Here is a 72,089-nt window from a genome sequence, read left to right as displayed (position 1 = left end):
CACAAGTTTATTGATGTTTCGAAAATTGAGATGAGAAAGTCTTCGATGCCATAACCAACTTAAGTCTGCTGTTGCTTTCGAAAGAAGACATATAGCAGGTTTCCCTACTATCGGATTGATATCCAAAGTGAACATGTCACCTTTCCTTTTGGATTTCAGTAAAACTTCTTTTGTGTTGAAATTCGAAATAACACTCCCTTCTTCGTTAAAAAGAACTTGATTGCCAGTGCCCACAACAAGTTGAGAAACATTTATCAAGTTATGTTGAAGACCTTCAACATATGCAACACGATTCACTGTGAATTGTCCATTCGTGATCTTCCCATATCCTTTGACTTGGAATTTTTTATTGTTCCCAAACTTCACTACTCCAGCATTTTTGAGACTTCGAAAATCTCGTAAATTCTCCTTCTTCCCAGTCATGTGACGAGAGCAACCACTATCGATGTACCATTTGTTATCATATTGCTCATCACGAAGTACCTACATTCAATTGAAAATTTTAGGTACCCAAGGCTTTTTGGGTCCTTGGAAATTAGATTTCAATTTCGAATGCAATGAAGAACTTTTAACCCAATCACAAACTTTGGGTTTGAGACTATCAATTAAGTTTACTTCTTCATTAAAAGGAACCGAAACATAAGGTTTTGATGATTTCGAATGTTCACTGACATTACCCTCCGAATTCTGAGTTTGTGAATGAACATTCTTTGCTTTTATTATTGGTTTCCAAGCTTTGACTGAAATGTTCGAATCCTTAGAAGATGAACTGCCATTTGATGAAGTATTCACCTATTTTTCATATGCATCGTGAATTTGCTCCTTTGAATATTTATTTGACTGATACATCTTTCCTTTGCCTTCAAGCCAATGATCAATGTTTTTCCTTGAAGTCATTCCTTTTTCCCGTGAAGTTTTCATTGTTTCTTTTTTCGTATGATTAGGAAAATTTGGCTTTTGAGGAACAAAATCAACTTTTGGATTTGATAAAAGTAATTGAGCGTATGATGAATCAACAGTTGATTTAAAATGTTGACGTTGAAAGAATTGTTGATTTGATTTAGATTTATTTGAAAATGCTCTTGATTTATTAGTTGTTGTAACTTTCGAAAACCTTGTGTGTTTATTCACTTCAGAGCTTGAATGATTTGTATGAGATGATTGTTGAGGTTTTGTTGAAAAAGAGGAATTTTTAGCTTTGAAAACACTTTTGGTTGATTGTGATTCAGACATCCTTTGAGACTCAACATTTTGCCAAAATATTTTATTTCTTGCTTGTCTTTTTGAAATGTTGTGTTCCTTCGAAAATTTTTCAATTTGATCTTTAAATTCCTTAGAATTGAGTTTGACAACCTTTTCATTTTCCTTTTCAACTTGATTTGAAAACACTTTTTCTATTTTTGATTTTTCAACCCATTGTCTTTTTGGTTTTTGACGTTGGAATTCATACGAATTCTTAGTTAAGTTGTTTTAAACTGTGCTTTGATTTGAGAAAAAACCTTCTTCAGTTGTTTTTGAATTATCCTCCTCAACTAACTTCTTTAATTCTGGTTTTATATTCTCAACATTTCCTGTAGTTACGAAAACTTGATTTGGAAAAATGACATCATCTGTACATTTGAAATTTGGATAAACCACTGTATTCGTTTCAAGATAGTGTTCTCCTTTTTCATTGATAAATTTTTCGAACTTTTGTGTATCACCATACACTTGATCAACCACCATTCGAGGAGTTTCTTCTTCTTTTGTAAATTTCTTTTCCTTCGAAATTTTCTCTTCATCGTCATCATCACTATCATCAGTTTGGCTGTCTTTGAGATCCACGAAGTTCATATCACAAACTTTTGAAGTTGAGGGTATATCAGTTTCATTATCAACCATCAAATCCTTAACTTTTTCTTTCCCTTTAGATGTTAAAGCAACATTAACAACATACAACTGAGAACAATCAACATCTTCTAGTTCACTAATTTCACTAATATTGTCAGAATTATCTTCAATATCAGCAAAATTAGATTGAGAATCAGATGTTGAATTCTCAGTCTTTTTCAAAATTTGAATTTGTTCAGATTTAGTCAAAGTATCATTCACTATGTTAACTAATTCTTTCGTATCAAGACATTCATCAATTTTGACAATTCCATATTTATATCTATCATCAGGAACTTTGTCAAAATCAGCTATTATCTGCTCACAATCATACGAAATATTATCTACCTTAGCTCTTTCAAATGCTAGAAAAGGTAGTAATTTTCTATGTTGCTATTTACTTATGTCACTTGAATGATGTAAATCAGTTAATTTGCCATATAGTCTTTTCGCAGAATTACAGTAAATGTTTCTTTGTGCTAGTAAAAGTTTAACTTCACTCGTTAAAGAATCTCTATCACACATAATGTTTGTTATTTGTAATTCCATACATTCAATTTTGCTTATTTTCGAGTCTAATCTCTTTTTGGTCTCTAACAACTCCATGGACAATTTGTTGGCCTCATTACTAGCAGACACAACAATTGAATCAAAATAAGTAACCGTCTCATCAAAAGATATTAGTTCAGAATCATAAGCATGAGTAGGAATATTAAAAGATTCGAGAATTTTACGTACCTTTGTAGTCATTGGAGATTTGTCAGCAGCTTTGGATATGAAGCATCGTCCCCTCACTTCGAATTCCTCATCCTCTGAGTTTTCCTCCATTTTCGCATACAATGCTCCATGTGTCGGATTTCGCATTTCTTCATCATCTGATCCAGATGACCAGATTTGATATGTTCCTTCTTCATCCTCATGCTCACCCTTTGCAACCAATGATAAATTCTTGGCTTTAGCACGAACCACCTCAAGCTTCTCTGCATAGTATGCCTCATCCTTGACTTTATTCTTCCTCTCATCCTTCTTTCGAAGCATACAGTCATTTGCAAGATGATTCGCACCGTTGCAATAATGACAATCTATTCCTGCATCACCTTTCAACTTCTTCTCACCCTTTCCTTCAGCTATCTTCGAATCTTGCTTCTCAACTTTCTTTTTCTCCTCAACAACATTTTTACTCACATAATTTCCTTTCACCTCAGCAAGCTTAGTCTTCGAATTGAACGGCTTTTTGAAAAATTTCTTGACACGATTATTCGAGTAAAATGCTATTGCTTCATCATCCGAATTCATTATGAATCCTTCTTCTTCCTCAGAATCACAATTCTCAGCTTCTTTTTCCGAAATCTTTGACACAAGAGCTAATGGACCTCCCAAATTCAACTTCGATTCCTCAGCAATTTCATTTACTTCAACTTCGTGTGTTTTCAACTGATTGTACAAATCATTGAGAGTTGATGTATCAAAACTTTGCTGATTCATCACCATCATACTGACACTTCTCCATTCTTTTCGAAGCCCCATTACAAAGATGAGATTGAATTCCATTGAAGTCCTGGTAATTCCATAGCGATTGCATCGATAGATTAGCTCATTCAGACGATCATAGTAAACTTCAATTGTTTCTCCTTCTTTTTGTTTGAAGTCTTTCAGCTCAACCAAACATTGTTTAACTGAATTGATTTTTGTCTTCTCACTTCCTTGAAATTTATCTTTCAGATTGTTCCAGATTTCCTTTGCAGTTGTACAACTCCTAATGTAATTGTACACAACTGGAGGTAAAGCACCTCGTAATTCCCTCATACACCTTTTCTCTAATTTCTTCTGACGATCACCTTGATTATCAACACCAGAATTTGTGGAAGAAGATCCGATTGGTTGAACATTCACTGGAACATTGATACTTCCAGTCATACATGTCCATAATTCTTCATCAAGACCATTCAGATAATCCTGCATCTGATCAGCCCACTGATCATAGTATTCAGGGATTAGCATTGGAATTTTGGTTGATGAACCTAGCAGATGAGAAAACGAGGTCATCGAATTGAGATTGAAACTCGCCATTGTTGTACGGAAGAAGATTTTAAGAAGTTTGAAAATATTTGAGAATTTGAAAACAAACTAGATGAATCAAATCAAATTGATGAGAATAACACTCGATTCAACAATTCAAATGCAGAATCGAATCACAGACTAAGATCTTGACAATTTTTCACTTTCAAAAAAGTGCGGAAACTTTTGAATCAAAGAGTTGATTCAAAAACTTTTTGAACAACGTGAAAATCATATCAGAGATATGATTCCTACTCTGATACCAATTGATGAATCAAAGAATCGAGTAATGAATTAATCAGAGTATGAATTCAAGTAAGAGTGCGAGATTTGAACACGGAATGTAAATATGATCTGTTATGCTCTATTACGCTTTCGAATTCTTTACAGAGTACAAGAGACAAGTCTGTTAAAAAGTTCTTTTCTAACTCTAGTAAATAACCCTATTTATAGGGAACTAAAAGCGTACAAAAAATATACTAAGGCATAGACACTAAAGCTTCGAATAAAAGTGCCCTAGTAAAATACATTACAAAATATTCGAAGTGTACAAAACATACTTCGACTAATTACAACAATTCGGCCCTTACAAAGTCTAAAACTTACCAAACACTACTCATATAGAAGAACTTTAAAACAAAACACAGTTTTAAAATACTATAGGCGTATTTTGTAAAACTACATCATTTCTATGCATCTCATCTTTAAATTCCTCGTATAGACCGTATGGCAGGATATCCTCTGCCTGGGGATCCCTACTTCCCTAACCAAGGGAATCATGGTTGGATAGAAGATGATCCTGAAGAGGATCCTGAGGAAGATAGTGAAGAAGAAAATTCAGATGGCACAGACTCGGAACCTGAGGTACTAAATCCACCAGAAGGAGTACAACGTCCAGTAGCCAGACAACATTATCATGGTCCAACCCCAACATGGGGTGAAGAACTACACAGATGGAGCCACCAACAAGGGAAACGCTCTCCATTTGGTATGAACCGAGATTTCTATGACACCAGTAATGGAGGATCGGTTGACAGGGCTCTCCCTGTTATAGTGCGATGTATTTATCGACAGGTTGATCAATCCCGTATATCGATCAACAGGATTCTAGAAGTCACAGCTATCTCCCAACAAAACACCGCAAATATTCAACGTCTAGATGGAGATCACGACGAAACTAGACACAACACAGACATGCTCCATGTAGAAATGATTGCGGCTCAAATTGAAATGAGAGCACTCCAAGAGCGTCAGACTATACTGGAGAGGCGTTTAAGGGAATCTGAACCCCAAGTGGCAGAGCCCAGTACTAGGAGCCGTACTCGTCGCAAGTAGTGTTTACACTACTTTTACTTTAACAATGTTAAATTACTTTTTACTATATGTAAACCCTACAATTAAGTGGATACACTACTCGTAGGTAGTAATACTGTTTAAATTCCCTTTTTCTTGATGTAACATAGACTTATGTCTAGGTCAAAATTTTCCCAACTTCATGTATAATACAATATATCAATATAAATGATAAGCATTTTACTTCATTAAGAGTTATTTCAATTTTCATAAACATCTTACTACATAAATTTTGGTTAACAAACTCATTATGTTCAACTATACAAATTCATTACAAGTGTTGCTATAAACAAAAATTTGGCAAATGTTTACTTATATTAGTAGACTTTTTCGTTAACCACCACCTTGTATTAGTAAACATCTTACTACATAAATTTTGGTTAACATCTTACTACAAAAATTTTGGTTAACCACCACCTTGTACCAAGCTTCTCTTCCTTCAATGGGCTTCAAACACACCAAAACACACCCACAATGAGATCACAACACTTAAGAAGGCTCTAGGGTTTCGATATTAGGGTTAGGGGCTATGGAGGCTAGAAATGAGGCCAAAACCTGGGACTTAAGGTGTTTAAATAGGGTGCAAAACCCTAAAATTAGGGTTTCCTTCCTAGCTTCCAACTCGCTGAGTTGAGGCTCCTCTGTTGAATCAAGAAAAGTGACCCTCTTAAACTTCAGCTACCGCAGCCTACAAGCACCCGCAGTCAAGCTTCCTCATCAACAACCGCGTCCGGAGTCATCTTCTTCAACCACAGTCCTTGCATGGCTACTCTTAGAGAGGTAATCTAGTGTACTTCCTAAGACTCTATAAATAGAGCTCATTCGTTCTTATTAAAAAACAACTCTGAAGATATCTTTTCTATCTCTCTATCTAATTATGCACCTCTTCTTACTCTCAAATCTTACTAGAATATTACTGTTTATAATCTCTCTTCGGAGCAAGTCTCTTGAGACTTAATCACTAAGTTTGATCTTCCTTATTAACTTGGTTTGAATGCATTCCTTGTTATGAATCAACTTATGTGTATACTTGATATAACAATTGTTGTCATTTCTATTTCTTTACCTTTCCGCAACTAACTCTCTAACTATCTAACCCTAACTTATTAATATTATTGTTGAGCTTTTAGATCCTTCGAGATTAACTATTCCGCAATATACTTGTTCTAACGTTTGTTCAAGTGTGTCTTAAAGTTTTTCTCTCAACAATTGGTATCAGAGCCATAGTGGTTGCTTTTTGAAAAACGGAACTCTGATTTTCAAAGGGCCTTCTATACCACTAAAGCTCATTTCTTAAAAAAAAACTTCAAAATATGGCACAATCATTATCTCTGAATGTTTCCAACAGTGTTGGTGGTTCAAACCGAGCCCCAATACTGGTAGCAAATGAATATCATCACTGGTCACAAAGAATGGAAAGATACTTAAGAAGACTTGGTAGAGATGTATGGCGCTCCGTAGAAGAAGGACCACATGTCCCAATTCTTACACCAGTCCAAACTGACGGCGCTACTGCCAGACTAGGAGGAGGTCAACCAGTCATGAGCAGTCCCACCAAGGATGATCTCGATAAAATGGAAAATGATGCTGTTGCGTTTTATGAAATTTCTTGTGGAGTTGCTCCTGACAACTTCGATATTATCATAAATTGCAAATCATGAAAAGAGATCTGGGAAGTTCTCAAGAATTTATACGAAGGCTCAGAACAAGCACAAGACAAGAAGCTTACAACCGCACTCAATGAGTTCAACAACTTCAAAGCTCATACCGGCGAAAGTTTGGAAGACTCCTTCAAAAGGTTCAACCTGATAGTCACCAAGTTATCCAATGCGGGTACCATCCGAAGTAACCATGAAACAAATCTTCAGTTTCTCAATGGATTGGGAAGACATTGGACTACGGCTAAGATGATAGTCCAAGGCGATAGAAAGATTCACTCTTTGTCTCTCTACAAGCTCTATGGAGAATTGCAAGCATAAGAATCCACCGTACTAAAAGACTGTGCTGACTTCGGAGGACCACTTGCTCTCATAGCATAAGCTCCACATAATCAATCTTACTCTCCCTCGTATGACACTCCACCGCAGTCATATGAAGCTGATTCAGAGTATGATGATGAAGAAGATTTTCAGAAGGCTATTGCTCTAGTTAGCCAACAGTTCAATCGACTACCACCTACTTCCTTTCGCAAAAATCAACAGTTCAACAAACCTCCATTCAACCGTAACTTCAACCCACAGAATAATCATCCTCATTATCCCAAAAGTTCTCATCCACCACCGCAATCTCAAAATATTCAACCAAAGGAGGCACCGCAGTCTACTCAAACCACTGACTCCAGTACTCCTTCAGAAGACAAAACTGATGTTGTGATTTGTCACAAATGCAACAAAGAGAATCATTTTGCAAGATATTGTAAGGCCAATGTAGTGAAAGACAGAGCATTCTATCTTAGAATGGCTCAAGAGTTGGAAGAAAAGGAAAAGGCAAGGGAATACGTAGCCCATGTCAAAAGAGACCATCAAGTTTGGTCATCCGGAGATGAAGATGATGCCATCAGCAGTGTCAAAGGAAAAGAGAAAATCTGCATGCTGACAACTGTGGATGATGATGAGTCTACAAAGCTGGGAAAGAACTACTGCTACATGGCAAAGGATGGAACTCTAAGCATCGTCGAACAGGTAAAACTCATGATCCAAACTCTAAATTATAGTATGCATGATTGTCAACCTTTCATAGATAATCTTAATGACACATGTGCTGCCGTCCTTACAGACTATAACAAAGCCTTAGATGAGAAGAACATTGTGTCCCAAGAAATGTTCCATGTGAGGGGACGACTGGATAACAAGAGACTCAAAATGGCTATGTTAGAAAAGGACTTAGAGTTAGAAAAAGATGCAAGAATGTTGAGTGAAACACAATTAGAAATAGCTTTGAACTAGAGAGATTTAGCTCAGAGTGAAATTATACGCTTAAATCTTTTAATCGAAAAATTGTTCAATGAAAGTGAAGCTATTGAAAATTTGGTAAATAATGGAACCGTGGACAACACATACAATTGGGGTTGGTCAAATGGATATCCTACCGCAATGGATTCCTCACCCCGGTTCAACAAAGATAGACTGTATGTCCCTCCAGACCGAGAATTTCATTTCCCAGTCAATGACAAGACTTTTCCCGAAGACATCAGAACACACTTCGGTAGACTCCATAATCTAAGCAATAATTGTGTCATTGAGGAAATCGTGCCTGAGGTTTCGGGTCACACAAGTGATCAAACTCCTATCTGTGGTACCATATACCCAAATTCTCAAACTTCATCCGAAGTTGATGAAGAAATTGTTGTTGAGGGTCCGGAAGTCTCGCAAGACTTTCCATCTCTACCCTCAGACCACAGTATCTCTCACTGTAGTCATGAGTCACAGAAGTCCCACAAAAGCCCCACAGCAGCCCCAACTAAGACTTACTCTGCGGTAGTCAAATCATCCCTGCCGCAGTCCTCGAACAAAAGTTCTGCAACTCTTCAACCGATTCATCACGAATTACCCATAGAAAACTTTGAAGTGGGTCAATGTTCTCAAATCCCTGAATCTTCAAGTTCTGATGATTCAAGCCCTCGTTTTCATAAACTTTCAAAGGATTCCAGGAAACCGCAATTGAACAACAAAGACTGCGACTCACCAAAATCCTTAGCTAAAAAAGCTTTCAAAGAGGAAATTAGATCCCGAGGCACAAATAGACAAACTTTTTCGAAAAACAAGAAGCATGTCAGATTTCCAAAGTCCAAGAGTCCAGAAAAATTTGTTTTCTCACACTATTTTTTGAAAAACTATCCCATCAAGAAAACACACAAAAAGGAATGTACAGTTTCTACAGTCATTCCTAGCTCATCTGACACAACTCAAAAGAGTGTAAAGTCTTTTCGAAACAATGGTTTTCAAGTCTATTCCTCAGATGATCCGAAATGGAAAGGTATCTTACCCACTCCAACACTTTTAAAAACACGTCAAAATTTTAACAAGTGGAAGGGTATTGTACCAAATCCACCAAAAAGGACTCAAAGATCTACACGTGCTAAACCTCGCTCAAAACAAACTTTTTTAAAATCCAACAACACTCATGTCAGATATCACCAACCTCGGACCGGTCACAAGAAGAAGAATGGTTAATCGACAGTGCCTAACCGTGTAATTCTCAGGCTTTGTGCAAGGAGGAACAATAAGATGAATGGTTAATCGACAGTGTCTGCTCCTTGCACATGACCGGAAGGTTAGAATACCTTCGGGATTTCAGGCTAATTTGCAATGGTGGAAATGTCACATTCGACAACAATGCGAATGGGGTCATCCGAGGTTACGGTGTTCTCACTACGGGGAACTTTTCTATTCAGAAGGTTACTTATGTGGAAAGCCTCAAACACAATCTCATCAGTGTTGGCCAACTCTGTAAGGCAGGCCATCGAGTTGAATTTGATGATCAATTTTGCTATGTAATGACAAGTGATAGGAACACGTGTCTGATCAAATCCCGATCCGAAGGTACCACGTATCCTTTGGATGTCTCTCTGATCATAGGCATACCGCAGTTGTGTTTCTTATCCAAAGCCGTATCAGAAGTCAGCTGGCTATGGCACCGCAAGCTAGCTCATCTCAACTTCAGGTGCATCAACAATTTGGTCACCGGAGAACTAGTCAGAGGACTCCCTATTCTCAAATTCAGCAATGATACTCTCTGTCCGGCATGTGAATGTGGAAAGCAATCCAAAGCAAGTCACCCTATGGTGATTGACTCTTCAATTTCTGAACCTCTGGAGCTTTTGCACATTGATTTCTGCGGTCCATCCACCGTAGCCAGTCTCCATCACAAGAAATACATACTGGTTATTGTAGATGACTTTACACGCTTCACATGGGTCTTCTTCCTTAGACTCAAGTCAGAAACACCGCAGACTCTTATCAATTTCATCAGGGAGATAGAACTACAGATCAAGCTACCAGTGCGACGTATCCGCAGTGATAATGGAACCGAGTTTACTAATCATCTTCTCAACAGTTTCTTGGTTTCAAAGGGCATCACTCACAATTTCTCAGCTCCTTATACACCGCAACAAAATGGAGTAGTAGAGAGAAGGAATCGCACTCTAGTAGAAGCAGCAAGATCCATGCTCAACTTGGCACACCTTCCTCTCTACTTATGGGCTGAAGCAGTAGCCACCACATGCTTTGTTCAAAACTGAAGCATTGTGTGCAAACGTCTCAACAAAACACCATATGAGGGCCTTAACAACCGAAAGCCAAATGTCCGCTTCTTTCATATCTTTGGGTGTAGATGTTTTGTGATCAATAACCGAGATCATCTTAACAAGTTTGCACCGAAGTCTGATGAAGGCATCTTCCTTGGCTATTCCACTAACAAAGTTGCTTACAGGGTTCTCATCAGACGTACAAGGCTAATCATTGAAAGCTTCGATGTAAAATTTGATGATTCTCACATCCGCAACTCCCCTCCATCCACTGAAACCACAGCAATCCTGGAAAGTGATATTTCTGCCTCTTCAGGTCCTTTAAATCTAGTTGAAGTCAATTATGACGATCTTTTCGACCCTGTTGAAACGGCAAAATTATCCGAAGTTCTTGTGTCTCCAGAAGCTCAACAGCAGCACGCTGATGTATCTGGTCCATCACTATCTGAAGTAGCATCTCTCAATACTTCCACCTCTCCGGTTGAGGGGGAAAGCTCTACTCCGGATCAAGCAATAACCGTCGAGGTTCCAATACTTGATGTTGCTCAAGTTCCCATCCGCAGAGAATCATTACCATCAAACGTATCCTCGGATTCGGATGATGAACACATAGAGAACATCGACACAAGAACCGACTCAAGGATTATCACTCTCCAATCCGCAGTCCAGGGGGAACTTTCTCAGGTTCCAGAGGAACTCCCATCAGCAATCCAGGGGGAACCTCTTCCAACTGCTCAAGAAAATTCCATTCTCGCTCCAACAATCCAAGATGATTCCGCAGGATGTTCTCAAATCCAGGGGGAACTTCCATCTCCAACTGCAGAGTCTTCTGATATCGAAGACATTCCTTCTACCGCAGCTGCTGATCATCTGCAACCTCGTCTACACATATGGACGAAGGACCACCCACAAGGTCAAATCATTGGCAACCCATCCGCAGGTATCCAGACTCGATCTTCCAAGGACTTATCTGATCACTGCCACTACGCAGCATTTATGTCCTCGGTTGAGCCCCGAACGATCAAAGAAGCATTACTTGAACCTGACTGCATATCCGCAATGCAAGAAGAGCTAGAAGAATTCCAAAGAAACAAAGTATGGCAGCTCGTTCCGAAGCCACGTGGTCACACCATTGTTGGCACTAGATGGGTATTCAAAAATAAGCTGGATGAATCTGGTGCGGTAGTCAGAAACAAGGCAAGGTTAGTTGCAAAGGGATATAGTCAACTTGAAGGCATTGACTATGATGAAACGTATGCTCCGGTAGCACGCATGGAAGCTATCCGGATCTTCCTAGCATACACAGCCCACAAGAATATCAAAGTTCATCAAATGGATGTAAAAAGTGCATTTCTCAATGGGGAACTAAAAGAGGAGGTTTATCTTCAGCAACCTCCGGGCTTTGAAAGTGTTGAATTTCCAGACCACTGCTACAAGCTTGAAAAAGCAGTCTACGGTCTGAAGCAAGCCCCAAGAGCATGGTATGAGACTCTTTCTGAATTTCTTGTCTCATCCGGGTACAAGAGAGGAGTGATTGACCCCACTTTATTTAGAAAAGCAAATGGTAATCACCTTATGCTCGTACAAATATATGTGGACGACATCATCTTCGGATCAACTGATCAAGGAATAGTGAATGAATTTGCTAAGCTCGTGACCAACAAGTTCCAAATAAGCATGACTAGAGAGATTAATTTCTTTCTAGGACTACAAGTGAAACAAATTCCTCAAGGAATATTCATTCATCAGGAAAAATACACCACATAACTGCTAAAGAAATATTCTATAGACAACTGTTCTTCGGCTAAGGTCCCCATGGCCTTTGGATATAAGATCTTTGCTGATCCCTCAGGCGAATCTGTGGATCACAAGACTTATAGAGGTATCATAGGCTCTCTAATGTACCTCACCGCAAGCCGACCAGACATCGTCTTTGCAACTGGTGTATGTGCAAGGTATCAGGCTGACCCAAAAGTGTCTCACATGACCGCAGCCAAACAAATACTACGGTACCTTAAAGGAAGCAAGTCTCTTGGATTATGGTACCCCGCAGGCAATGACTTCAGCCTTCAAGCATTCACAGATGCGGATCACACCGGATGCAGATTAGATCGCAAAAGTACCTCAGGAGGATGTCAATTTCTTGGAGGAAGACTCGTCAGCTGGTCATCAAGGAAACAAAGTTGCGTTTCTCTGTCTACCGCAGAAGTCGAGTATGTGGCCGCAGCCAGCTGTTGTTCTCAAGTCCTTTGGATGAAAACACAACTTATGGACTACAGATATAGAATGCTGCCGATACCGATCTATTGTGACTCTGAAAGTGCTATAGCTATCTCTCACAATCCAATTCAGCACTCCAAGACTAAGCATATTGAGTTACGGTATCACTTCATCAAAGAACACATCTTGAAAGGTAACATTGAACTCATCTTTTTCCATACTCATGAAGAGATTGCTGATGTATTCACAAAAGCACTTGACTCTACAAAACTTAACACCTTCCTGCAAATGTTAGTAATGATGAATCCGGACCCGCAATTCTTTTTGAATTGACAGGTACCGTAGACCATCCTTGGTCTCCGTTGCGGTCCTAACTGAAAGTTACTTATGATAGATGGTTTTGGTATATCCTGTGTACCGCAGTCTATGTACCGCAACCATATATCATACTTATCCTTCATGGGCCCTTATTGTCTGTTATTACTAACTTCTTATACAAGTGTTCTCCTCAGTTCCTCTACTGCAGATATTCATCTGGTCATCCGCAATGACATCTGGTCATCCGCAATAACAAAGAGTCATTCACAATGAAATCTCCATCCGCAACCACCTTGATAGTTTCTCAACTGTTTCATTAATCTTTGATTCCTGGTGGGCTATTTAATGATCCTTCATTAAATAAGAAAACATTAAATAAAAAAAACATTCCTTGAGAAACTGTCCCCTTTTTTTTGAATAAACCTTGTGTCAGACCTATTTTAGGTATGATGACAAAAAGAACGTTTTTCCATAAACAAATCCTTAATCTGTCTTTTCCTCTTACCCAGCACGTCCAATCCGTTACAACTTCTCTTTGCACAGCGGATTAAATCAACCCCATCCACACGATCAACTGACGTGATGTTGTATGTCTGACAGTTCATTAAATGGAAACCCCTTTTGGTAAATCTCAAAAACATTTTTAAACCGTTTCATATTATGTGGATGAGATTTAATCTCCAAATCAAAAGAACCCTCCCAAACGACCTTTTTACCTTATCCTTTTTACCTAGGGTAAAATCAGTCACTGTTCAAATTCATCCCTATAAAAACCTTTCTTCTTCCCCAAACACACTTTACGCTCTCTGAACTTTGAACCTTTTCTCCATTTCCGCACTCTGTTTCCACACTCTCTCTTTCAAACTCCTACAATGGTGAAATCCGGTGTATCCAAGAAACAATCCAAAGCATCTGGATCAGTGAACCCCACTAGTTCAAACTCTGCTTCAAGACATCCCACACCTTCGATTGCATCAAGCAATTTCATAGCCGTGTTTGAAGATCATTCATCCTACAATGCTCCGATCAAGCTAATGATCATGTTTCTGAAAAATCACCCCCTATTTGGCCCCTTCGATTCGTTCATAGACGTTGTCCCGCTTTCAACCCTATTTAAATGTGCCTTTTCAGCCTATCGACCACTCGAGAACCCACAAGAAGTGCATCTAAACCTGATTAACGATTCTTTGGTCATTCTGTCTAAAGAAAAGTTTCTTTCTGCCATTAACCTTCTTGTTCATCCCTCCATCAAGATTTTTACCCCATCCATGGCGGACATCACTTCTGCACTGTACCAGATGGGATATCAGAAGAAAATTAAAGGGATTGGGGAATTCAAGAAAAACCAACTGCCTGAGGTCTGGCAATTCGTTTGCCATTTTGTCATCCGCAGTCTATCCGGCAGAACCGGAGGCACGGATAACATGGGACTCAAACTCCTAGAGTTAGTATGGAGTATCTTCACTGGCCATGACGTGAACTACGGTCAGATTCTATGGGATGATTTTCTGCAATACATTCCCAAGGAGAGCCCAAGGGAGAACCCAAATGAACTTACATTTGCAAGGTTTTGGTCCCTCTGCATTTCAGACCTCCATGCGGATGCAGGAATCAACATGGGGAATGACATCAACTTCTTTGTCACCAAGGATCTTAAAAGGTACAATCCCTCATCTGATCAAACTGTTTTTGGACCAATTCGAAGACTTCCCACCCACATTCTCTCCACTCTTGGTCTTGAGATTGCTGATGTCTCAGATCACATTGAGGCTACGGAAGGTATTGCCCCATACCTTCCTACCCCGCCTCTTCAAAACCCATCCGCAATCATTAACCCTGGAAGTACAGCAGTCCCATCTTCCACTACTCTCTCAAATCTTTCTCAAAAAAGAAAGAAATTAGTCTCAATCCATCAAGGCCCCCGCAACGTTTCCAAGAAACAAAGAACCCCAAAGAAAGATGCGCCCAAACCAACCGTACCCACAAAGAAACGTAAAATCATCCCAACCGCACCCACTAATGACAGTGACTCTGATGAGGATGAGCAACCAATTGCCATCCTTAAGAAAAGAAAAACCAATCCCACTGGCCATATGCGTGACCGGACAAATACCGAAGCCTCTCAAAAGGGTCCGGTAGTCCTTGGGGTGGCCGCACACCCATTCAACACCACTATCCTCTTCCAATAAGACTCAGAAAGTGAGTCTGATTCATCACATCGTGGAGACACCCCCCCCCCCCCCAGTTCACTCCCCAGAGGATGACACTGGTTCACGCCCTAAGGTCTCCAGGGCTTCCCGACTGCATTTCTTTTCTCCCGAGGAGTTGAACTCCATCCTCTTGAACATCAACCAAACACTTCAAACACCTTCCTAACCGCAGGGCAATTCTTCCGCCCTTGCCGGAACGGAGCCGAGGCCAAACTTGACTACGGGTCAAGGAGACCGAGGAAGCTCAGGAAATCCTACTCCACTTACATCAGTAACAGGTGGTTTAGGCACGGTGAGCACAAATGTGCAAGGATCCGTGGACCCGAAGGACACTTCGGTGCGATACCAAGGATTTGACGGTGAAGAATCAAACGACTCATGGTTACACTACACTCCTGTGTCTGAGGACGACATCAAGAAATATGTCGCTTTCCGTAGGGCATTCTAAGCACGAAAAGAACAGCAAATCAAGCAACAGCAACAGAAGGAACAAGAAATCCAATCAGTGGCTAAGTATTGGGCAAACGCAATTAACAATGCCAATACCGTAGCCACCATACTGAAGGTTCAAGACTGGATGACTGCAATGGCTGAGACGATCCTAAACACTCAATCCACTGGTGAAGGTGCAGGCCCCTCCAAAGTCACTCCAACTCCAACTCCAACTCCAAATCCAATTCCAACTCCAACTGTTCATGAATCACAAGACGAAGGAACCGCAATAGAAGTCAGTTCTGCTCCCACCTTCGGTTTTGATGATGATGAACTTCAGGAGGTAAATAAGCCTAGTCCTTCTGATTATGATCTTATGATGTTTGATTAAGAAGAAGAATCCAGTGGCTCTCATCATTCAACTTCTAAGCCCAAAGAGAAGAAGAAAAAGAAGAAGAATGCGGTATCAAGGAAAGAATTTTTGAGTCTGCAAGCAAAGGTAGATCAAATTCTCGTTGCGGTCAAGCCAACTCAACCGCAACCAGAAGACATGCCCGGACCGCAGTCCTTGATCGAAAGGATTGAACGCTTGGAAGCTCGTGAGAGATTGGCTGCAGAGAGAATTTCTCTCAAGGTAGAAATGGGAATTCGGTCCCTGGATAACAATCGTCAAGCAGATCACAAGGCATTCATGGCTACTGCGGAACGGATCATTTCTGAGGTGACCGCAATCAAGAAAGATCTACAAGCACCAATTGCGGATCAAGCCACCTAATCTCAGAAACTGATAGCTGAGACTCACACTGCGTATGAGTCCACTATCTCAGTTCTTCAAGACACAATCAATCGACTGCAACGATCCTTGTCAACCAACTTCCACGGTCCTGAAATCCTTCAACTCACTAAGGATATTCACAAACTGCTCTTCAACTCCACCATTCCCAACAATCAACAACTGGCAGATGCCCTTAAAGCCCAATTTCAAGAAGTGTATGCCAAAGTTGATGGCCTACGACAATGGCTTGAGGAAGCACCTCAGTTGCATTCCTCAAGAGGGGGAAGTGAAGACGAAGTCCATCACTCCAATCACTCCATCTCACAACATCAAAGTCCCCCCATCATTACAGAAAGAATTCCTACACCGCAACCTTCACCGCCACCATCTCATCAGACTCCACCACAAAAGAGAACACTCTTGAGAAACCAGAGACTCCCCCTCACTTCAAAAATCTGGTGGATCACATGTCCTCTCCAAGCTCAAATGAATCTCCTGCCACCACCCAAAGGAAAAAAGACTGGAAAGCAGCTAAACTTGCTGAGCTCATATGGAGAGAATGCAGTTTTGACACTATCATGGATGAATCCTTGATAAACTCTTAGATCAATCCCCACCGCAGACTGCTGGATGACGACTACAAACCATACCTCACATATGCTGAACCCCCTTCGGATGGCTACTGGGATGTTCCAATCTCCCCAAACGCTAAATACTTCACAGTGTTTGAGCAGTTCGACCGCAGCCTTCCAGACCACAAAAGACTGCCAATGGAATTTGAGAGACTTGCCCGATTTTATGCAAAGCATGCCTCTCCCATTGAGAATATATGGTCTAACGATAGACCATCCGCAGTCAAAAACTTCAAGCCTCGAAAGTTCATGAAGGCGGACTTCATCCAATACACTCTCACGAGAAGGGAACACGACTATGTCCGCACCCAAGCTGACTTCCCCTGCATGAATCCGGAAGAAGTCTTTCTCATAGAAAAGGTGTTCCAGAACAAGTCGGAGAAACACCCAAAAATGAAGATAGCGCTTGACAAGGCTAGTACGTTTTTGAAGGAAACGGTCTGTGACTTTGCTAAAATCGACGCAGACATCTACCCCACAATTGCCAAGAATTTTGATCTGCCACCACTCCATCCTACACCTATGCCTACCGAAGGTTATGAAGAAAGATCCTTAGGTGCAACCAACTTCCCTAAACTCGGAATCATTTTCAAAAGGAAGGTCGATAAAGTCAAATACTTCATTCCTATGACCGCCATGCATCGCCTCACCAAGAAGCAACTTGAAATTTGTCGAACCGCAGTTGAAAGATCAAAGCACACAACTGCTGAAGTCAAGTTCGAGATTTTAAGGAGGATTATTTGGCTTGAAAATGTCAGGAAGTTTTGGTGGATCCTGATCAAGTTTCTTAAACTTGATAGCTGAGCGAAAGTTAAAGAGGTCACTTAGGGGGAAATTGTTGAATCAAGAAAAGTGATCCTCTTAAACTTCAGCTACCGCAGCCTACAAGCACCCGCAGTCAAGCTTCCTCATCAGCAACCGCATCCGGAGTCATCTTCTTCAACCGCAGTCTATTTTACTAGATTACTTTACTTGTCTATTTTATGTAATACTCTTTATTGTCCAGTATGCCTTGCATGGCTACTCTTAGAGAGGTAATCTAGTGTACTTCCTGAGACTCTATAAATAGAGCTCATTCGTTCTTATTAAAAAACAACTCTGAAGATATCTTTCCTATCTCTCTATCTAATTACGCATCTCTTCTTACTCTCAAATATTACTAGAATATTACTGACTATAATCTCTCTTCGGAGCAAGTCTCTTGAGACTTAATCACTAAGTTTGATCTTCCTTATTAACTTGGTTTGAATGCATTCCTTGTTATGAATCAACTTATGTGTATACTTGATATAACAATTGTTGTCATTTCTATTTCTTTACCTTTCCGCAACTAACTCTCTAACTATCTAACCCTAACTAATTAATATTATTGTTGAGCTTTTAGATCCTTCGAGATTAACTATTCCGCAATATACTTGTTCTAACGTTTGTTCAAGTGTGTCTCAAGGTTTTTCTCTCAACATCCTCAACTCGTCGAGTTGACTCATTAAACCTCACGGCCAAAACATCTTCAACACATCGAGTTGAGGCTTCCAACTCGACGAGTCCTCCAGGAAAAATGCAAATAATTGAAATAAACTCATACCAGAAACCAAGCGTTACATCAAGGTTCTAAAGTTTGTCATATAATTTTCTTCCCTGATCGCATCCTTGGAAGAGCAATAATCAAATTTGTGGTATGTGTATTACAAAATCCTACTTTCATTTCTTTCTATTTCTTGTAACGTCCCTTTTTCATAACCATAATTTTCATTTTTAAATAGGGTAAAAACATTGTTTTCGTAAAAACCAAGTTAAGAAAACCATAAGTATCAAAATACACTCATCCTAAAAGTCAAAGTATCGTGAAAATGTGGAATCACAAAAGTTTTCGATAAATGTGTACAGTCAAACCTTCGCCTTCCCATGGTCATCTGAAGTACCTAAAACACATTTAAATCCACAACTATAAGTGAAAATCTCTTAATCCTTCAATTTGTACACTCAAATTTTCCAAAAGGATTTACTACACCCAATGCATCATAAAAATCATTGCTTTATAGACATGCATGTCCAATGCATGTCTTGAGCTCAAGTTAGGTCAAAATGGTGAAAAAGAGGTTACAATACTCATTCAAGGAACCAACACTCTATAACTCTTCAGACCTGGGACAAGAGACCACAAAGGAACCTCAGGATCCATAAAGTTGCCAACTTTATGGAATCCATTCACTCAAACCCCCCCCCCCCCCCCCCCCCCCCAAACTTAGAGAAAAGAGAGTAAAAGTGTAACATCCCAAATTTTGAGGCCAAAAAAAATGTTTTAAATTAAGTAAATCATCATTTAGGTTACCAAACATTGTCACTATTTCATCATTCATAAAATCATAAAATCATGTCTCGAAAACCATATCATCAGGAACAATGAAAATCATAGTACAATCCCAGAAAATCTGATGCGGAAACCATGTGTGTGATGCGCTGCTACGCCGCCGGCTCTTTCCCCTTGGACGAAGAGGTAACTGAAACCAAAACTGAAACTATAAGCACAAAGCTTAGTGAGTTCCCCCATCATACCACATACCACATAACATCGTCGGTATCTTTCAACCCGTAACTGCCATCGGTATCTTTCAACCGGTAACCATCATCGATATCTTTCAACCGGTACACGCCATCGGTATCTTTCAACCGGTAATTGGGGACTATTTCACCCCCTAGCACTAGCATACCGTAACGAGAGGTAATCATACAGTTAGGCATAACTGGGTAGGGACAAATAATCCCTTATACACACATAGCATATCACACAGGCATATCCCATGACCATAACACATTAACATACCAAGATAATTATCACAAAGACAATCATCTCAAACATAACTACCCACTAGTGGGCCGGCATTGGTGCCTAAAACCCACCCCTACTGGAAGGTAACTCACCTCGTAGTAGTAGTTGTCGATCTGTGCGGGAACTCTCTGTCTGCTGCTGCTGCTCAGGAAATCCTCCGACTATAATTCCCACAAAACACTCAATCAGGGTCTGATAACTACTCTTATGGTAGAATGACTATTTTATCCCTGACCTAGTCAAAGTCAAGCCAAAGTCAACTTCCAGCTGACCTGACTCGCCGAGTTGGGCCGCCAACTCGTCGAGTCCTTATCCATCTAATTGTCCTCATTCCCGTCCCTACTCGTCGAGTTAGGCAATGACTCGACGAGTTCTCCTCCTATTCGAACATCGAATGATCCTTCATCCGACTCGCCGAGTTGTATGAACAACTCGCCGAGTTCATCTTCATCTGAAGAACAAGTCCTATCCTAGACTCGCCGAGTTGTATGAACAACTCGTCTGTCACAACTAGGAATTCTGATACGTTGTAAACACTTAACAAAGAATGACATTGTAGCTAAGACTTGAAAACATGTATGGTGTTTATTCAATGACAACAAAATTCCATCAAATACTCTATACAAACATTCAAATAGTCAACAAAAGGTTGGAAACCCTAAAAATCCCGGTTCAAGTCCATTTTGGACTAGGATTTTCTTATTGGGCCTAATGGACCAATAAGCTTCCAATTTGACTATTTTGGGCCTAGAACCCCTAATTGGGCTCTAATTGGACCACTTTCATAAAAACTTAACCTTTTGGGCATTATTGGGCCATAACAAATTCAATTAGCTTTAATGGACTCAAATCCATTCCTTTATGCTAATTTGGGCCGAAAAATGTTATTTGAGCCTCATAAATTCAAGCATGGGCCCAAGATGATTCCTCCCCTCTCTTTAGCCCAAATCGGCCCATGTTTAATAATAATAATAAAAAAAAAGAGATAAGAATGGTGAAGGAAATAAAAACAAAATGGGAAATTATGGGAAATTTGTGAGGATGCCACCTTCTTATTGCATGGTGGACATCCATGCAATGTCACCTCACTTCTCTCCCCTCCCTTTCTTCTTCTTATCTCTCGGCCCAAAGGAAGAACACACACACACAATTCACTTAAGTTTTCTCTCAAGAACTCACAACAACTTCTCCTCTTCTTCATCAAAATTTCGAGATCTTGGAACATTTCAAGGAGATCCTTCCACAAAAATCATCATCCTAGGTAAGTTGATGCTTGGATCCATGATCTAGATTCTTTGTTTTATCAAAATTCTCTTCTTAACTCATATAAACTCATGATCATCATCCTAGAAACCCCTAAGATCGAGATCCACCCAAGAAGGCTTGCTAGGACCAAATTTTCTTCATTTCTTCCTTCAAAACTGTGAGCAACAAGCAAAGGTGAGTTCATACCCCTTGTTTTCAAAACTGTTTTACATATATTTCGGGCCCATGTTATATAATCTCATTCCAATTGGGCCTTGAAATGATTTACATGTTTAGCGATACCTTAGTGGTTCACTTACATGGATCATTGGGCCTGGAATGAGTTTATACCTTTTTTCTTTGCGTAAATTCGATTAAGGATCTAGTGAGTTTTTATCGGTTGGCACCTATTAAGTGTATGATCGTAGCCTGTAGTTATAACCAGAGTCTCTTGGAGGGAGAGCGGGGATTTGTGTATAGATCTATACGGGGATGACACCCCACACCTGAGCTGTTTGCTACAGTTAGACTAACTCAGTCTAGGGTGACGAAAACCTTATAATCAAAAATCAAAACCGGTGTCCAACAACGCCAAGACAAGCGAAATTGTCATTATTTAGTATGGTTATGACGGCTCGCTTAGAGGAATTAACGTTATGAAGTTTACGGAAGACCCTTCTCTTTTACAGACAACATCGGGTTGTCTGGGAACATTCTCTATACATGCTCTTTACATTCTCTTTACATTCCCTTTACCCTTTTAGTCAAATAAACAATAACATACATGCATTAATACAAGATCTGACACAAACATACTAAACAGTTTTCAGAAAATATAGGATTTTCTGGTGGTTTCAAAGTTATACAAATCATGGTCACAAACATGCTTATGAACTCACCAACATTTTTATGTTGACCTTTTCAAAATAACTTGTATTCTCGGGAAACCGTTGAAGCAGGATGAACGAAACAAACTAATGGATATTGTATTATATTTTGTTTCATCATACTCTTACTATTTTGGCATGTAATATTCAAATACAATACTTGATGTAAACAATGAATGTTGTTATATTACATGTGTGATGATGATGATGATGATGATGATGATGATGATGTTATGTTTCAATTATATACTCTGTAATGATATTTCAAGATGAAGTCACACACAAGCCCCCGGACGTTTCCGCCGTCTGGTTTGGGGGTGTGACAGATTGGTATCAGAGAATTGTTTATAGTGAACTAGCATATCTAATCATACAGGATATGCAACTATAAATACAATGGGACTAAACAACTCTGAACATAATAAATTAAAATACATACCTATGTGTGCATTTTTGAATAATAACACAACAAGAATAGTAAAAGTCTTTGGAGGATTTGAACGTCGCTATTAAACTCGGGCATTTATGTAGTCGTATTGGGGGTGAATGTAGCCTGATCAACTACATGCATTCAAAATACGACCAACATGTGTTCGGGAGTAATTGTGATGGACAATGAATCAAAAACATACCATTTAATTATCCAAAGAGCTTAATAGAACCAAACCTAAACAAAAATTAAATTACTATAGGAGTAATTGGTATGCTATTTGTTTCTAGTATTTATACCCCTTCGTGCAATACACTATAGACGAGTATCATTAGCCAGGAAACCCCTACCTCCCTAGTCAGGGAATAGCAGGGTGGCTCGACTCAGAGGAAGAACCAGAGGAGGAACACAAAGTAGAACTTGCAGATGGACCCGCCGAATCAATAGTGGACCTCGAAGAGGAAGTGCCCAGGGGCAATGATGATGATGACTCGGATGCAGAATCCGATGTCATCAATCCTCCATGTAAAGCCAGAGTACCGACTTATCGTATGGGCCCCGGTGGCCCCATGCCCCCATGGGCACACGATATTTGGAGATATAGTACCGACTTATCGTATGGGCCCTGGTCTCTTCGATCTTAGTCATAGAGGACCAGCTAACCGGGCCCTCCCAGTCATGGTCCGGCGCACCCGAGGTATTGATAACCAAGCTCAGGACACCCCAAATCGAACGGAACAAATGCGGTTTGCTATTGAGAGAGATGAGAGACAAACACAGGAAGTGAACAGAGACTCCCGAGCGAGACAGTTAGTTTGGGAGGTACGACTACGAGATACCGAGCATCAAGTAGCTCGTCTCCGATGTGCATCCACTTCATCAGCACCACCACCAGACACTTTCCGCCACAATTAGGATCAACCTTTTTCTTTTTCCCCCCTACTATCCGATATGACTCTCTTTCGTGTACTAAGATGGTACTTACCAATGGAACAATTATGTGTTATCTTTATTTCAGATTACTACATAAATTCAATTATATGCACAACCGAACCCTCAAAACCGCTAGATACTTAAGGATCTCGAAACCAAAACAACTTATATACTCTAAGGATAAACGTAACGATCGTGCCAAATCTGTGATTACCTACTACCGTAAATACATCATAGGGATGTAGATGGAAACAATGAGAATCATACGACGAGACGCGAAATTTATAGAGTACAACCAGGAATGACGATCATTACTTACGGTTTGGCTTATTAATGTGCAGCAGGAAAATGCCATCCCGCAGGAATAACAAGCGCACCCGCGAGACACCGCTCCTGCAGATGGACTCTGCTACATTCCAAGCTGTTGTAACAGCGGCAGTAACCGCTGCTATGACACAAATCAATGCAAACAACACCAATGGAGGCGGAAATAGCATTGACAACTCCAGCCGAAGGAACGAGCATGGGAACCAACAAGTGACAGCTTGTCAAGGCACACTAAACCCCAAGCTTAAGAGCAGGAAGCAAAATCCTGGAAGTAAGAGAAAGGGACAACCCACTCAAGGGTTCTCAAAGAAGCAACATGTTGTTGCTGTTCATGCGACCATGACCCCTACTACACCAACAGCCACGAGACCATATGCTGGAAGCCTTCCAAAATGCAACCAGTGCAATTTCCATCATAAGGGAGCCTGCCGGGAGCTGCATTGTAAGAAATGCAACCGAAAGAATCACACCACCAAATACTGTAGAACTTATCTATGCCAAAATCGTCAGCCAAATGAAAACAACAACAATCACAACAACCTTAAAAACAACGCCGATGATGAGACCAGTCACACCTGCTATGGGTGTGGAGGAACCGGTCACTTCAGGCGCAATTGCCCCAAGGCTAACAATCAAGGAACAGAAGGATCAGGAAGGGTCCTGACCTTGGGCCAAGGCGAAGCAGTCCAAGACCCGACAGCTGTTACTGGTATGTTCCCACTTAACAACTCTTTTGCTTGCATCTTACTTGATAGTAGAGTTGAGCGAAGCTTCGTTAATAACAAATCCGAACACTTACTAAAACAACAACCCCAGAAGCTAAACGAAGCCTTCACGGTGGAGATAGCTAATGGGAAGAACCGACTTAACCTAGGATATTTATGTGGAGTACACCTTGACACTAAACAACCATTCATTTCAAATGGATTTAATACCACTAAATATTAGGAGTTTTGATGTGATAATCGGCATGGTTGGGTTAAGCCCCCACCGTGCTGATACTATGTGTCGCGAGAAGGTCGTTTGCCTTCACCTTCCCAATCACGAAACCCTAAAAATCTATGGTGATAAACCTGGCGCCAATCCTCGTCTTATCTCGTGCATCAAGGCACAGAAGTGCCTGCACCAGATGAACTACGTTTTCCTCGCCCACGTTGTGGACTAGACCAAGGAAGAAGTAAGCATACAAGGTATTCCAATAGCATGCGATTTTCCGGATGTAATTCCTGAAGAACTTCCGGGAATACCCTAGAGAGACAGGTCGAATTTCGAATCAACCTCATACTGGGAACCACATCAATTGCCAATTCACCCTATAGGTAGACTCCCGCCGAAAATTCAGAAGTTATCCAGTCCATTGAGAAGAATTGTTGCGCAAAGGATTCATCGGACCAAGCTTCTCACCCTGGAGAGCTCTGGTCTTGTTCTTCAACAAGACGGATCCTTCAGAATGTGCAGCGATTTTAGGAAATTAAGTAAGCTCACTATAAAAAAAATGATACCCACTCCCTCGGATTGACGTCCTATTTGACTAGCCCCAAGGAGTTGGTTGCTTCTCCAAAATAGATCTAAGAACCGGTTATCATCAGCTCCGAGTCCGAGAAGAGGACATTCCCATAACTGCTTTCCGAATTCGTCACGACCATTTCAAATTTGTCGTGATACCCTTTGGTCTAACGAATGCTCCCACGGTATTCATGGACCCTACAAACCAAGTTTTCCCAATAATTCCTAGTCAGCCTTTTCATTATTTTTTCATCAATAACATACTCGTCTACTCACGAAGCAAGAATAAAACACTGTCAACACCTACGACCAGCCTTGGAAAGCATCAAAGCCGGAGAATATCGCGGACAAAGCACTGCGTGAATTGAGATAACGAAATTACTTCAAGATTTTGACAGTCACTTCGGAAGGTTATAGGAATACAGCTAGTCATCAACATTGCTTACCACCCTCAAACCAATAGCCAAAGCGAACGGACCATTCAACCACTCGAATTCATGCTCCAAGTATGGGTGTTTGAATTCAGCGAGTCATGGGATACCCGGTTGCCCTTGATTGAATTCTCACGTAATAACAGGTATCGCACAAGCATCAAGGATGCTCTTTTCGAGGCTCTTAAGGTCGAAAATACAGATCACTTGCTAGTACTCTCACGAGACCAGAAACCATTCGCGAAACGACAGAGAAGATAATCCAAATCGGAACTCGACTTCAAACATCACGAGACAGACAGAAGAGTTATGCTGACAAATGACGAAAACCTTTGGAATTCCAAGTCGGAGGTCGGGTACTACCGAAGGTCTTTCCCTAGAAAGGAATGATTCGCTTTAGGAAACGGGAAAACTGAACCCGCGATACATTGGACCGTTCGAGATTCTTGCCCGAATTGGTCCAAAGACTTATAGGCTGCAGCTGCCTGTAGAGCTCAGCAACGTACACCCCGTGTTCCACATTCCAAATTTGAAAAAGTGATGATCTGATGAAACTCTCGTCATTCCATTAGAAGAAATCGAAATCAACAGAAATCTCCTGTTCATCGAAGAACCAGTCGAAATCATGGATAGGGAAGTGAAGCGTACTAAGCAAAGTCACATTCCGATTGTGAAAGTTCGGTGGAACGCGAAATGCGGACCAGAATTCACATGGGAACGCGAAGACCAGATGAAGCAGAAGTACCCTCACCTATTCTCGCATTCTCAAATCTAGCTTTAAAAATAATTTCGGGACGAAATTCCCTCTAACGGGGGGATGATGTCACAACTAGGAATTCTGATACGTTGTAAACACTTAACAAAGAATGACATTGTAGCTAATATTTGAAAACATGTATGGTGTTTATTCAATGACAACAAAATTCCATCAAATACTCTATACAAACATTCAAATAGTCAACAAAAGGTTGGAAACCCTAAAAATCCCGGTTCAAGTCCATTTTGGACTAGGATTTTCTAATTGGGCCTAATGGACCAATAAACTTCCAATTTGACTATTTTGGGTCTAGAACCCCTAATTGGGCTCTAATTGGACCACTTTCATAAAAACTTAACCTTTTGGGCCTTATTGGGCCATAACAAATTCAATTAGCTTTAATGGACTCAAATCCATTCCTTTATGCTAATTTGGTCCGAAAATGTTATTTGAGCCTCATAAATTCGAGCATGGGCCCAAGATGATTCCTCCCCTCTCTCTTTAGCCCAAATCGGCCCATGTTTAATAAAAAAAAGAAGAGATAAGAATGGTGAAGGAAATAAAAACAAAATGGGAAATTATGGGAAATTTGTGAGGATGCCACCTTCTTATTGCATGGTGGACATCCATGCAATGTCACCTCACTTCTCTCCCCTCCCTCTCTTCTTCTTATCTCTCGGACCAAAGGAAGAACACACACACACACACAATTCACTTAAGTTTTCTCTCAAGAACTCACAACAACTTCTCCTCTTCTTCATCAAAATTTCGAGATCTTGGAATATTTCAAGGAGATCCTTCCACAAAAATCATCATCCTAGGTAAGTTGATGCTTGGATCCATGATCTATATTATTTGTTTTATCAAAATTCTCTTCTTAACTCATATAAACTCATGATAATCATCCTAGAAACCCCTAAGATCGAGATCCACCCAAGAAGGCTTGCTAGGACCAAATTTTCTTCATTTCTTCCTTCAAAACCGTGAGCAACAAGCAAAGGTGAGTTCATACCCCTTGTTTTCGGTTTTCATATGATTTTGGGGAAGAATACAAGTTTCTTTGTGTAGATCTATGTGTATATGCATGACTATGGGTGTTTTCCATGAATTATTTGTTGATTATGTGTTGATTTCTTCATTAATCTAAAAATATGTTAAGAACTTGAAGTTTATCACTTGGATCTTCATAAGAACCTTGAGAAAAGTATGTTTTATCACATATATTACATATAAACTTGTAGATCTGGGAATTATACACTTAAAATAGCAAAAATGAGTGTTGTGCTCAAAGATCTATAACTTATACTCAAAAATCAGCTTTTGACAGGAAAGTTTTAGCCCAATCTCGAACTGTTTTGACCCTCTTAATGGAAATATTTTTCAAAACTGTTTTACATGGATAAAGTTCAGATTTATACCTTTAAAATTACTACTCTCACGTTTTCATACGATTTTTCTACAATTTTTGACGAATTTTACAAAACTGTCTATCATATTTGAAATATTTTCGGACCAGCCTGTGAAGGTGAGCAATTTCACACTTGTTAGAAGCCATTAAAAATTATGAGAAAAATTGTGAACAAAGTAGACAAAATTTCCAAACTTCCAAAATTTACGGATCCAAATTTCGACTTACGATGATTTTTCTACAAATTTTCCAACAACTAGCTCAGAAAAGCCCAAAACCAGAAAATTGTGTGTTTTCACAAAAATCAAGCCAAAAATGATATTTTTGACAAAAATGGGTTTAAAATGTTATTTTTACCACAAAATAGTCATCGACACAAGTTTTGAACAAAATGGAGATTAAAATGTTATTCTTACAAAAATTGGGCCTTAATTGTAAATTTTTGGCTTATTGGGCCAAGAACGTCATTTTTACAAAAAGTGGGCTTTTATGCTATTTTAGTGAATACTTGAACCAAAACCAACGATAAACTAACAAACGGAGCAATTTGATCATTTTCTAGGTTATTGGGCCTTAGTTGCCCATTTTTATGTGTGATAGGTCCTGTATACTATTTATATGTTTGTTGGGCCTCATTGACCCATTAACATGTGCGACGGACCTTGGATACTATTTGTGTGCTATTTGGGCCTGTAAATACCTTACATGTGAAATGGGCCTTAGTTGTCCTTTCACATATATTTCGGGCCCATGTTATATAATCTCATTCCAATTGGGCCTTGAAATGATTTACATGTTTAGCGATGCCTTAGTGGTTCACTTACATGGATCATTGGGCCTGGAATGAGTTTATACCTTTTTTCTTTGCGTAAATTCGATTAAGGATCTAGTGAGTTTTTATCGGTTGGCACCTATTAAGTGTACGATCGTAGCCTGTAGTTATAACCAGAGTCTCTTGGAGGGAGAGCGGGGATTTGTGTATAGATCTATACGGGGATGACACCCCACACCTGAGCTGTTTGCTACAGTTAGACTAACTCAGTCTAGGGTGACGAAAACCTTATAATCAAAAATCAAAACCGGCGTCCAACAACGCCAAGACAGGCGAAATTGTCATTATTTAGTATGGTTATGACGGCTCGCTTAGAGGAATTAACGTTATGAAGTTTACGGAAGACCCTTCTCTTTTACAGACAACATCGGATTGTCTAGGAACATTCTCTATACATGCTCTTTACATTCTCTTTACATTCTCTTTACATTCCCTTTACCCTTTTAGTCAAATAAACAATAACATACATGCATTAATACAAGATCTGACACAAACATACTAAACAGTTTTCAGAAAATATAGGATTTTCTGGTGGTTTCAAAGTTATACAAATCATTGTCACAAACATGCTTATGAACTCACCAACATTTTTATGTTGACCTTTTCAAAATAACTTGTATTCTCAGGAAACCGTTGAAGCAGGATGAACGAAACAAACTAATGGATATTGTGTTATATTTTGTTTCATCATACTCTTACTATTTTGGCATGTAATATTCAAATACAATACTCGATGTAAACAATGAATGTTGTTATATTACATGTGCGATGATGATGACGTTATGTTTCAATTATATACTCTGTAATGATATTTCAAGATGAAGTCACGCACAAGCCCCCGGACGTTTCCGCAGTCTGGTTCGGGGGTGTGTCATCGTCGAGTTCATCTTCATATGCTGGGAGATTGCCTTGGACTCGTCGAGTCTGTTCATGCACTCGCCGAGTCCCATGAACTCCAGGTCTAAGGTTAAGTCCAATACGTTGGGTCACTCCTTTGGATCCTCTAAAACTCTTACATCACCCAACTGGGTTCCTTCGAACCCTAACAGAAAAAGGGAGTCAAGTCTCCGACTCGCCGAGTCCCACGAACGACTCGCCGAGTCGATAACGTCCAGCTCTAATTCTTCGATTTATGAAGTGCAACTCTTGTCCAAATGATATATCTATGCCCCTAAGATCGATCTAGCACGTAAAGTTACAAACTTTGCGTGCATGCATGGGACTTTGAGCCTAAACTGCCCAAAAAGAAGCTCTTGAGATGCATGGAGCCTTCCATGGGTGCAAAAGCAACCCCTAACTGCCTTGTGACCCCTCCAAGGTCCTAGATCCGAAGCCTTGACCCCCCAACCATGCTTGCAATCATGGTTGGTTACAAAATATGGCTTAAAAGCCCTAAATCTCCCCAAAAAGGGATCTAACAAAAGAACAAGCAAGGTATAGACTTTATACCTTCTGGAGACTGCAAATGATGAACCAACAAGGACTCTTTTGGTCTTCTCTTGATCCCTCTAAGTTCTTCCTTCTTCCTTGTGATCAAAACCACCAAAAATCACCACAAGTGCCTTAGATCTTCACACACACAATTAGGGTTCACTATGGAGGGTTTCTGGGAGCAATAGGGACGAGTGGGGGCTGAATGAGATGATTAAATAGGGTGCAAACCCTCAGATTAGGGTTTTTTTTCAGACAACGTCTACTCGTCGAGTCCGGCCGCCGACTCGACGAGTCCACCACTTAAACCCCGGGTCTAAACCGCTTCTACTCGACGAGTTGGGCCGCCAACTCGTCGAGTCCCAAGACAAAATGCAAAATTCTTAAATAAAGGAAATACATACCAGGAACTAGGTGCTACAAAAAGCCTATATCTTGCATGCTTGAACTCAAAAGGTAGAGGCTTGAGGACTTACAAGAGTTAAGAATACGAGCAAGAGATTTTCTTGTTGGATTATGTACCAAAGATACATTTTTCTTCTTCAAAGCACCAAATGTAACGTCCCAAAAACTCATAACCAAAATTTTTTGTTTTTATATTAAATAAACATCAACTAACGTGTTTATCAAAACCATAGGGAAATCATAGTGTATCCATAATCATCCAAAATACATTAGGTTCAAATAAGTGAAAAGTCATGGTGTGTGCGATACGATCATCCCGAACTCTTCCCCTTCGATCCGGAAGTACCTAAAACATAAACTGGAAACCATAAGCACAAAGCTTAGTGAGTTCCCCAAAATACCGCATACCATACATATATGCCAGCTCAAGGTTGTGCCGGGTCTATTTTACCCCCGAGTCTATTTCAACTCATATGTTAGCACAAGGATGTACCGGGGCTATTTCACCCCTGGGTCTATTTCACTCCTGAGTCTATTTCAACTCATATGTCAACACAAGGCTGTACCGAGTCTATTTCACCCCACATACATATAGAAAACATTCACACATGCATACAATACATACATAATGAGTCACAAAGACTACAAGCACATCCACACATGCAAACTCACCTCAGTCTGCTGTCAGTCAAATAAATACTTGGGCTGTTGAACCGGAGAATCCCCGCACTAACCAATGAAATAAAACCCTAATTAATAATTGGGTCATAAACCATAATTAGGACTCTAATCACCTAATCCCGACCCCCAAGGTAAAAGACCCTTTTTCCTTTCCCTCAATTGGCCCAAAAGCCAAGGCCCACACTCCATGGCACAAAAGCCCAAATAATGGCCCAGTTCCTAAAGAACACCCAAAGCCTAATATGGACCCAAATCCAAGAAGGCGCAATCCCTATCAGTGGCCGATAATCAGCAAGACTTGTGTCCTAACACCCTAAAGCCCAAAAGTCAAAAGTCCATATGGTCGCGAATGCTAAGCGTTCCCCTGGTACACCTGACGTACTAGGTGGCTACACCAAGTCGAGGATCCAAACGTGTACGTGCAATGTACACACTCGAACACCCAACATATACTGCCTTCATCTCTTTTCATCTATTTAGTCCTTAATGCTTAAAACTAAACGTCCAAATTTCAGATCCAAGCCTTGGGGAACGTCTTAATCCATAAAGTCACTAACTTGGAGCCTTTGCAGGGCCCAAATGAACTCAAACCCTAGATTTAGCATCGCACTTTCACCAAATGGACATAAACTCATGCATGGTTGATCCTTAACCATAAAAATGTTAACTTGACTAGGGATCCCAGAAACATCAAGAAGAGCAACTCATAACTTATGGAGTGGTAAAATTTCACTAGATCTCATTCATAGGACCAAAAAGTGATCAAAACTCCATAACAACTAGATTTAAGCATAGAATGAGCAAGGTCCAAGCTTTATACCTCAATGAAGCTGGAAATGATGAATGGAATCTGGATCTCCAAGCTCCTCCTTGACGAGGGATCCTTCTCCAAGCTTCGTCTTTTTGAAGTTACACCAAACACACAGCAAAACACACACACATAAATATCAACTCTCTCTTCAAATGAGCTAGGGTTTCAAAATCGGACTCAAAAGGGCAATGAAGGCTAGGAAATGAGAGAACCTTGGGACAAAAGGTTGCTTAAATAGGGTCCAAACCCTAAAATTAGGGTTTGTCTCCTGATTTTGTACGCAAGCGTTTAGGAGGAACGCCCAGCGTACGAACCCTCCTCCCAAAAATTACAATAATGCCCCTAAGGACCAAATTTGAAAACTAATTACACACCAAGGGTCCAAAATGAAAATACCTTGGATCGGGTGTTATAATTATCCCCTACTTGAATTAGACTTCGTCCTTGAAGTCCGCTGTCGCAAATAAATCTGGGTAATGCCCCTCATCTTGTCCTCAGGCTCCCACATCTACTTTGAACCCTTTCGGTGCTGCCACTGCACCTTCACAAGATTCACCACCTTGTTTCTAAAAGTCTTCGTCCTCCTGTCAAGGATCACCATTGGTTTCTCTATATAATTCAGGCGGTCATCCACCTGAATGTACTTCAATGGAACCACTGCAGAATTATCAACCAAACATTTCCGCAGCTGAGAGATATGAAAAGTGTTATGGATCTGAAAGAGCTCTGATGGCAGATCCAAACGATACGCAACCCTACCAACCCGGGCTAATACCCTGAAAGGACCAATATAGCTGGGGCCCAACTTGCCCTGCTTCCTAAATCGGATGACACCTTTCCAAGGTGACACTTTCAGGAGCATCGTGTCCCCAACCTGGAACTCCAAGTCTGACCGGTGTCTATCTGCATAACTTTTCTGTCGGCTATGTGTTGTCTGAAGTCTGCCACGAACCTGCTGAATCAAATCATTTTGTGCATTCCTACATTTCCATACCTATCGACAAAGAAAACCACAATCTTCTAGACTCATGTCGGGACTACATCCCAACTTTGAAACTCACATGTTTACTCTTTCTTTCCTCTGAACACGGAAAGCTGGAAGTACATAACCCCTGTCAATGATTGTGACATCCCAATCCGTTTACCAATCACTCAACCCTGGCTGCAATACTCGAATCGACCATCACAATCGCTTCCTCCTTGAGTCCCGCAACTCAACTGACACTACCTTGAGCAAGGCCCTCCAAACCTCGAACCGATCATCACAATCAATTTTTCTTGTAAGGAAGCTCGTAGGGAGGCATACCAATCCTGACATGATGGTTGTTGTTGTAGGAAAACTCAACCAAAGAAAGGTAGCAGTCTCAGCTCCCATCGAAATCAATGATGCAAGCTCTCAACATATCCTCGAGAGTCTAAATAATCCTCTCACTTTGGCCATCTGTCTGCGGATGATATGAAGTACTGAAATGCAGTTTGCTACCCAACTCTTCATGGAACCTCTTCCAAAACCTGGAAGTAATCCGAACGTCTCAATTTGAGACTATAGAAATGAGCACCTCGTGACAAGCCACAACCTCTCAAATATAGATGTCGGTCAATTTATCGACCGAGGAGCTATCCCAAATAGCGAGGAAATGGGCACTCTTGGTCAAAACGATCCATAATAACCTAAATAACATCAAGTCCCTTGGCCGTCCTTGGTAACTTGGTGATAAAATTCATGGTCATCTGCTCCTATTTCCATATATAGACCTTTACCGTGTGGTCTCTGATGCTCGATCCATAATTACGCTATTTTCCTCCTCATGCAGGGTCAACAATAACTGAGTCTCAAGTCTCGATACATTTTTTTCGCACCCGAATGAATCAATAACTTAGACTTGTGATCTTCCTCTAACACTATCTGACGAATCCCACCGGAAACCAAAACTCAAAACCTACCACACCGAGTCAACAACTCACGCCTATCAGTGACAAAAGCAATAATCTGACATCTGATATTCTCCTTCTTCCACTTCTCCCTTTTGTATCCATAAAACTTTCAATTTATCAGATTAACAATACTGATACTAGACAAATTTTCATGGTAGAGATAACAATTTCAATTTTTTTATAAATGGAATTATTTAAGTCATATTATCTCAAATGAGGTAAATTTAAAAAGATAGCTAAGAGTGTAACAAGTCAAATGGATTGTCCAGAACCCAAATGTGTATTTAAATGCATATAACCTACTAATTTTTTTAATATTCAAAACTTTAAGATTTTGTTATTTTAACAATATAGTTTTTATAATCATGTATAATACATCAATAACTATTAATTATTTTATTAGAAAAATGTAGGTATGTCTCAACGTGAAGACTGAACATAATACCATATAAATGCCACCCAATTTGACTTGAAACAGTTTCAACATGGTTCATAACTCGTTCTACCGATTAACTTAGGCTAAAGTAAATTAGAATACAAGTATATTACAGTAGGATTTGTGGCGCAATGGTAGCGCGTCTGACTCCAGATCAGAAGGTTGCGTGTTCGATTCACGTCAGGTTCATGGTTCATCTTTTTGGATTTTTTAATTCGGAGTAGTTGGGCCAATATTTTAGTTATATGTTTGATTTTCAAAGTAATTGGGCCATCTCATAGTAGTCTACTAAACAAACTCTTTACTCACTTCAATTGTTTTTAGAGCACTAAATTTACATGATCCTTTTCATTCTTATATATGAAGATGATAAGATTTGACATTTTTTTAAATTAAATATTGAAAACAAAAAAAATAACATTTTTCTGTAGTCTTGGCAATATTCAGAACTTATTGAATAAATAATTTTTCCAAGGATATTATATTTTCATATCCATGTATGTAATATAATGATTTCTAACATTAAAATTTAGGATAACAAATATATATATATATATATATATATATATATATATATATATATATATATATATATTAACCTTCAGATTTGTAACAACAGATTCACTTTGTACAAATAAATATAAAAATCATGATGAATAAACGTTTCTCAATATTCAAAACATAACAAAGAAATAGAAGAAAATGCAAAAGATATTGACGAGACAAATAGGTCCAAGTCTCTCACAATTAAATTTCTTATCGTTAACGTGTAGACTCAGTCAGGGTCCCACCATAAGCCCCAACATTCACCACCATCCACCGCTATATAAACCCACATACAAGTGTAGAATCTAAACCTATATCTACAAATTAATTCAAGTGGCTAAGAAGATCTCCTTCTTCCTCTCATCCCTTGCAATCTTAGCAGCCCTGCAACTGTCCGCAGCCGTCGACTACACCATCACCAACAGAGCAGAAGCCACCCCCGGCGGTGTTAAGTTCAATAACGAAATTGGGGCAGAATACACCACTCAAACTCTTAGCTCCGCCACAAGCTTCACATGGAGCATATTCCAACAAAACACAGATGCTGACAGAAAGAATGTTGCTCTTGTAAGCATGTTCATCGACGACATGGATGGTATTGCCTACACTTATGGCAATGAGATCCATGTCAGCGCAACTTTGATCGAGGGGATTTCCGGTGATGACAAGACTGGGTTTGATGGAGTTCTTTATCACGAGATGGCACACGTATGGCAATGGTTTGGAAATGGTCAAGCTAAGGCAGAATTGATAGAGGGAATTGCGGACTACGTGAGGCTGAAGGCTGGGTATATACCAAGCCACTGGGTTCAGCCAGGACAAGGTGACCGATGGGACCAAGGCTACGATGTGACAGCTCGGTTCCTAGAGTATTGTAATGGTCTTAGAGATGGGTTTTTGGCTGAACTTAATAAGAAGATGAGGGATGGCTATAACGATGGTTATTTCGTGGACTTGCTAGGGAAGACGGTTGATCAACTGTGGGCTGAATACAAAGCTTAAGGGTGCAACTGCAAGCATTGAGAGCATCATTATACTCCTATATAAACTAATTATCAAACTTCTATCCTATATATGCGTTGTATTCTAACAACGATAATATGGTAAAACTATTTGATCGATGCATACAAAATTTAAATAAAAATATAGGTTATTATCCTTACGTATATGTTTACACTCTTTTATACATGGGTAAATTACACGGATGGTCCCTGTGGTTTATGGTAATCTGCGTGTTTGGTCTCTAACAATTTTTTTTAACTCAGACCATCCCTATTTTATATTTTTGTTGCACGCTTAGTCCCTGTCCGTTATAAAAGACTAATTTACCCTTACTGTTTCTTTTATATTGTTTAAATTGCTAGTTAATTAAAAAATATTAAATATATATAGAAAAAATATTAATTAAAACATATTACTTTGATTCAAGAACCCACACCACTGAACCCTCTTCCCCTTCCCTCCCTCCTTATGTTCAGTCAACGGAAAATCTCTCTCCTCTCGCCGGAAAATGCCGGACTCCACCGGAAAAAATACTAGATTCCGCTAGAAAAAATATCAAAAGCAAATAATCTATTGCAAATAAAAACTCATTGGTTCTCCATGTTTGGATTCCTCTGAATTTTCTAAGTTGTTTGAAAGCAAAACCGAAATCGACTCCCACACATTCTAGGGAAAAAAAAATTAAATTGAATTACATTTATATTTGAAATCAGTTTCTTCTTATTTTAAGTGACAACGGTGGCTTATGTGGGAGTCGAGATCTGGATTTAAAGATGGTGGTGGGGAGAAGGTTATTCACCGGGATTAAGCATAGCACCAAGAGTTCCGCCAATTAATTGAAGGGTTCAAAACTTCACATATGATTCACCATGATCTTAAAAAAACGACTATACAAATGATCGAACACTTGGTGGGCACCATCATAAACAAAAACATCCTGATTAAGCATAACACCAACAATGGAAATCAAACTTTTTTTCTAGGTTTTTTCTTGAGATGAAATACTCAAATAGTTGAGCATTAATCTCTTTTTCTACCTATCATCTATCTCATTCCAAGCTTCTCTTTGATCTCCTTTTACCACCCACTGGCATTTCCAATTCCCAAACGACGAACTAGAAAAAACACAAAAAAACCAGAAATCCCCAAAACAACCCTGAAATCGTTCATGACTTTGAATTGCTAGGGTGAAATCCCCAAAACGAACAAGAAAAAACACAAATCCATAATCGCCGAAGTACATCTCATCTTCGTTACTGTTTCACGAACCGATATCAGAACTTGATGATTTTAAACTCGAAGAGAGAGAGAGAGAGAGAGAGAGAGAGAGAGAGAGAGAGAGAGATAGAGTGTATGTGTGTGTGTGTGTGACTGAGCATGTGCAACTTTCCAGTGAAGAGACGAAAAGCGAGGGAGGAAGAAGAATGGATGTGTCGGTGTGTGGAGGTGGTGGTGGACGAGAGCAACAAGGTAAAGGCAAAGGGGTTTGAGCAAGATCCAGTTTTTAGGGATAGGGTTAAGAATAAATGGCCCATATTTTATTTTATTTTGAATAAATTAAAAATTTTAAAAAGGAAAAAAAAAAAAGAATAATGGGTAAATTAGTCTTTTTAGAATGGACAGGGACTAAACGTGCAATAAAAATATAAAGTAGGGATGCTCTGAGTTAAAAAAAAAATTTAGGGACCAAACACGCAAATTACCCTAAACCATAGGGACCATCCGTGTAATTTACCCTTTATACATTTGAATTTAATATGATCATAAGATTATTCACTTACGAACGATGACTTATTCCATAAGTCATAAACGGTTTGCCTTTAAGTATATTTTGAAAACTTAATACAAAAGAGGAGTCGTACCATTTTTTTCACAACATGAAATGATCTGTCTTCTTTTTGGGCTGTATCAAGATTAAAGTTTGTAGATTCAAATTAACTTAACGTTTAAATCTAAAGTGATTGTTTAAGGCCCAATTGCTTGTTGTACCCACATGTTTGATTCTTTTATTTGAGTAAGATGTACATATAGTAGCACCTAAATAGAAAATGATTTTGCAAAAAGTTTAATTTTTTGTGCAAAATTAATTTTCTATGAAATTATGAAGAATTCCGCAAGATGTTAATAACTATTTTGTAAAATATATTTTCGTCATTAGTTTAAAAAATTATTCTCAATGAAAATTCATAGCTTTTGCGAAATAGATATAGTATATATGACCATTAATAACATAATTGTGTATAATCGACTTTACGAAACATGTGCTCTATATGATAGTTTAATATAAGTTATTAATCTCGTACTCTATTCATGGATTGGAATGGATGCTTTGATGATGTAAATGTGGGTTTGGATGTACATGTGATTATGGGAGTCACCATATGATTCGATTCAAGAAAAAGTTATAATTTCTTATATCGAAGATTCGGGTGAACCAGCCTGATTTGGATAGTAGAGTTAATTCTCTAAAGGAGTTGAGTTGAGGGACTTGGATTTGGAACATATGATGAATTTTGATTTAGCTCAAAAGGCTAAAGTTGATGAAAATCGAGTTGAAATGAGTTGAGCATTTATGCAATTCCCCTAATAACTTCCACCAAATAATACTTCAACTTAAAAAACCTAGAAGAATTACTTACACAATAAGAAGCAAGAAGTAAAGTGTCAACCAATAATAAGACAAAAAAAAATGCTGAGCAAGAGATTTTTGAATTAAAAGAAACTTTCTTTCTTTTCTTAATAGTAACAAGCAGGATCATATTATATGTTACAACTTGACTCTCACTCTCTTACTCTCTTACCTACAACCATATACAAAGTAAAAGTAAAAATGGTAAACTCCCATTTATATATAAAAAAATCTATCCAATTATAGCATTATTATTATTATAGTTTAATTTCATCAACCAAAGCTTCCAGAATGTTCCCCTGAAAAGCCACTACCATACGAAGCCGATCCAGTTTGTACACTACCAGTAGCATATGACACAGCGCTTCCACTTTGGGCCCCACCAACAACACCAACTCGTGATTTTCTCATTTGTCTTATCTTAAATGCATCTTTAGGCGCTTGTACTTGACTTTGAACCAACGTATTACTCTCATCCTCTTCTTGTCCTACACACATTAAAGAAAAAAAAAATATCACAAATTACAAATTTGGTCCCTCAGTATAGCTGATTTTTGCAATTTTGTCCCAAAACGATACTAACGTTACAAAAACAACAAATAAGGACCAAATTTGCAAGAGAAAACTTTTTGGGACCAAAGTTGGAAAAATCAGAAATATTCAAGGACCGAAAATGTAATTTTTTCAAGATAAAAAAGGAAGAAGCTATATACTGTCAGCATCTTTTCTCTTTCCATGTTGTCTGTCTCTTGGTTTAAATTTGTTGACATCAATGGAGGCAGGCTGTTCCATAATTGGTAGATTGCTTTGTAAACATATTGATAGAACATAGTCAACATCAGGAACCGGACCTAAAGTCAAAGTCAATATAAACAATTTTAATAAATTATAGAGTAAATTACAATTTTGGTCCCTGGATATAGTTGATTCTTGCAATTTTGGTCCTTATTCAAGTTTTTTGTAACATTTTTCATTAATGGCTATAATCAGAAGCCAAAAATAGTTGGAACAAGGACCAAAAAATGTTTCAAGAGACTCAAATAAGGACCAAAATTGCAAGAGAAAACTTGTGGGACCAAAAACGTAACTTATTATAAATTATAAATCCTTAAAAAAAGATGAATAAGAATTAACATTAGTTTCGGATTTTACCCTCGACAACAGGAGGCAAACTTGCTATAAATGCTGACAAGGCAGGCGGGAGGGGTTTTGGGATGACAATAGGGACACTTGGCGCCCCTCCAGTGGCTAACACACTAGAACTAAGCAATGTGGTAGATATAGAAGGAAGAACAGGAGTGCTTACACTTACACCTGTGGGAAGATTATAAATATAATAAATAACACCCTACTTTATAACTTTTTTCCTTAATATAGATAGCATTGTACTTTGATTGTCCCTTGTTAAAAATATAAAATATTGTATTTTCAAAATTTTTATTCATATAGTTAGTTGCATACCAGGCTTTTGTTTAGTAGGATCATATACTACCATTCTTGAAGTATCTGGATAAATAACTTTAGAAGATACATTCGATAAAACTTGTCCTCCTGGATTTTTATCTGCATTAACAAGAGTTGATTTCTCAACTTTCTTGTTTCCATTACTTGAAAGCCACTGAAAAGAATCAAATACTCTCACAAATTTATAAACTTTATATCTAACAATTATATAAAGATTAAAAAAAAAAGAGAGAGAAAATCATACATCTTGGCGAGATAAATGATCGAGTTCTTTTGAAGAGCAAGGCCACAAATCCATAAAACTGTATCTTGATACAACATCTTGTAAGGAATTCTCTAAAGCTAATGATGCTCCATTTTCACCTGTTCTAGCAAGAGCTTCTTTCCTTCTTTGCTCCACCTTTTTATAAAACCAATAAAATAAATAAATTTACAATGGGACCCACATTTTCATTTTGTATGAATATTATAAAACTATATTACCTTCAACATGCTAACAAGATCTCCATATGTCTGCTCAAACTGTGAAAACCTCTTCCAAACCTAGAACAAAATCAATTAATTTTATACATGTAGCTAGAAACTATAAAGAACTAGGAATTGAAAAAATATAATTAAACAATTCTATTTATAGTATTTTATATATACCTCGATAGACTCTTCAGGTGGAAGCGAGCTCAATGCACGTTCAAATAAAGCCCTAATGTTTCTATCATCATTTAAGCGAGACAAAAAATCTGCATATCTACAAATATGGAAAGTTAGAAGATTTATAAATATTACACAAATGGCATAAAGATTTATAAGTACTGCATACATACTCAAGAATGTATCCAGGCTCATGCATGTATCTTTTCAACCCTGCTTCAAACACATTATGTGCAATCTGTATATTAAGAGTAAAAACTTATGAACACAATTAAGATAAACCTAGAAACACAATAGCTTTAAACAAAATTACCTTTGCGTCCTTGTCCATACAAAATGCCATTGTTGCATAAGCAACATAAACATGGTAAGTACAATTTGGAGATTTTCTTGCATCCATAAAATGCTTGCGAGCTGCTTCAACACCTTCTGTTCTTCTCAAGAATCTAATAAACTGCATGTAAACATATAATTATACTTACAACCCATAAAAAAAACAAATAAGTAAACAAAATCAATTTACTTTCTTAAAATATATGATCATACTTGTATATGTGATAATGCAGTTGCATTGGCATCATCTCCTAAAAGGCTTTCGTATACTTTTTTTGCAGCCTAAAAGTCAATGAAGTTAGACATATGGATATGAACAAAGGAATACACAAGCTAGCAGGAAACATTCCATTTTTAAATACCTGAATTGCCCCTCGGGACTCCTCAAGCTCAGCATAAGCATACCTTAGCATTGCACAATCTAAAAAAACAATGGATTTTGGATAATTTACATAAAAGATATATAATATAGTTCCACATTTAAATGAAGATAAATTAATTAAAATTACCAGGAAGAGCTTTTAAAGAACGTTGATATACTTTGATTGCAGAGTCTATTGATCCACTTTTTGCATGCCATGTGGCATAATCAAACCATATATCAGGGTAATGATATAGATACATGAGGCACTGCAAATTGATGCATATTATAACCTAATAACTGTAGTTTAATGCTAATAATATAAAAAATAATTAACTTGATATACCTGCTCATAAGTAAATGAGATGCGCTTGTTAGCAGACACACTGTCTATCCTTTGAGGATTCTCCCTGATTACAAATAAGTCATGTTAATATTATTAGCATACAAATTATGAAAAACATTTTCTTTTCTTACTTTTCGAATGCTAAGAATCTTTTCCATGCTGTCCATTGCAATTCTTCCTGTATCAGATGAAGGAAATAGTCAGCTTTATACAATGATTCAAAATCATAAATCATTAATCATATAAAGAATAAAGATAAAAAAGAAAAAAGAGATATGAAATTGCCTTAAGAGAACCAGAAGGTGGAACAGCAACCAAATTCCAATCAATCTCATCAACATACTTCTTTCTCTCTCTATAGACAGCCCTTGCACTATTATATTTTGGTTGATACTCTGATACCAATCCTTTCGCCTATATAATATAATATCATTAGCCAAGATATATATATTTTTTATAATAAAAATTATATATCAAGAAAGTTACCAGAGCACGGCTAACTGAATTTTCAAAATTCTCATAGTCTCTCCAATGTTGTTCAACATGATGAGTAGGAGTCACAATAGCTTTTTGGTATACTTTTCTTACAGCAATCATTCTCTGTGATTCTTCTTGTGGATTTTGAGCCTACACCATAGACAATTAAGTGAAATAATGATGAAAAAAAAAAATAATAAGTTTTTACTTTTTTGTGTAAACAAGAATAGTTACTAACCGGTAAAGATTTCAAGAAGTTAATATATTCAGTCCACACAGGCCCAGAAGCAATATCAGATCCTGATCATGAAGAAATAAACAAACATTAACAAAAAGAAAGAAAGAAAGAAAGAAAGCCAATTAAGTAAACAATAGTAGAATGAAAGCAAGCATGAATCATACCAACATAACCCAACATAAAGTCAAAAGCTTTCCTAGTTTCCTCTTGACCCTCTAACCCCTTTTTCTCATTGGCTTTTCTGATGAAATTTATATAGCAACGCCTGCAAGATAGATTATTGAAAGTTTGTAACATAATCCATATTGGCAACATTGAATGGTGAAAGTAAAATTATAGAGACAACTCATACCAAAGAGGTATCTGCAAGCAATTCAATAGGCATCTGCTGAATATCTGTTTTGTTGCATCATCATTATTGACAGCTATATGTGCTTCTACATATTGCTTCCAATATTTTGCCTAAGAAGCAACACACAATCAAACAGTTGATCTTTTAATACGAAACCCTAATATGAAAATTGAGGCGTTTGCATTACAATCTGAACACCCTTAAATTTCTGGATGTAATTGCGTATCACTTCTTACATTTGACGTGGTTACTTGTTGTAAGTTAAGAATTCATATGATTGTTTTTAAGAAAAGAGTAATCATGAACTTACCGCTGTGGGAAACGTGGCCAATAGCTGCTCATAGATAGGCACTGCCTCCGATATTGGCAACCGCTGATAAATAACAAAGGGCAACACATGAAATTGAAAACAAAAACAGGATAGTGACTTTATAATTTCATGCAAATTTTCATGTGTCTTACCAATGCTTCGTTCGCAAGTGCTTCTGCAGATTCAACACTGTATTTGTCTTCCATAAACCCGGTTAAAAAGCCGCGATGAAGTAATTATGTGTATATAACTATATGTGTGTCTTGATAATCAAGAAAACTGCCCAATAGGTGGTGCTTGGAGAATTGGAATTGAAGCACTAGGGTTTAGAGGAAGAGACACCCTGCACACTAATTTAATCAAGAATGTGATGGTTTTCAGTGATTGTCGAGCTTAAATTGAAACCATGAAGTTAAGAATCAATGTAGGTAAACGGTTGACACTTGAAAAATATGTGGGCCGATAAAAGGAAGGTTGTGATGGTGCATCCGCCGTGTTGCGGCGTCGGAATAGAGGAGCCAAGGTAGCGAGTTTTATCGTCTTTTGATTAAGGAAGTTCATGGTATTCTATTTTTGTTTTATTAAAGCTTTTTTTTTGTGTGTGTGTGTATGTGGGGGGGGGGGGGGGGGGGGATAATTCAGTATTAAGTGATCTAAAATACATAAAATAATCCATAATTAATAGTAGTAAGTAAAAGGTTTAAGTTGTAACGAAAGACGTTAATGATAATTACATGTTTTCTTTCATACATATCAAGATGTCAAACATTTTTAGAACAATTATTAAAATACACCAATCAAATTCTAATGCAACAAATGTTGCTAATTTAAACCGTTGTTACAGAAAAATTATATGATAATCACATTCAAATTAAGTTTTGAAGTCATTTATTGAAAAAAAAAATGATGTCAAAATCCAAGAATCGACTTTGTGAATGCTAATAACTTGTTACAAAATTAAATCATAAATTTAACACCAAAATCTTAACTAAATATAACTGTTTAGCAGCACTCGCTTAAACAAAATTTATTACATAAATACATAAACCAAAATATTCTACATGGAGTTATATATAATCATTTGTTTACAGGCTCAATACAACGGCTTTCCACAATGAGCATATGGACATGTGTGGTAGCATATGTTTGGAAGGTTCTAACTTTTAATTTTTAACAAAAAGTTCGATTTAAACAAAAGTTTTGTTTGAAAATGCGAACGTTTAGCTTACTCGGATCACTAAAATCACACACACAAATATATATATATATATATATATATATATATATATATATATATATATATATATATATATATAAAAGTATTCATTTGTCTTATTACTTCTTATTAAATGATGAGTATGATGCTTGAAGTATGATATGAATATCACAACATTTTTTATTTTGTGAACACCAAATAATATTCATTTCGATAAATGTACAATTCTACGGGTTATTTTAATCAAATGTATGATATTTTTTATTATGTTGTTGACTAGCATTCACCTTAGATTAAGACTTACTCCTACTTTATGATCATGGCTTTCTTGGATCAACATGCAATATATGATGTGCGTTTGTCCCATTTTGGGACAACTATTGCATATTTTGATTACGGGACCCTTCCCTTGGGATGGAACACACTTAACCTTTCGTAGGCATCCAACTCACCGTTTATCCATCAACATTTATGGTTATTCCCATTCACCCGGAGCTAACACATGGATGAGGAATGAGGATTATCTTTTCCTAATCAATTATGATCTCCTAACGTTAAGAAAAGAGATTCATCTTCTTCTCCTTATAAGTATCTCGTTTTCATTGTTTGTTAGAGTTTTTTCGATTATTTTATAAAGAATCCATTTTTGAAGTTATCTTTGTTCTTTGTGTTCTTGTTGGTTGTACTTTGTCATTCAATTTGATCATATGGGCATCATTTGGCATCATAACAAACGAACGGATGGTTGAACATATGAAAATTAGACATTCTATATGTCTTGCATGTCTCGCAAAACACCATTTCCACTTTTTTTTTCCTGATCTTTGGTCGCAAATTCATGAGCATAAATCAACATCAAAGTCTATGATAAGCATTTGGAAACGGAATGTTAATGTTCGTGTCAGTAGAACTGGCTAGAACTGGTATGATGGCTAAATTCTCCATCTATTTAATATAGTTGTTTAGCCTCAATTAAACCAAACTCATGATTCTACACTCTATTTTTCTTACTATGAGAACCGTAAGATTTGGTTTTTTTACATTCATGGCAACCACTAGGAACATATTTCTCATGTATTTACGTTTGGGGTGAGCACCATGAATCACTATCAACAGACGCTAATAGTTTTTAAATGTTCAAATCTACAAATTATTTGACCATGTATCAAACACTTGCTTAAAATCAAACTGTAAATGAATTTTTGGAAAATAATCTTACCAAGAAACCGATGGCAGCTAAAAGTAAACATAACTAGCTAAAAGGAAGGCAGCTAAAAGTAAACATAATTAGCTAAAAGGAAGAGGAGAAAACATGATTTGATTCATTTGAAAACCGCATGACAAGTGGTGTAATCTTGAGCAACGCTATCTTAAGTTGAAACTTTTGTCTAAAAACTGTTGGGTATTTTGTGTTGCGTCATGGGCTTTGTTTTTATATATCCGGATTGGGCCTGTCCATCCGTGATTATTGATTAGGGTTAAGTTATTTATAGTGCATGCATGTATGCCTTAGATACGATCGTCATTATTATTATTATTGCTTTGTAACCCTAAACACCTCTACAGTCGAAGTTCTTAATCGAGCTCTTTTGAGGTGTTAAAGCTTAATCATTCGACATCAGTTAAACCATTCATGTGTTCTTTATTACGTTATTTATTGCTTTTCTGCTTAGAATCAATCGATCCTACTAGAACTTTGTTCTAACAATTGGTATCAGAGCAGGAGACTGTGTAATCAATACACATTCTTTCTGTTTGAAGAATTCTTTAGGGTTTTCGCTTTTATTGAATATAAAGAAGCCGTCTTCTTCCTGTCGACGGTAACTCTTGTGTTTGATAAAACCCTAATCTCAAGTTTACAGTTCTGATTCTAGCAGTTCCAAGGAAAGGCTCATCATGTCTCACGACGATTCTCAAACTAATCCCATCAACATCTCCAACAACATTGGATCCACTGCAAGGGTTCCCATTCTTTACACTCAAGACTATGAAGTGTGGGCGCATCACTTTGAAGATTACGTAGTTGGATCTGAAGATAATGGTTATCTCATCTGGGAAGCTATCACGATTGGGCCGTTTGTTCATTCTGGAACGAACAGGACAGTGAAGACTCAAAAAGAATATAATCAGCTTTTGGTGGACGTAGAGAAGATTCCACAAGATGAAAAGGATAAGGTGCTATGTAACGTGAAAGCCATGAGAATGATTAGATTCGCATTGCAATATGACACTTTTCGTTTAGTCGGTTCATGCACGACGGCTAAAGAAATATGGGATAGGTTAAAAGAACTGTACTCAACCGATGAGGATCTAGAACACTCGATCCAAACCTTGTTGCTCCCAGAATTTGGAGCTTTCGAACAGAAACCTGAAGAGAAACTGATACAGACCTTCGATCGCTTCAATCATCTCCTCAGCAAGATGATCAAGCATGGCATTGAAAGAAAATTGATTGAGCAAAAGGTGACCTTCATGAATGGTTTAAGACCAGAATGGATGGCAGTGGTTTCAACGGTGAAAGCTCATGAACAGTTTAAATCATACTCGCTAGCGAAACTGATGGGTATTCTTAAATCCCATGAAAGCGTGGTAACCAAGGAGGCAAAGGTAGTTTCGGGTGTGGGATCGTTGGCCCTTGTCTCAAAAGGCAAAAGTGTAGCAGAAGAAGAGGAGGATTCAGATATGTCTGAGTGTGACCTTACTAGCGAAGAATATGCAATGATGGTCACCAACCCAAAGAAGTTTGCACGAAAGAAGTTCCTTGTCAATAAGAACCGAAACTGGCAAGGAAGTTACAGCTCTGAGAAGGTGAAAGAAGAAACGAAGAACACCTCTCAAAAGGATGACGACAAGAAAGAAAGCAAGCTTGTAGGAGACTCTGGATTCGACTGCAATTATTGTCATGGCAAGAACCACTTTGCCAAAGATTGCATGTTGAGGAAGATGGCTGAGAAAAGGGGCGGTGAAGATGATGAGGCTTATTACATGCGAAAGTTGGAAGAAATAAAGAAAAAGAAGGCAACTAATAGTTCAATGAATGCCTTGATTGTGCAGGAAAATGTGGATGAAGATGAGTTCGGTGGCGTTAAAGTCTGGTCAACCGATTCTGAGGATGAAGAAGTGAGAAAACCCACACATGGAAGAGCTTACGTGGCGAGAGAGGAAGCTACTAGTTCGGGTGGGAAATGTTTGATGGTTACTGCTGGAAGACCAACCGAAGGTGAGCATAAGGAGCCGATCCTGACTGAGGACAAGTGTTTTGCAGCCAAGCCCGTGAGTGAGAGGATCAACGACTGTGATCGGCTGATCAAAAAGGTACAATCCATCCTTGAATCACTTAAAGTTCCCGTAACAAATTATGAAGAAGAATTAAATGAACTAAAATTTAAATTTTCTAACTTAAGTGGTAGTCTCATGCAAACTCGCTTAGCGAACTCTAACCTAACTGACCAACTCAGCAGGGTGTCTTCGAAGAGTGAGGAGAGAAGGATGTGGATTGAGCCGAAGGAGACGGAGTTAACTAGGGCTAGGGATGAGATTATTTATTTGCAACGAGACAATTTAAAGTTTTTGAAACAACGAAACGTTTTTGTTTGATTGCTAAACGCTTATATACGAATATTACTCAGTTGCACTTAAATTGTGAAATAGGGAAAAAGATTCATAAGATGATCTTACCCTTCCTTGAATTTAAGGAGGATGAGGTCATCGCTGAGTGTGAATCCATAATGTCCTCAGAAGAGACTTCCATCACTTATAAAATCGGACTGGACAAGATAGAGACCTTTATTGACTCTAAGGAACATAAATGTATGCTCAAAAATCTTTTAGATGAAAATGATAGGTTGAAAATTAAGTCTGAGACCATTCAAACATTTGACTTGTCTAACGCCAAATTAATTTCAGAACATAAAATGAATATAGAAAACACGTCTGAATTTGATGAGGAAAGTGAGATGAGCGAAATCTCGGTGGAAGATGTGGTTGATTGCTCTGAACTTTTGAAGAGCGAAACCAAGAATGAAAAACCACTCATATCTGAGAACTCGGTTGAATATGCTCGCCTGTCAAAGGACAAGTCGAAGAAACTCAAAGAGAAAGCAATGGTCTATCAGAAAGTTCAAACAGTGCCAAATCAAGTATATGATGTTAAAGGGGTCACTGAAAAACAAACAGCAGAATGGAAAATCTTGGTCGATACAGACAATGCTGAAGGGTGCGACGATTACTTCTGGTCCGCCCCTATCGATAATGCAGACGAAACCGTCGGCTTATCGGAGCGAACCTCGTGGAGGGTAAGGGGTAGATACGTTGCTGATCCCATCAACAAACCCTCAAGTTTTGATAAACCAAGCACGAGTGGAACAAAAGCGATACCTGAAGAACCAAAGAAGGCATCCAATGTATCTTCCAAGACAACCGAAGCTCAAAAGGAGAAGCCAAAATCAAGCTTCAATATTCCTAAATCTCAAAAGCAGTTGGATGAACAGAAACGCCAAAGAAATCAAAGATACATGAAGAATCTGAATGAGCGAAAACGGTTTTGGCAGTCTCAAAACCCTAACCACGTTCCTTCCAAGAAAGAGTCAAATGTCAAAGAAAATGACAAGCCAAACCGAAAGGAAAGTTTTAGTCCAAGCTCCTATTATTCCAAAGCTCAGAACCGAACATCCAGTTTCGGTTCCAACACCAGAGCTCAGAACCGAACATCCAGTTTCGGTCACAATGTCAAGGCTACAAACCGAAAGTCTAGCTTCGGTCCTTCTTGCTGTCAACGAAAGCCGTATTCAGTGAAGGACATCAAAGGAAAGGGAAAGCTTGATTCGAATTCTGACATCAATAATAAGAAAAAGTCAGCTAAACCTAGGACTCAAAAGAATATTCCAAAACTATCTAACAAAAAACCATCTGATACACCACAATTTAAACAAGATAAAAACAAAATCAAGGTGTATACCATCAAAAGAAAAGACGAAACCACTCTAATAAAAAGAACTTATTTGGTTGATCTTTCTATTGCTATTCCTTTTTCTGTAAAAGACTCACCAGGGCCCAAGAAACTTTGGGTTCCTAAATCTGCTTGAATTTGCATGTTATAAGTGACGAGCAGTTCGATGACGAATGGTACATAGACAGTGGCTGCTCACGTCACATGACAGGAAGGAGGGAAGAGCTGAGGGAGTTTCGGTCCCTTAAGGATGGTGGATGTATGAAGTATGGAAACAATTCTTATGGCACAATCAAAGGATATGGAATGATAACCAAAGAAGAATTCACAATTCGAAAAGTGGCTTACGTGGAAGGATTGCAGCACAACCTCATCAGTGTATCTCAATTGGTTGTGGGAACCGGTTTGAAAGTTTCATTCGATGATGAGGGATCATAAATTATTGAAAAGCAATTTAAAAGAGTTCTGTTAAAGTCTGAACGCAAGGGAGAGATGTATCCTTTAAATCTCAACCCAATTCGAGGACAACCAGTAATATGTCTGCTGTCAAAGGCGAACTCTGATGAAAGCTGGTTATGGCATCGACGCCTATCGCACCTGAACTTCAAATACATTAATAAGTTGGTGCTTGGTGATCACGTTCGAGGCCTTCCTCTTCTCAAGTTTGATAAGGAACACATGTGTGCAGCGTGTGAGATGGGCAAACAAAGCAGAAAGAGTCATCCTACATGTATCAATACAAAGATTGTTGAAGCTCTTGAACTTCTACATATTGACTTATGTGGACCTTCGGCTATCGAAAGCATCGGTGGTAGTAAATTCATTCTTGTCATAGTAGATGATTTTTCACGCTTCACCTGGGTTTTCTTTCTTAAACACAAATCAGACGCGACTCCCAAGTTGAAGGCGTTTATCAAGCAAGTGGAACTGCAGCTGCGAAAGATGGTGATGAATATTAGAAGCGACAATGGACTTGAATTCAAGAATAAAGATTTTGAAGATTTTCTGGCTGAAAAGGGGATATCTCACAACTTCTCGGCTCCCTATACACCACAACAGAATGTAATTGTTGAAAGACGAAATTGTTCCTTATGTGAGGCAGCCCGAACCATGCTGAGCTTCGCTTCTCTTCCGCTATACTTCTGGGCTGATGCAGTTGCAACTGCATGCTACACTCAGAACCGATCTTTACTTAACAAACAATTCTCTATCACTCCGTATGAGATTCTGAACAATCGGAAGCCCAACGTTAAGTTTTTCCACGTGTTTGGTTCAAGATGCTTCATTTTCAACTCCAAAGAGAACCGAAACAAGTTCGACGTCAAAGCCGATGAGGGAATTTTTCTTGGTTATTCACTCACTTCAAAGGCGTATAGGGTTTTGAATAAACACTCCAAGCGTATTGAAGAAACCTACTATGTAACCTTTGATGACAACTACATGAAGAAAGTTCAAACAAGCAAAAGTACCACGGGGGAAATATTTCCAGAATCAGGACAAGTCTCGGTTCCCATTTCCAACTTGTTTGAAGAGTACATAAGGCTATTTGATGAACCAGAAAAGGCTATACACTCAGAGGCGAAAGCAACAGACAACAAAATCGACAATCTGAAAAAGATCATCGATGAAGCTGCAAAAGATATGGAAAATGAACCTCCTAAACCGACTGGTGGTCAACCCTCAACTGACCCTCCAAACAACAGCTCAATGTTCAAGGGGGAGGTTTCATCTGCACCAAAAACAACCGATTTGCCTTTTGAGGGGGAGAATCCAACTCCAACCCCAACCCATGATAGTCCAATCAAGGGGGAGAATCCAACTCCAACCGAGGGGGAGAATCCTGAACCTGACATGGGATACGCTTCGCCATTTAAGGGTGAGAATGAGAATACAAATGACGAAGGTGATCAATCAGAATTTGAAGAAGAGGTAAATGCAGAGTTGGATCCTGTCTATGACCCTAATTACCATCCTCTAACGAAATGGACTACGGATCATCCCAAAACACAAATAATTGGTGAATCATCTGAGCGAGTTCTCACACGTTCTCAATTGAAAGCGAAACAAACTGCCTTATTCTCTCATGTTGAATTATGCATGTTTAATTCGTTTGTCTCGAAAATCGAACCGAAGACGGTTAATGCTGCACTTGATCATGCTGATTGGGTACAAGCAATGCAAGATGAACTCCATGAGTTTGAATGTAATCGAGTTTGGAGGCTGATTCCCACTCCAAAGGATGCTTCTGTGGTCGGCTTAAAATGGGTCTTCAGGAATAAGTTGGATAAAGAGGGCAACGTCATTCGTAATAAGGCTCGGCTGGTGGTGAAGGGATATTGCCAAGAAGAAGGGATAGACTATGAGGAGACCTTCGCTCCTGTAGCAAGGTTGGAATCAGTTAGAATCTTTCTGGCATATGATGCACATAAAAACTTCGAAGTTTTCCAGATGGATGTGAAATGTGCTTTCTTAAATGGAGAACTAGAAGAAACGGTGTATGTTGAGCAACCACATGGGTTCGTGAATGAGAAATACCCTGATCACTGCTATGTGTTGGATAAAGTTGTATATGGTCTGAAGCAAGCACTGAGGGCCTGGTATGAAACATTAACTCGCTTTCTTAAAATGTCGAAATTCAAGCAAGGTTCGGTTGACCCAACCTTCTTTCGAAAGAAAGAAGGTGAACATCTAATGATAGTTCAGATTTATGTTGATGACATCATCTTCGGCTCCACGAATCCTAGCTTAACGGCTGAATTCAGGAAGTTGATGGAGACTAAATTTGAAATGAGTGCAATGGGTCCAATTAACTTTTTCCTTGGATTGAATATAAGACAGGGACCAGAAGGCATTTTTATCAACCAGGAGGCCTACACGAAGAACTTGCTGGCGAAGTTCGGTATGATGGGAGATTCGAAAGTGAAGGTTCCCATGGCATTTGGCACAAAGTTAACACCATATCTGGAAAAACCTGATGTTGACGTAAGACTCTATCGTCAAATGATAGGGTCTCTTATGTATCTAACAGCTAGTAGACCAGACATTATGTTCTCTGTTTGTTATTGTGCCAGGTTTCAAGCAAATCCAAGAGAACCTCACATGGTGGCAGTGAAAAATATTTTCCGTTATCTGAAGCGAACCTCTTCTCTCGGTCTTTGGTACCCTGCTAGATCCGGATTCTTTGTTCAAGCCTTTTCTAACTCCGATCTTGGAGGATGCGGTATGGACCGAAAGACCACAACTGGATGATGCCAATTCCTTGATGGTAAACTTGTTAGCTGGCAATCCAAGAAGCAAACTTGTGTGTCTCTTTCAACAACCGAAGCTGAGTACATAGCTGCAGCATCCTGTACATCACAAGTGATCTGGATACAAAGCCAACTAAGAGACTACGGACTGAGTATGAAGAAAATACCTCTCTATTGTGACTCTGAAAGCGCGATAAGAATATGTCACAATCCAGTGCAACACTCAAAGACAAAGCATATTGCACTAAGATACCATTTCATCAAGGACCATGTTGAAGATGGAAACGTGGAAGTTCATTTCGTTCGGTCCTCTGATCAACTTGCTGACATCTTCACTAAAGCCTTACCAGAAGCAAGCTTCAATAAAATTTTACAAGGTTTGGGAATGATGGAAGAAGAGTCGGTACCGAACCCTCAAACCTCTCTCTAAAAATTAGACAAGCGAAATAGAGCGAACGCTCGGTCTATTTCGGTTCCGGATTTTTCGGGAACCGAAATGAACCGAACGCTCGGTCTATTTCGGCTCCATAATTTTCGGGAACCGAAATGAACCGAACGCTCGGTCTATTTCGGCTCCGGAATTTTAGGGAACCGAAATGAACCGATCTCTCGGCTTATTTCGCTTCATTCCTTTAAGGTTTGATTTCGGCTGTATACTTTGTAAACTCTCTTTTAAAATCTTTTTCTTGCTATGTTTTCTCTTTTATCTTTATTCCTAGAGTTTTTAACATTAATTTCGTTTATTCTTGTTTCTTATTCTGTTTTTATTATTTTTCAGAAAACTTCAAAATCCAAAAATATTTTTTTTTCTGTTTTTATTATTTTTCAGAAACTTCAAAATCCAAAATTTTTTTTTTGTTTTCATTATTTTTCAGAAACTTCAAAAATCCAAAATTTTTTTGTTTTTATTATTTTTCAGAAAATTCAAAATTCCAAAAGGTTTTATCTTTTATTTATCTCTTTATTATCTTCTGTTTTTTTGTTTTGTTTGTGTGTGTGGTTTGTTTGTCTTTGTTTATTCTTTTTGCTAAATACCAAGTACATCGTTGCTACATAAATTGGAGCTAGGGCAGGTACGACCATTTTAATATGAACTAGTTAAGTGTCCCTAGAAGCATGCTGCTGCATGTAGACCGAAGCCTCTAAGACCATGAGTAAGGCCTTAATGATTCGATCTATACGTATCGTTTCTTCCCAATCAGGCTGCTAAATTCACTCAAGTCATGAGCTACCTTACTCTTCTCAAATGAGTTAAGAGTTTTTTGGTTTGTCACTTTTATATAGCAGGGGTACTTTCGGTTCCTTAACCACCTCCTCTACATTCTCCATCAACTTTCGGTTCACCAAGGTAACCCTTGAGACTCTCAGATATTACCACTGAGGTTTATGGTTACACAAAATATGTGTTTATGATCTTAGATGCGTACACCACGTGCTAAGTGAGACCCAAAATCCAACACCAATAATGAATTGACGGTGAATATTGATATTCAAGATCTCACTTGTTACCTAACGAAATCTCATTTTATTTTTTGAGTGGTCTTTATGAAATTGTCTAACACCAAGGAATTTCTTCCCAAAAAGATCCAGTTTGGTTTTTGTTTTTGAGATTTTTATAACATCATTAGTCACAACAAATTCTATCCAACCTACTTGTTCAACAGACCACGTCGGTCTCATAAGTACTTCATCTAACTTTCGGTCTTATGTTAAGTATCGATGTTCGGTTGAAGATAAGCCACCCTTTAGTCCCATTATTTGAAAAGAAGCCTTTCGGTGTTTCTTTACAAACACTCGATCGTATTTTCTCGGGGAACCACACAAGCACTTCAAGTCTCTCTTGAATTTGAAGGAAGAGATTCTTGCCCGGAATCATTTGCTTCATGTCTTATTAAAGACATCACTCACATCCTATACACATTTTGCTTTATTTCTTTATTTTTGGCACACTCTTACACGAAAATTCTTTGTGATTTTCCAAAATTCTGGTTGATGTTCCTTATGGCCTGTTTAAAGTTTTTTTTGGAGCGAAAGTGGTTATTTTGACATATGGAGCGAAAGTGAATTTAAAAAGACGATATGTGGATAAGATTTTGAATCACGTCATCGGATAACCATTCATATTGGGCGCGTGAATTTGAAACGGTTCCTAAACCCACGCTTGATGACGTCTATCTGGGGAAACCAAGCTGTCAAATCGCGCTTTTTCAGGCGACGTTTCAGTGATCGTATCATCATCACGGAGATTCTTTCTCTCTCCTGGCAACGGTATATAAAGGGTTTCTCGCACCTATTGTACCTTCTTACCTTCTTCAAACTCTTTCAAATACAACAGGCGATCTTCAACTGTTCATCTTCTTCCTTACATCAACAATGGCGAAATCATCATCTCTTCAAGAACAAACTGCTTCATCGTCATTGCTTGTGATCAAACCTAATCAGAACCTGATCATTCAACTAAACCCATTTTTGTATGATTCGTACATGCTCCACGTTGTCTAATGTCTCAAGTACTCCCCACTGGTTATCGCTCTTACGCAGGTGGAATCTGTTCCCATGTCTCTGCTGTCACAAGTGTACTCTACTACGTCTTACGACAAGAACAAGGAGAGGATCTATTTTCAAATCTTCAATCACAACGCATATGTTTCGAAAGCCCGATTCTGCTCCCTGTTAGGACTTGCCATCGATGCTTTTGTCATCTCTCCTGATTTCATCACCACAACCCAGTTGTTTATGATGTTTTATGAGATGGGGTATACTGATGTCCTTACAACAGTGACAAAGTTTAAGAAGTCCTGTTTGCCGCCACAATGGAATGGGTTACTTACTCTTATCAACAAGGGTTTGGCGGAACGGGTAGCTGGGTCAGATGGTACGAGTAAGGGTTTTATGACCATTCTCTATGGTCTCTACAATGGTATTAACCTGGATTATGGCTCTATTATTTTGTCGCAACTGGTGCAAAGTCTCAACACCTCAACGAGACATTCAGAGATTTCATGTGGTCGTTTCTGGACCATCATCACCCGACGGGCCATTGAGAACTTACAAATTCCAGTTATGCAAGATGCACTGCTCTCTTCTGTGGCTACTTTTCATACAAAGAAGATTATCTTCTCAGATGCCACCAAGTTTTTTCACAATGGTTCGATACCTGAAACAATGTACAAGTGTGTGTCGAGCGAAAGTCATGTGATGGCTGACTACCGGAAGCTTACTCCTAAGGGCCCAAGAGAACTGACTCCTGAACAGCAGGTTGCCTTAGATGTTGTGGAAAAGCCAGCAAAGCGAGAGAAGAGGGCAGATACCAAGAAGGTGGAAACCGAAGGTCCTTCTTCTAAGCCTGTCAAGTCCAAAAAGTGAAAGGCTGAAAAGGCTGATTCTTCGGCTTCAAAGAAAGTCAAGAAAATGGCAAGGAAACCAAAGAGTCCTACCCCTTCAAGCTCAGAACATGATAAGGAGCAATCGGCTGATGAGGAAGAAGAAGTTCAGCGTGACGGTTCACCAAGAGGTAATACACCTCCTCGTTCTCCAACTCCTACTGAACAACTCAATGACAAAATTCCAACCCCTCCTCCATCTCCACCGAAGACTACTGTTCCAGTTTCGGTTGCTCCAGTTCCACCAACTCCTACAACCCAACCTACCACTACTGTTCTACCACCACCACCAGTTAGTACAATACCAATCTCTACAACTCCTTTACCACCTCCCATTTTTTCACAAGCAACCACCACAACTACCCCTATCTCCACCACTACAACCGAACCTCCAGTAAACGTCAACGTATCTGATACGGGGGCTAATATTGAAACCGAAACCCCTGTTACATCCAAACCTCTTTCACCCTCACCCTCAACTGATTCCGCTCCTACACTCGGTGGTGACAATTTTGAGTTTGACTCAACCTATTACAGTCCTTATGTAACACCCCGTTTATTTATTTAATAAATAAATAAATTAATCGATGAATGAAGCGTAGCCCAAAAATCAGTAATTATATGGCAGAGTGTTGGTCTCGAGGGGTTAATTGTCAGTTTTAGAAGTTTGAGGTTAAAAGTGTAAGTTCTGGGATTTATTTTGTAAAGATTTTTAGAAGACAAGGGGTATTTGGTAAATTCTGGGCCAAATATGAAAAGGATTGGTGGGGAGAGGGGTTGTATTGTAAATCTCGGACCTAATTTGTAATGTATTTAGATGGCATGGGTTAAAAAGGTAATTATCGGATTTAAATTGAAGAAGATTTCCAAATCCAGGGTAAATATTGGATTAAATGTGAAGAAATCTTATGGGGAGGGACCAATTCTGCCATTATGGCAACTTGGTTATGGAGTCGGGTATATAAGTGTAAGGAACCATCAGCCGTCACCCTCCTTATGCCTCCCTCGCTGGCCGCCACTCCCGTTTCTTCACCTCCGGTCGCCGCCACCTCCCATTCCCATCCTCCCTCCGCCACAGCAACCCAATCGTCGCTAGGTGCCGCCATATCGCTGTTGCTGGAAGCGAATGAGAAGCCGGAAAAGCTGCTGAGAGAGGCTGAGATCGTCGCAGCCGCCGCCCCCGACCGTCAGATCCTGCTGTCGCTACTCCTTCGTCACCGAGGAACCACGACGTCGCTGCTATTGGGTTCTAGTCGGAGGCTAGGCGCATTTCGCTGTCGTCGTTTGCTGCTGCCGTTCAGAAATCGCTACATCCCGCCGACGCCTCCATAGCCACCTGTCACCGTGAAATGGTGGCTGGGTTGGTGGTCTCGTGAAGCTGGGTTCGTATTAGAGTGTTGGAGGCGTGTGTTTTGATGGTTAGGACTGCAAGAGGGTCCTTTGGCCGGAGTTATAAAGAAAACCCCATTGCCACCACCGTGAGGTGGTGGCTGTTTTCCTTAACCGTCGGCCGCCGCCGGCCACCGCTAGGTCATTGCTTATGTGTGTTTGTATTGGTGTGTGTGTGTGTTTGATTATTGCAGTTAGCATTGTAAAATGTATCTACAAAGAAGGATAATGAAATGAAATTAAAACCACCACCTTAGGGTGGTGGTCGCCGCCGTGAGCCGCCATTGACCACCACTACCCGAGGTGGTAGTGGATGGTTCCCCGCTAGCAAACCCTAATTGCCCTAGCAAAACCCTAATGGGCTTAAAGATTTATTTTGGGCCTGTTGGGCCATGTTTGGGTGAAAACCCTAATTAGGGTTTAGAAAACCCTAATCTTGAGTAATTGGGCCTTGGACTTATTTAGGCCCACATTTGGGCCATTGGAAATGGATTTATGTATGAAGCCCAAATCACTCCATATTACTTATCTAGTAGAGTAAAGGACTTAATGGATTAAGTCCTTAATGGGTTAAGTAAGAAACACTTAACCGTAATTATCATTTTATGTGAAACCCTAATTTCACTTGGGCTTTGTGTTGGGCCATCCAAGAATAATCAAATGGGCTAGAGTAATTAGTTGGGCTTTAGGGTAAGGCCCATATGAAGGATTGGGCCCAATTTGGAAAATTGGGCCATTGATGGGCCATAGTTTGGGCCTAGATGGTTGTATGATATTGGGCCTTTAGAATGAGACATGTTGGACTGGACTGAACAATTGGGCCTTAAGGGAAGTCCATGTAGAGGTTTGGGCCTAATTTGGAAAGTTGGGCCATATGTTGGGATTTGATCCCTAGTTGACTTTGGGCCTATGGATTGGGCCTTGGGCTTGGGTAAGCCAAGCTAGGGGTAATGTAGTAATTATCCAAAGTATGCATTTATAGTTATGTGTTAGAACCCAATTATTAATTGGGTGTTATTTTGGTGTTGACAGTTCGGGAATCTGTCATCCAGCAGCTGGGGTTGAGTCTGCGGGACTTCAGCAGTATGGGATTGTGTCTACGGGACTTCAGCAGTGTGAGGTGAGTTTCCTTCCAGTAGGAACGGGTCTACGGCCACAATGCCGGCCCGTTTAGTTAGCAGTAGTTCCGGACTTCGGTCCGATGCAGTAGTTCAGTGTGCTTGATGTCTTTGTGATTCAAGCATGTCCTTGTGTTATGTGTTATGGACTTCGGTCTGATGTAGTATGCAGTATATGTGTTTATGCTAGTAGTTATGATTATGTTATGCTATGTTCAGTCAGTTCCGGACTTCGGTCCGATGCAGAGGGCAAGGCCCTGGTTAGTTCCGGACTTCGGTCCGATGCAGTTTCCGGACCTCGGTCCGATGCAGAGGTCAAGGCCTTGGTTAGTTCCGGACTTCGGTCCGATGCAGTTTCCAGACTTCGGTCTGATGCAGTGGGCGAGGCCCTAGTTAGTTCCGGATTTCGGTCCGATGCAGTGGGCAAGGCCCTAGTCAGTTCCGGACTTCGGTCCGATGCAGTGGGCAAGGCCCAGTATGTGCTTTGTATGTTATTGTATGGTATGTGGTAGTTTGGGGAGACTCACTAAGCTTCGTGCTTACAGTTTTCAGTTTTGGTTTCAGGTACTCAATTTTCAAAAGAGGAGCTTGGGACGATTGCAGTGCACACACCATTTGTTCAGCCTGGGATGTTTATACTCTGATATACATGATAGTTGTTATATTATTCTGAGATACATTGTTGTGATTTTTCTATGACGTATGATGACTATGGTTTATTACTGATTTAAAACGAAATTTTCAGACTGTATTTTTGGGATGTTACAAGTTGGTATCAGAGCCTTGGTTTGAGGGATTCGGGCACACTCTCGGGTGTGTTTGGACTCAAACTGAGGAATTGGTATGGAAATTTTTAAAAGGAAAATCATTTTTAGAAAGAGAGCTATGAGAAAAGAAAAGAATTTCTAGAAAAAGAAAAGAGTTTTGAAAAAGAGAAAAGAATTTTGAAAAAGAGAAAAGGGTGTGGTGCATGCAATCAGCCGAGCTCAAGTAAGTACTCCCAAATTACCCATACAAGTTTATGTTATGATATGAGTATCAACTTTATGAGAATTGCATGCTAGACTAGGACTAAGGATCTAGGAAGGATGCCTTATGTGCCTATTATATGCGTATCAACTTTATGAGAACTGCATGTTAGTTTAGGGCTAAGGATCTAGGGAGGATGCCTTATGTGCTTATTATATGTGTACCAGCTTATTGAGAACTGCATGCTAGTACAGATTGGTCAGTATGATAGCCAGAGTAGTATATGCTTGATTATGTGTACTCAACGCCCGAATGCTGCTTGCTTTGTGCTTTTAGGAGTTCTAGTTGTCTTTCACTAACTAGTAAATGAATATGTTAAGTTACATATTGCAAGGAATAAATAATTTTAGAAGGTTAGGTCTAGCTCTATTTCGCAGCTCTTGTTTGAGTCCAACCGTTGTAGGGTAGGATCTCTCATTCGAAGAATTATCTAGTCTGAGTAATATGTAATAGTATTCGCGAGCTAGTTAGGGGAATAAAGCAGGGACTTCTTATGCAGCTGATGGTGGAGAGTCGGTTGGTGATTACCCTAGGGCAAGCCTAGGATGAGATTAGCATGAGATCAATAGTAGTAGTAGAAGGGACTTGGTGGAGTCGAGGCAGTACTTGAGGAAAGTACGGATAGATGTGGAAGGTAGTATGGGCCCGTACTACTGAAAGTAGAGGATCCGTACTTGAATCAAGGAAGGCTGAGATGAACCCATGGAACTTGTAGTGTGTGAGATCCCTTGATTTTTTATGAGCATTGTGATGTTAGTGATGGTATATTACCGAGTATAGTGACGCTACGTGGTAGACCAGATGGTAGTTCTGGCGTCGACGAGGGATCAGGCTCGGACTCTGCAGCCGGGCAGCTTGATGGTCAGATGAGGGAGTCCATTCCATCTGTGAGTACGTGCAATATCATTGATCAGACTCCTTTGATCTTCATTGTGATCAAGGAGAGCATTTTAGAGATTTGTGATGTGAGGCAGAGTGCATTCCGTACTGAGATGGCAGTCATGATAGAGACCCGTACGTTAATGTTTCGGGAATTCAGAGTTTGTGAGGCTTCAGATTGTCATGGGGGTTAGGGACCCTATTGTTAGCAGCATATGGTTGGCAGATGTCACCAACACTTTTCTTACCAGACGTTGTCTCGAAAGGAGACAAGATCTGACTTACTTCCTGTCCCCTGAGGGATAGAGCACGAGATTGATAGGAAGAAGTTGGTAGTGAGTTGAGTGATGATGCGGTTAATGCTACGTCATGGGATGACTTTTAGACCAGATTCTGGGCAGAGTGTGCCCAGGCGATTGAGGCGCAGCAGTTGGCGCAAGAGTTGTTAAATCTCCACCAGAAGACTGATACTATGGCAGAGATCACTGCCAAGTATCAAGAAAGAGCTTTTATGGTACCGCAGTATGCAGCAGATGAGGAAATGAAGAAGGCAAGTTATCAGAACATACTGTAGAATGATAGCAGGGAGATCATGAGTATATCGGGGTGCAAGACCCTGAATGATATGACTTCTTGAGTTGAGAACGAGATATGGACTTGGAGCACATTGGTAAGAGGGAATTAGATCAGTTGCTTATATTGAGGTGTCTCGGGAGAAGACCCTAGATTTTGGATCAGCTTTTGAGAGACCAACAGGGTTAGATTCAGTACAGCTCATGCGGGAAACTGCACGATAGAGTCTTTCGTTCCAGGGGTTTGAGTAAGTGTGACTCTGGGTTATCATTCGTTTGTGTTTGAATTATACTTCCAAGAAATGGCATATGCCAATTGCATATCGAGGATTATTAGCGGATAGCAAAGGATTGTATCCCAAATTGCGGGATTGGGATAGTACAGCGTCATCTTGGTTTATTCCAAGACTGAGGAGCAGCACGAGAAGCACCTGAGGGAGGTGCTAGAGACTTTGAGGAGGGAGAGATTTTTTTTGCAGGGTACTCCAAATGTGAGTTCTGGTTGTGCGAGGTGCAACTTCTTGGGCACCTTGTCAATCAGAAGGGTATTCTAGTCGTACCGGCCAAGATAGAGGCTGTGATGCAGTGGGAGATTCCGAGGTCTCCAATTGAGATTTGGAACTTCCTGGGTCTAGCGGATTATTACCGGAGATTTATTCGGATTTTAGAAGTTGTGTGATCTTTTGGAGTAGCTGGTGTTGAAAATGCTAGCAATGGTAAGCGTGGTTTCTAGCAGATTGGTCATGGGTGGTGAGAAGGATTGGGAATTCTTCCAGTTTTGTGTGTTGTAAGGCATTAGCTGAATCAAAGTGGGGGAGAATCATCCAAGGATTCAGATGTAGGAGCAGCTTTGAAACTGGGATAAGTTTTGCATCCTGGTCAGGAAGGAAGGTAGCCCAAGCGGCTGTAAGGTTTGAGGATAGTGTGAGATGGAAGTTCGGAAAAACTTGCCAGTAAGGAGATCGCGTTCTCGTAATGTTGCCAACAAGCCTTAGGGAACCAGGTTGGGGATTCCAGTCAGGACATGAGTTCAGCTGAGTGTAGGTCAAGCGCGTGTTCGATCCATATAGTGTTAGAGTGTTGTAAGTCTGCGGGTGTAGTTGTAGCATTCACTAGCAGCCAGACAGTGTTAGAGTGTTGTAAGTCTGCGGGTGTAGCCGTAGCATTCACTAGCAGCCATACATTGTTAGGGTGTTGTAAGTCTGCGGGTGTAGCCGTAACATTCACTAGCAGCCAGACATTGTTAGAGTGTTGTAAGTCTGCGGGTGTAGCCGTAGCATTCACTAACACTCACTAGCAGTCGGATAGTGTTATAGTGTTGTAAGTCTACGGGTGTAGTCGTAGCATCCACTAGCAGTCAGGTAGTGCTAGAGTGTTGTGAGACTGCGGGCGTAGCCGTAGAATACACTTGGCTAGTAGACAGCATGCGCGAGTTGTTAGGACGCGGAAGGAACAATAGTACCCACCAGTTCGGGTGTAGCAGTAAGGATATGGAAATCCACGGATTGGATTTTTGGGATTATCTGGATGGATTAGATCTAGTTGAGCCAGTGATAGGATTGTCGGGACGCCACTGCAGTTTCGAGACCGAGGAAGCAATGAATTGCTAAAGGTTGCTTGTAATACAAGGCTACAATTGGTCATGTAGCAATCGCGTTTAGCTGTGGGTTGGTAACCTCAGGATTCGACGTGTGGAATCGATTAGTTAGATCAGAAGGCCGCTAGGGCCATAGTGACAAGATAACTAGTAGTTGTTAGTTTCAGAGAAGGATTTCGTTCAGAAGTTGTGTGAGGCGACTAAGTAGGGAGTCCTTGGGGCTCCGCAGTCGGGCGGGAACCCGGTATTTCAGATGACTGACGAATGAATTGAGACCAGGAAGGTCTCGATAGATGTTGGAAAACAGCCATGTAGCATCATGATGTTTCAGGCAGTTCAGTGTTCAGGCAGTTCAGTGTTTCGGGCAGTTCAGTGTTTTAGGCAGTTCAGTGTTCAGGCAGTTCAGTGTTTTCAGGCAGATCAGTGTTTCAGATAGTTTTTGGTCTCCAGCGGTAATGGTAACTGAGGATCTCATGTATGGTAAGTGTAACAGATTGCTGAGTAATGCTAAGTTACCCACCGCGGGGTTCATCTATAATGATTCAGTATGAGTGGTCTGTTAGGGATTCAGATCATCTAGAGACAACAAATTTCAGACATAGTACATGTAATCTTGTTGCGAGGTATTCGTTCACCTGAGGATTTTAGGGCTTTACGAAGATTGGTCACGGCTACCCTGGGAAGCCTAGGGTGTGCTCAGGATGGTGACCATGTTACTAGAGTGGTTGGGCGTGTAAGGAATGATTTCGAGGACGAAATCTAATTTAAGTGGGGGAGAGTTGTAACACCCCGTTTATTTATTTAATAAATAAATAAATTAATCGATGAATGAATCGTAGCCCAGAAATCAGTAATTATATGGCAGAGTGTTGGTCTCGAGGGGTTAATTGTCAGTTTTAGAAGTTTGGGGTTAAAAGTGTAAGTTCTGGGATTTATTTTGTAAAGATTTTTAGAAGACAAGGGGTATTTGGTAAATTCTGGGCCAAATATGAAAAGGATTGGTAGGGGGAGGGGATGTATTGTAAATCTCGGACCTAATTTGTAATGTATTTAGATGGCATGGGTTAAAAAGGTAATTATCGGATTTAAATTGAAGAAGATTTCCAAATCCAGGGTAAAAAGGGTAAATATTGGATTAAATGTGAAGAAATCTTATGGGGAGGGACCAATTCTGCCATTATGGCAACTTGGTTATGGAGTCGGGTATATAAGTGTAAGGAACCCTAACCCTAAAGGAAGGAATCAGCCGTCACCCTCCTTATGCCTCCCTCGCTGGCCGCCACTCCCGTTTCTTCACCTCCGGTCGCCGCCACCTCCCATTCCCATCCTCCCTCCGCCACAGCAACCCAATCGTTGCTAGGTGCCGCCATACCGCTGTTGCTGGAAGTGAATGAGAAGCCAGAAAGCTGCTAAGAGAGGCCGAGATCGTCGCAGCCGCCGCCCCCGACCGTCAGATCCTGCTGTCGCTACTCCTTCGTCACCGAGGAACCACGACGTCGCTGCTATTGGGTTATAGTCGGAGGCTGGGCGCATTTCGCTATCGTCGTTTGCTGCTGCCGTTCGGAAATCGCTAGATCCTACCGACGCCTCCATAAGCCACCTGCCACCGTGAAATGGTGGCTGGGTTGGTGGTCTCGTGAAGCTGGGTTTGTATTAGAGTCTTGGAGGCGTGTGTTTCGATGGTCAGGACTGCAAGAGGGTCCTTTGGCCGGAGTTATAAAGAAAACCCCACTGCCACCACCGTGAGGTGGTGGCTGTTGTCCTTAACCGCCGGCCGCCGCCGGCCACCGCTAGGTCATTGCTTATGTGTGTTTGTATTGGTGTGTGTGTGTTTGATTATTGCAGTTAGCATTGTAAAATGTATCTAGAAAGAATGATAATGAAATGAAATTGAAAACCACCACCTTAGGGTGGTGGCCGCCGCCGTGAGCCGCCATTGACCACCACTACCCGAGGTGGTAGTGGATGGTGCCCCGCTAGCAAACCCTAATTGCCCTAGCAAAACCCTAATGGGCTTAAAGATTTATTTTGGGCCTGTTGGGCCATGTTTGGGTGAAAACCCTAATTAGGGTTTAGAAAACCCTAATCTTGAGTAATTGCGCCTTGGACTTATTTGGGCCCACATTTGGGCCATTGGAAATGGATTTATGTATGAAGCCCAAATCACTCCATATCACTTATCTAGTAGAGTAAAGGACTTAATGGATTAAGTCCTTAATGGGTTAAGTAAGAAACACTTAACCGTAATTATCATTTTATGTGAAACCCTAATTTCACTTGGGCTTTGTGTTGGGCCATCCAAGAATAATCAAATGGGCTAGAGTAACTAGTTGGGCTTTAGGGTAAGGCCCATATGAAGGATTGGGCCCAATTTGGAAAATTGGGCCATTGACGGGCCATAGTTTGGGCCTAGGTGGTTGTATGATATTGGGCCCTTAGAATGAGACATGTTGGACTGGACTGAACAATTGGGCCTTAAGGGAAGTTCATGTAGAGGTTTGGGCCTAATTTGGAAAGTTGGGCCATATGTTGGGATTTGATCCCTAGTTGACTTTGGGCCTATGGATTGGGCCTTGGGCTTGGGTAAGCCAAGCTAGGGGTAATGTAGTAATTATCCAAAGTATGCATTTATAGTTATGTGTTAGAACCCAATTATTAATTGGGTGTTATTTTGGTGTTGACAGTTCGGGAATCTGTCATCCAGCAGCTGGGGTTGAGTCTGCGGGACTTCAGCAGTATGGGATTGTGTCTACGGGACTTCAGCAGTGTGAGGTGAGTTTCCTTCCAGTAGGAACGGGTCTACGGCCACAATGCCGGCCCGTTTAGTTAGCAGTAGTTCCGGACTTCGGTCCGATGCAGTAGTTCAGTGTGCTTGATGTCTTTGTGATTCAAGCATGTCCTTGTGTTATGTGTTATGGACTTCGGTCTGATGTAGTATGCAGTATATGTGTTTATGCTAGTAGTTATGATTATGTTATGCTATGTTCAGTCAGTTCCGGACTTCGGTCCGATGCAGAGAGCAAGGCCCTGGTTAGTTCCGGACTTCAGTCCGATGCAGTTTCCGGACCTCGGTCCGATGCAGAGGGCAAGGCCTTGGTTAGTTCCGGACTTCGGTCCGATGCAGTTTCCGGACTTCGGTCTGATGCAGTGGGCGAGGCCCTAGTTAGTTCCGGATTTCGGTCCGATGCAGTGGGCAAGGCCCTAGTCAGTTCCGGACTTCAGTCCGATGCAGTGGGCAAGGCCCAGTATGTGCTTTATATGTTATTGTATGGTATGTGGTAGTTTGGGGAGACTCACTAAGCTTCGTGCTTACAGTTTTCAGTTTTGGTTTCAGGTACTCAATTTTCAAAAGAGGAGCTCGGGACGATTGCAGTGCACACACCATTTGTTCAGCCTGGGATGTTTATACTTTGATATACATGACAGTTGTTATATTATTTTGAGATACATTGTTGTGATTTTTCTATGACGTATGATGACTATGGTTTATTACTGATTTAAAACAAAATTTTCAGACTGTATTTTTGGGATGTTACACCTTATAGACTTCCCACTGATGAAGATGAAGAGGCTCCGGTAACCAAACAACAAGTGCAGAGTCTCGATGAAAAGCTTGATCGATTGCTCGCTTCTTCTTCGAAGTACACTGATGTTGTGCTGAAGGCTTTCATGGACACTGCTTTTGAATAGTATACAGGAGCAATTGATAAATCAACGAATGCGGTTGAAGCATCCACATCTTCATGCCAGAAGGCTACAACCGATGTTGCGGAACTCATTCACAATTCTCATATCTTTCTTGAATCCCTTAAGGGTCATGCTGATGAGAATGCAACTAAGGTGAATGCATCGGTTAACTCTCTCTCAAAGTCACTTCAAGGGGAGCAAGCCAAATTCGAGACTGTTCGTTCTGCGATTCAAGCTGAGAACACTTCTCTTCTTAGCTCAGTGAATTCTCGTCTTGAAAAGCTCCATGCTGATTTAGCAAAGGAGAGCAAATTGATGGATGATCTTGCTCGTCAAACCACTACCGTTGAAGTCCAGAAGGTTCAACTGGCTCAAGCCGATCGGGAAATTTCTTTGTTGAAAACTGAGCGTGCAGTTTTTCGAAGTTGTGCTGGTGACGTTCTTAATATGCTGCACAATGTTCTTCATGCTCATGATCCCATTCTTACACTGACAATCTGGAATCACCTGACCTCTAAGCTTCTTCCTGCAATTGAACTTCTACGTGAAATCAAGGGTGTTACGGAGCGAATGGTTACTCCGCAACAAGGGGAGAAGGTACTCAGAAAACTACTCCTATTGCACCGAAGGTCATTGTCAAAACAGAACCGAAGGGTAATATAGCTTCGGGTTCTGGTAATCAAGAAATGAAGAAAGGTCTTGCTGATGATAGTGATGAAGATCAAGAAACTATTGTTGATGCCCTGAAACGGAAGAAAAGGGATCAGGAGTTAGATGAAAACCTTCGGGTTGCAAAGGAACAAGAAGAGAGGGAGCGAAAGAAGAAGGAAGAGCATGATGCTCTAATTTGAAAAAAGTCTTTGTTTCCTCCTTGGACTAGGGAAACGTTGATCAAAGAAGCGATAGAGTTTCCAAGCATATACTGGCTGGAACCTGTAGCTTCGTTTGATTGTGAGAATACGAGGGAATCACAGTTTGATATGTCTATAACACGAAAGGCATTTACTTTTCACTGTTTTGATTCAACAGTTCAAGTTCCCTCACCTCACCCTCAAATTGATCGTGAACTTATTGATTTTTATCTCAAGTTTGGTCAGCCGCAGTATCTGACTTGGAGTGCACAGAAGATTACTACAGTCAAGGTGCTGAAACCTTCGTCTGCAGGGAAATTTGTTAATGTTAATTTCAATATAACCTGAGGTTCAGACAACTTGGTTTCTGTGATTTCCCTGGCAGATCTTCCTAACTTAAATCCTCATGATTGGATCTTATTGTACAACATTTTGCTCACTAATGCGAAGGAGTATGAGCCGATCCTAGATCATCTGAAGAGGATGTTGGCTTCCTATGTCCATGAAGTTGCTACAATGGATCAGGAGATTGCTAGTGTTTTGAAGAAGAAACCAACTGGGAAGCCAATTGTAAAGCCTGGAGATGTGAACAAGATGCAACTGGGTAAAATTAATTCTACACATCTGTCACACCCCAAAACCGATGGCGGAAACGTTCTGGGGCAGAGGACGTCATGTGTAGTATCACAACAGCTGTATCATAGTAAGCGAAGTAAACACAACCATTACATTATAATATGAGTATTTACATTGTTCAAAAACATGGTTTATACATAACGGTATATGAAAAAAGTAAAAGACGTGACTTCAGAATGTTACGTCTTCTCCAAGAGTTGGCAAGAATACCTGTCTATTGATGCCCTGAGAATACAAGCAGTTTTAAAATATCAGCATAAAGCTGGTGAGTTCATAAGCGTTTAGATCAGGTGAAAGAAATGTTTCTTTAATCCTTTGAAAAGTATTTCCCAAGAAAATCCTATATTTTCTTATGAAAGAAGTTCGATCATCCATTAGTTAAACAGCCTGTTTACGAAAGATTTAGTTATTCCAGGAAAATCCTATATTTTCCTTAAAAGTTGATAGTTGGTTATCGATTTCTGAAATGAGGTGTACAAGTATCCACCATACTTGTATCGTTAGATGTAGTTTCCTTGAAAACCCTGTTTACTCTCGGAAAGATGTATTACCTTATTACATAAATAAAACTCATAAATAAGTAGTGAACTAGATCCTAAGGGCATTACTAATGCCCTCTAGTAATCAAATCGGTTATTGCTTTGAGGTTAGGTCACTTGTTTCATTATTACAAAAGTAAATCTTTGTTATCTTGGTTGCGAGTTTTATAACCATACATTAAACTAGATATGGCACGAAACGGGGCCAGTATCCTTTTATGACTTTGTCACCCGTAGACCTAACGGTCCCACTGTAGCTAGCAGCGAGGTGCGGGATAGTCAGTCCTGTATAGATCTATACACAATAGTCACGCTCTCCCTACAAGAGATTCTGGTTATAAGGGCTAGTCCTACACTCACGAATCCGGTGGAGTGTTACCAAGGGCGTGTCTCAAATCCTAAAATAACAAACTTACAAGTAATAGCATCGAAAATCCTGTTTATGTTTTGTATAAATCCTTTAGAAAATATCACATTCTATGATAAGATTTACAAGTTCCTTGCTTTAGTTTTGAAAACTGTTTCTACGAGTTGATTTCTTAATCGATTGGTAAAACGGTTTTCTGAGTTAAAAGCATACTGAACATATAATTATTTTAAACAAAATAATATACTTGAGTACAAGTTTCCTTGTACTTTTGCTTGTATTCCCCCCTAAAAACATGAAAAACTCGGAAAAAGCGTAGGGGTATGAACTCACCTGAAGTGAGTGATGCGAATGTAAGATCGGAAAAAGGATGCTAAGTGTCAAGTGAAGTCTTGAGCACGCGTACGGATCCTATTTAGCATATAATGACATATATATGTATACAATTAGTGCTTACTCAACTAATCAGGTAAATAATAACACTTTAAGGACTAAGAAATCCTTAATGGAAGTGTTACAATCACTTAGGATTGCATAAGAGGAGTGTATGGTCACCAAATGGAGCTTTCGGTCCAAGTGGTTCTCGGTTCGAATGGTTCTCGGTGCGAATGGTTCTCGGTCCAAAGGGTTCTCAGTCCAAAGGGTTCTCGGTCCGAAGGGTTCTCGGTCCAAAACCGAAAACTCCCGATCTTTGATGCATGTGGTGTTTCTCAAGGGCTTTCAAACATGCAAAGGGTTTCTAAGTTATATCCGAAGCCTTAAGTGCGTTTTAAGGTCTTAAAGGCACTTTTCTTTAGGGTTTTCGGTTTAAGGAGATGCACTAAACCGAAAACTCCTTTTGTTCTTGGAAAATGATGATTTCAAGGCTTTAAACAAGAGTTTCAACTAGATATTAAGTGCAGAAAGTAATACTTACGATTTAGAGGCTAAAATAGTTGATTTTTGGACCAAAACACTAGTGTGTGTTCTTGGTGTTCTTGGTGTTCTTGAAGATTAAACCTAAAAAGATGAAGTTAATGGATGAAATTGAAGGGGGATGCTAGTTAGGAAGATCTATCAACGATTTAAGGTGAAAGAAACACTTACATTTTCGAGAATTTGAAGATCAAAGTGAAGAACTTGAGAGAGTTTGGATGTTTTCTTGCTTGAAAAGGAAAGAATGATCCAAATGATCATGAAATATATATATATATATATATATATATATATATATATATATATATATATATATATATATATATATATATATAAGATGGGGTTTTCGGTCCCTTGACCGAAAACTCTAAGGTCTTGACCGAAAACTCCTTCTCGAGGAGGTTTTCGGTTTGCTTCATGTCTAGAACTTCAAAAAATTCATCCTAACCCCGGTTCTTTTGATGCATTAAGTTTAGAATATTCCGTTAGTCCAAAAATAATACTGACGTGAACAGAAATAAATCCGAATTGATTTATTTAAACGCAAAGTCTTTCTCAAACTATCAAATTTGATGGAATTAAATAAAAACCCGAATTTGATTAACGGAAATTGAGTAAGGATAACGGAAAAAGTTTCGGGTTGTCACATCATCCCCCCGTTAGAGGGAATTTCGTCCCGAAATTTGAATATAGAATACAAATCATGGATTAGAAAAGAGATGCGGATACTTCTGTTTCATCTGATCTTCGCGCTCCCAAGTGAATTCAGGTCCCCGCTTGGCATTCCAGCGAACCTTCACTATCGGGATGCGACTTTGTTTCGTTTGTTTGATCTCTCTATGCATGATTTCGACTGGTTCTTCTACGAAGTTCAGATTCTCATTGATTTCAATCTCGTCGAGAGGAATCGTAAAGGTTTCGTCGGATACGCATTTCTTAAGATTCGAAACGTGGAATACAGGATGAATGTTGCTAAGTTCTTGCGGTAAACGAAGTTTGTAGGCTACGGTACCGATCCTAGCGAGGATCTCGAAAGGTCCTATGTATCTTGGATTTAGCTTTCCACGCTTTCCGAAACGTATCATGCCTTTCCAGTGCGAGACTTTTAGCAGGACACGGTCTCCAACCTGGAACTCCAAGGGTTTTCGTCGTTTATCGGCGTAGCTCTTTTGTCTATCTCGCGAGGCCTTAAGTCGTTCTCGGATTTGTACGATCTTTTCAGTGGGTTCGCGGATGATTTGTGGACCAGTGAGAGTATTTTCAGAGACTTTTCCCTTGGCTAGCTGCGTGTCACCTACCTCAGCCCAGCACAGAGGGGATCTGCACTTGCGACCATAGAGGGCTTCGAAAGGCGCAACCTTAATGCTGGTATGGTAACTGTTGTTGTAGGAAAATTCAACCAAAGGAAGATGAGTGTTCCATGACGCGCCGAAATCGATGACGCAGGCTCTCAACATATCTTCTAATGTCTGAATTGTTCTCTCACTTTGTCCATCAGTCTGAGGATGGTAAGCTGTGCTCATATCCAACTTAGTTCCAAGAGCTTTTTGTAGTGACTGCCAGAACCTCGAAGTGAACCTGCTATCTCGATCGGAGATAATGGACACATGCACACCGTGCAGTCGGACTATTTCTTGGATGTAGATTCGCGTGAGTCTCTCCATTTTGAAAGTTTATTTGATTGGCAGGAAGTGAGCGGATTTAGTCAGTCGGTCGACAATTACCCAGATGACGTCGTGCCCACTTGGAGACCTGGGTAATTTGGTGATAAAATCCATAGAAATTTTCTCCCACTTCCACTCAGGTATCTCCGGCTGGTGGAGTAGACCTGAGGGTTTCTGATATTCGACCTTCACCTCAGGCACTTGCCCACGAAGGTAGCGATCTCTGCTTTCATGTTCGGCCACCAATACAGTTTCTTGAGATCGAGGTACATCTTGTCCGAACCTGGGTGAACGGAGTATCTAGTCTTGTGAGCTTCGTTCATTACAACCTCTCTGTAACCACCGGACTTTGGGGTCCAGATCCGGTCCATGAAATAATAGACTCCGTCTCCCTTGATCTCTAGGTTCTTTTCCATTCCTCTCAAGGCTTCACCCGACATGTTCTCTGGTTTTAAGGCTTCCAACTGAGCCTCCTTGATTTGCGCGGATAAATGGGAATGGATAGTCATGGTCAGTGCCTTCACTCTACGACCTGAATACTCCTTCCGGCTGAGGGCATCTGCTACCACATTGGCCTTGCCGGGATGGTAGCGGATTTCGCACTCGTAATCGCTGAGTAGCTCAACCCATCGCCGTTGTCTCATGTTCAGCTCCTTCTGGTCGAAGATATGCTGCAGACTTTTATGGTCAGTGAAGATAGTGTACTTGGTTCCGTAGAGATAATGTCTCCATATTTTCAGTGCGAAGACTACTGCTCCCAATTCTAAATCGTGTGTTGTGTAGTTGACTTTGTGTGCTTTCAGCTGTCTTGAGGCATAAGCAATGACTTTTCCCCGTTGCATGAGTACACAGCCTAGGCCCTGGTTGGACGCATCACAGTAGACAACGAAGTCCTCCGTTCCTTCAGGCAGAGACAAGATAGGTGCGCTGCACAGGGCCTGCTTCAAT

The 72,089-nt window shown here is 39.8% G+C and overlaps 2 protein-coding genes and 1 non-coding gene across 3 annotated transcripts; 2 read left to right on the top strand and 1 right to left on the bottom strand.

Moving 5' to 3' along the window:
* The first annotated feature begins 34,514 nt into the window (after window positions 1-34,514).
* Window positions 34,515-34,586, top strand: TRNAW-CCA (transfer RNA tryptophan (anticodon CCA)). Its single transcript has one exon. It is a non-coding gene; the product is annotated as a tRNA-Trp (tRNA).
* A 657-nt stretch (window positions 34,587-35,243) lies between these two features.
* On the top strand, window positions 35,244-36,105 carry LOC145137652 (uncharacterized). The gene has a single exon (XM_079071779.1). The coding sequence runs from the start codon at window positions 35,517-35,519 to the stop codon at window positions 35,943-35,945; it is 429 nt and encodes a 142-aa protein (XP_078927905.1). The 5' UTR covers window positions 35,244-35,516; the 3' UTR covers window positions 35,946-36,105.
* A 2,544-nt stretch (window positions 36,106-38,649) lies between these two features.
* On the bottom strand, window positions 38,650-43,663 carry CSTF77 (Tetratricopeptide repeat (TPR)-like superfamily protein). Its single transcript, XM_079072400.1, has 21 exons — window positions 43,256-43,663; window positions 43,104-43,166; window positions 42,794-42,903; window positions 42,606-42,706; window positions 42,442-42,503; window positions 42,213-42,353; window positions 42,012-42,140; window positions 41,858-41,904; window positions 41,727-41,790; window positions 41,529-41,649; window positions 41,382-41,440; window positions 41,233-41,301; window positions 41,000-41,140; window positions 40,860-40,924; window positions 40,687-40,783; window positions 40,522-40,581; window positions 40,283-40,438; window positions 40,036-40,192; window positions 39,727-39,888; window positions 39,288-39,425; window positions 38,650-39,062 (listed from the first exon to the last, which is right to left on the bottom strand). Exons 1-21 carry the CDS (start codon window positions 43,307-43,309, stop codon window positions 38,848-38,850), a joined length of 2,211 nt encoding a protein of 736 aa, XP_078928526.1. The 5' UTR covers window positions 43,310-43,663; the 3' UTR covers window positions 38,650-38,847.
* Window positions 43,664-72,089: the final 28,426 nt, after the last annotated feature.

This window comes from Lactuca virosa, chromosome 9, assembly GCF_052849685.1.
Source record: "Lactuca virosa cultivar CGN04683 chromosome 9, Lactuca_virosa_CGN04683_v6, whole genome shotgun sequence".
Classification (NCBI taxonomy): domain Eukaryota; kingdom Viridiplantae; phylum Streptophyta; class Magnoliopsida; order Asterales; family Asteraceae; genus Lactuca; species Lactuca virosa.
This window is presented reverse-complemented; position numbering and strand designations above follow the sequence as displayed.

What these genes read in the sequence shown, in the direction of transcription:
- LOC145137652 (XM_079071779.1), top strand. Translation starts at nt 35,517, where the DNA reads ATGTTCATCGACGACATGGATGGTATTGCCTACACTTATGGCAATGAG.
- CSTF77 (XM_079072400.1), bottom strand. Translation starts at nt 43,309, where the DNA reads ATGGAAGACAAATACAGTGTTGAATCTGCAGAAGCACTTGCGAACGAA. An exon ending in CTTTATGTTGGGTTATGTTG is followed by an intron (nt 42,504 to 42,605) that starts GTATGATTCATG and finishes CTTCATGATCAG; the next exon opens with GATCTGATATTGCTTCTGGG. An exon ending in AAAGAGAAAAGATGCTGACA is followed by an intron (nt 39,063 to 39,287) that starts GTATATAGCTTC and finishes TAATGTGTGTAG; the next exon opens with GACAAGAAGAGGATGAGAGT.